General features: G+C 37.3%; 1 protein-coding gene and 2 long non-coding RNA genes across 3 annotated transcripts; 2 read left to right on the top strand and 1 right to left on the bottom strand.

Annotated features, from left to right (window-relative positions):
- Positions 1-788: 788 nt before the first annotated feature.
- On the bottom strand, positions 789-2,620 carry LOC141442246 (BTB/POZ domain-containing protein KCTD9; the record flags this gene model as incomplete). Its single annotated transcript, XM_074107178.1, is given in 3 exon segments — positions 789-924; positions 1,430-1,629; positions 1,945-2,620. Coding segments are annotated over 3 exon segments (895 nt in total), but the record flags the coding sequence as incomplete, so codon positions are not given.
- A 36,823-nt stretch (positions 2,621-39,443) lies between these two features.
- Positions 39,444-40,406, top strand: LOC141442415 (uncharacterized). Its single transcript, XR_012452937.1, has 2 exons — positions 39,444-39,734; positions 40,150-40,406. It is a non-coding gene; the product is annotated as an uncharacterized lncRNA (long non-coding RNA).
- A 1,159-nt stretch (positions 40,407-41,565) lies between these two features.
- Positions 41,566-43,714, top strand: LOC141442416 (uncharacterized). The gene is made up of 2 exons (XR_012452938.1): positions 41,566-41,761; positions 43,489-43,714. It is a non-coding gene; the product is annotated as an uncharacterized lncRNA (long non-coding RNA).
- Positions 43,715-67,795: the final 24,081 nt, after the last annotated feature.

Here is a 67,795-nt window from a genome sequence, read left to right as displayed (position 1 = left end):
AGCCTTATTGTATTATTTCTGAAGTAGGAACTGTCATTAAAATTGGCAAAGCACTTTCTTGGTTGACTATACCTCTGAGTTTTTCAGTTTATGTGCGTAATAACTAGCGCCCGGAATTTTGCGTGCGGCTATTGACAGATTGTAGGGAGAGAGCACCGCTTTTTATCGATATTATCGATAGTATCCATCTATTATCAATGCGGTTAATTTATCTAAATAAAATAACACATGCAAGCAAATAGGTACCTAATTACGTTATCAACTCTTTATATATATCTAATATGTATTCGTAGTTTTAGTGATTTCAATAAGACAATTTAAACAGATTAAACTTTCCGATATTTCGAACTTTTTTCATCATTGACTGCTGAAAAAAGTAGTTGAACAAATTGAATCATGATCATGACTCAGGGTGGAACCTTTTAAAAACCAAGTTCAAGACAAAAGTATAAGATGTCAACATGACATAAGTACCACAAATGTTCCACCCTACCTGGGTCTTCAATTTTTTCGACTGTATGTATCATCGGAAAAACATAAATAAAAAAACTGTCGATTTGTCGATAACATCGATAGAAAGCGGTGCTCTCTCCCCACAATCTGTCAATAGCCGCACGCTAAATTCCGGGCCTTAGTAATAACATTTCTACAGCCCAAACCCTCTGATTGTGTGGTCTGCACCAACAGTGGGATGTAGATAGGCCAATATGATTATATAAGTAGTGGGCCAAGGCCCAAGAATTGATTATAATTATGACTCACATGGCCTAAATTAAATATTTTTTTACCTTCCATGTTGGCACACAATGCTTTCACACCAATAAGTTGAGCTCCCTCTAAGTTGGCATGTGACAAGTCTGCACGCTCCAGACAGCAGTTGGATAGGTTGGCACCACTGAGGTTGCAGTGGGACAGGCATGCATACTGAAATTATGTAGATATATTATGTACATATGTATTGGTATTTATATTAACTCTTTTTGGGACATAAAAGTAAAAATTAACAGAATAGTACAAATGCTAACTTATCCCTTAAAAAGGGGACCTCTTCCAGCCAATTTAGAGAGAAAAGCTTCTAGTTAAGTATTACCTCTTGAAGTTCCTACATTGTTATTGCATACATCCTGTATGCAATGTGATGGTTGTATAGTGTATACCTATACATATAGTATAGATATTTATAATCACTGTCTTTTTGTGCAGTGTAAATAAGGCAGAGATGTTCTCCGCTGAATTAGTTTACACAAAGCCAGTAAAATCTTGCCAGTAGTATTACAATACGGGCCCATGGGGCTAACAAGTTACAACCAATTGATCAAGCGCCACAAAGCTATGCTACTGGCACAATATTATTGGCTATAAACCAGCACTAATGTCAAATTAAATACAAATTAGGTGCCCTATTTCATAAACAATGAATATTTCCAACCTTAAAATTAATATTCCTCAAGTCCAACTTATTCAAGTCAGCGCCCGCTAAATTCACACCCTGGAACCTCAGCTCTGAAGCTATAGGTGTCCTGATGAGGGCCTTAACCACATCCATACGGTTCAGAGCTTGGCTGCTGCTTCTTTGGGACTCGGACTTCTCTATCAGCTGATTTAAATGAGGCGTCATTGAGTCGATGCCTGAAAAAAATAAAAAGGTGATTAAGATTTGATTTTGAGAAGTTTTTGTCTAATATTAGTGACTACCCAATCCTTTTTCGCAGTAGACTGGACTGTTAATAATAACTGATCCGTCATGTGTTGCAAACTGGTAAAAAGTGTATGACCATATTAACATAGGGGGAAATAAGTTTAATTTTTAGCACGCAGTTCTATAGACTGAGCCGAGAATAATACACTTCACTGTTATTTTTACAGTTAATTTGTACTTTATGAAGTTCAGGACTAGTGAGGATATAATAAAAGATTAAGTACGTAATCACAATTTAATCATACCATAAAAAACAGCTTCTTCAAGAACTCCCCTAGGATTGACATGAGAGTCCAATATTACTTCCCCATGCCTTAAATAGTTAAGTATCGGTTCAAAATAAACCGGGCTTCTATCAATCAAGTACCCGCCAGTAGCGTCCCTCGCGCTAGGACGCATTAAGTACTCATTTTCCCCATTTCCAGCGAACATACGAGCCAACATAGACATCGGTTCTTTAGCCAGAAGTGTCGACCGCGTCGTAGTGAAATGTTTACCACCAACGTTAAGTGTTATCCAGTCAGAAACATTACTTGATCCCGCATCGTACACCGAAAGATTCTCAATTGATTTTGCGGCCACGGACGCCGCAGTTTGGTTAACAGAAATGTAAATCTTTTCCTCGTCTCTTATAGAACGTACATCATGAATTTTACAGTTGTTTGCAGAGTGTAGGTGAAGATTTTCTAGAGATAAGTCAAACAATAGTGAGACTTGATTGAGTAATTCTTCCAACGAGTTTTCCACAGTAATAAGCTTCCCATTTTGTTCTAGTTTGTCTCTATAAATGTACACACGTTTCATAATATTTTTGATAGGATTTTAAGTTAAAATTGTTTATACGAGCACGTAGTAAGAAGAGAAAAACTAATTGATTTTCCTGTTGACAAAAGACCTGAAACTCTACAAACTGTCAAGTTTCAAGTATGACAGTGACAGATGTCATGACTGTCAAAAGGACTACCAAAGCCGTGAGGACGGTTCGTACCGAAAATCGAAATTCGTATCGTATTCGTACTCGTGATTTGAGCGAAACGAAACGAAACTGGTGACAAGAATCACGTGACTGGTTACTAAAACCAGTGATTTTAGTAACCAGTTTCTTTCTTTGTTTCTTTCGGTGACGCGTTTTGTGACTGTCACTGTGACTGAGTATTTATTGTAATTAGTAATAAGCTATTCAGCTATGACGTTATTTATCACAAGCGTGATTTTTGGCTGTAGTCATATCAATTACTTACTTCATGATGGCTAATTTAAACTTTAAGTTCGGTAACTATAACTGATGCTTTATAATATTTATTAATTACTTAATATATTTTGTAGGATTCTTCCATCAACCTAATTTATACCTTACCTACTGCAATACAAATAATATTTAAATTCATGTAAGACGCTAACCAAACTCTTACAGCGTTTAGGGTAAGCGGCTATAATTTTTACTCCATTCCATGCCATCCGTTCCGTTCGATACGTCTATAACGTTGAAACGCAAAGCGCATCACCCCAATAAAGTAGCTCGTTATAAAAATCACCACTTGTCGCTTGAGTGAAACGTGAAACCATGCAATTCGTTTCGTTCCGTTCGTGACGTCTATGACGTTGAAACGAAACTCGCATCACCACAAAAGAAGCTCGTTACAAAAATCACCACTTTGTCGCTTGACGTGAAACCAGTGATTCGGTGACTCGTCACGTCACTGGTTACTGTAACTGGTGTCGTTAAATAATGTCCACCTTTATTCTTTAGTCCTCCTTTTAGTAGTCTCTCCATTCCGAAAATCATTTTCGCTAAATCTTAAATTGATCAACTTACTTGTTTGTGTTTACCAATCTAAGGGTCATTTTCATCCAAAACACTTCCTTTGATATCGGTTAACAATACCTTGGTATCATTAGATATTTATGGCGCTGCAAATCTTTTGTTAGGCGTTTATCGTTAGGGTTGCCATCTTTAAAAAACATCATCTTTTTAAAGATGAAATATTATTATGGTATACCCAACTTTGTTTAATTAGTGTGTATTTATACTGCAGATCTAGATTTATTAATGAATACCTGGGTAGAAAGTCTTTCGTCTGTGTAAGTATTCCAAATGTGATTTCGCTACTTTTTCGCCTTTCCCGCTATAAAACTTTTAGACTGGCCACAGTAAAAAAAGGATTTATAAAAAAACAACCAAAATTCTTTATTTTTTTTAGCGCCCCCCCCTCCACAAACTTTTTTCACAAACTTCAATAACATCGCCAAATGAAGGTACAAAGGTGAAGATTTTTTCTGGGCCCCTTACCGCCCCCTTCTAAGCCTCCAGCGCCCACAAGGGGGCGTCATCGCCCACTTTTTTATTTTATTTCAATTAAGTAGTTGGCAAACGAGCATGCGGGTCACCTAAAGGTAAGTGATCACCACCGCCCATGGACACCTACAGCATTATTGGGACTGCCACTGGGAAAGACTGCTATATGCAGATGCCAGATGCAATGCACCCTTCTGTAAATAATCCTGCCGGCTCCCATGGGACCAGCCCCAGTGCCAATAATTACGCTCGCACAAGTCAACATTATAGCTTCAGTAAACACATCGTTAACTATGGATTGATCCTGTAAAGCTGCAGATGGCCGTCGTAAAGTAAACGGTCTCTGATCTCGTCTATGATACAATTTGATGCCTATTTATAAAAAAGATCTATTTTAAAATGATCGGTTTGCAAACAGTGCAGCTTTTTGAAACACTGAATATAAAAAAATAAATAAACTTTTTATTTCTCATAATTTGATTTGAATAACTGAACTAAAACATAAACTTGCTCACCCGCGACCTTGTGATTATGTAAGATATGCGTGTTCATGCAGTTTCTCCACCTCCACACTGTAAGAATCACAAGAATGCACACAAACCCGTCTATCACCACCACCAGCACACTACACTGACGCGGTTCGAACTCAGCCAGAGCTCATCTTCTCTTCACACTTGAAAGTTAACTATTGTAAATAGTTAATTTTATAAATTTCAAGGAACTCCTTCTGAATTTCAACTTTGTCATCTCGCATCTTTTCCACTCGCGCCTGTAAATAAAAATTATGATGTACAAAATAAAACGAGAGAAAATGTAACAATAAATTATACGTACCTAAGCTTTCGTGTGACGTAATTTGGAAAATTACATAAATTACCTAAGGCTCAACTCAGGATTATGTCAGGAGCGGTCCCACTAGTGAACGAAACTGGTAGGACTGTTCCTGACTTATAATCGCGAGCTGAACCGCTAAATGTTTTGAATTTTTGATCACAATGTAGTCCAGCCTGTGACGCCATAAGTACCTGTGGAGAATGGACGAAATGAATGAGTAAATGTCAAAATCCTGCTGTAATTACACGACATGTTGTAGCTGTGTATGTACTCGTAATCATTCACTTCAACTCTCGTGGCACTACCTAAATATTATACCTAGCTAGGTACGCTTTGAACATTTCATCGCCCTCCAAAAGCACCGAATGGTAGCCTACGATTTAGATTCAAGCAATAAATCAAAATCCACCACACAGAATATATAAAAATGCTCGAAGAAAAAAACATTTGTCGGTTTTATGCCCTTTTATTAGGCGATAAAGTAACTATAAAAGAAAATGTTCGCTATCACTTTTAGAGATGTAAGGCTGCATTCACGCAATAGCGAGAAGTTAAATTATAATTTTTAACCGAACTAAATTATAAGTAGGTACAGTCGAGGAAACTGAATCACGTACCAGGGTGGAACCTTGACATAATCAATTCAGCTATGATTTCTTTGATAAATGTATGGGATATTAACATGACATTAGTAACACAAAGGTTCCATCCTAGTATGATGATTCGGTTTCCTTGACTGTACCTAGTTAATGCATGATCTAGAAAATGGCAAAAACGGAACTCTAATAGTTTCGCAACGCCATTAACTGACTGTCTGTCTATCCGTTCATCCGCGGCTGCTCAGAGACTATCACTGCTAATAAGATGTAATTTTGCACGGATACATCATAAAAAAATGTGACTACGAAAATGAGGCGATTGAGACGTTTCAATAATGAACCTAGATCTATGTACCCAAATGGTTGTCTGGAAGAGAACGCTTTTAAGGGATAAGACCGCTTTTTGTCTACTCTGCATGTACCTATGTGTAATATGTAGACTTTTTGTACTATTTGTGGTGTGCAATAAAGAATATTTGTATTGTATTGTATTTAACGTCCCGCTCAGCAGTCGTGCTCCCATGTCATGACCCCAGCCTCAAATAATTTGTTCCCTGAACCGTATAGGAAACAATACAAATGCCCAATGCCGCGAGGGACCAATAGGATAGTTTCCGAATACCGTACAGGCCTTGCCAAGGGCCGATGGACGCAAACTCGATTGAAACGAACAACTTCAATCATGCTTTCTGTGTGGGACGCATTGACTTTGGAGTAAAAAACTTACTTTTTTGCAAATGGCGTAGCAAGCGTTAAGTCAAATGAAGTTTTTGCCAAGTTTCTTGCGGCGCATTCTTCTTGGCAATGATGGTCTTTCCGAAAGCGCTGGTAGTTTAAAAAAATGACGTAAAAGTGCCCATTGCGGCCTATTTACTGAATAAATCATTTGAATTTTGAATTTTTTGAATTTGAAGAAAAAGGAGTCGGTTAACTGGAGGATATTAATTAAACAATGAAATATTTACATGTATTTACGCACCTATGATACCCGTCGTGTTGGCAGGTGTCCATGGGCGTCAGTGATTGCTTCCCATCAGGAGACCTGCATGCTCGTTTGCCTCCTCTTATGGTGCTATCAAATTAAGTACCAATATTTTTAGAGCTAATAGCACTCGTCTCTTGTTATAGATTTAAGTGTAAAATATTTAAAAGTTTATGTTCATTTTTGGAGATAATTAGAAAGTTGAGGTATCCCATCGTCGACTTCTAGGTTGGCAACGCATCTGCAATCCCCTGGTGTTGCAGGTGTCTATGGGCGGTAGTGATCTCTTACCATCAGGAGACCCACTTGTTCGTTTGCCATCCAGTCGAATAATAACGGCTCAGGATGACTTCGTCCACAGTCCCATTTTGTCACCTTCTTAAATCGTCCTCATTCTCATACAGTCTACTGTTCTGATTCGCCAACATTCCCACAGATCGTCACTTTCCTATCTTGTCCGCTTTCTCACGTAGGCCACAGTACCAAGTCGTCAACAGTCTTATTTTGACTACAGTGCTAACACGTCAACATTCCAATTTAGACCACAGTGCAAACTCGTGAACATTATTGCATCGTTCATTATCCAGACTAATATAAATCTCTATAAATGATTATTGAAAAGGGGCTTTTTACAAATTACTCCCGGGATATTTTGCTATTTATACGCTTAAATTGACCATATCTGAGAGACAACGTCTGCTAAACGTGGACGAGTTGGCACTGGTGACCAAGTAGTAGGTACTGTGGTCTATAAAGGAAAGTGGAGGAGTGTACACTGTGGTCGAAATAGGAATGTAGACAAAATGGGATATGGACGATATCATAAAGTGGACGAGTTAGGAAGGTGACGATAAAAGAATTGTAGGCTGAAGACATAGCACTGTGGACGATTTAATAAGGTGACGAAATGTGACTGTGGACAAAGTCATCCTGAGCCAAAAAAAAACAACTTTGCTGCGTAAAAACACCCTCTTAACGAGTTAGTAGTCGGTGATTAAAACTTTTTTGATTTTCTTCTCTCTTTAAAAATATGGCTTTTCTGTCCTAATTAATAGGACAATTTCGCCAGTGTCAAAGTAAACTCTCTTTGAGAGGGACGTTGCTGTACGGTGATTGTAGTTTTTGCAGCTTGATAGTAAAATTCCAGAAACCACGTGGAGACAACTTGCGCATTAAAAAATGTCACACACTAGAGCAATATAGAATTTTGTGATCACTGTTCACTGTTAAGGTTAATCGCCGCATAAAACACTATCAAAATTATACTTCAACTAGCCAAAGAAGCAGAAATACCAAAATTATCTACATCTATCGTCTACATCCGCCATGTTCGAATGCTACAAATCGAATCCCCATGTACAAGTAGGCATTAGCCTACTAATAGTTTTCCCGCCAATCGTTGTCGTCTAGACAAACGAGAACAGAAAGTGTTAAATATCATCTTGTCACGCAAATCCACAGGCTGATTATGTTTGGGCGGAATGACAATTTATTTATTTTGTTTAGGGAATATAAATAAAAATATCGTAGGAAAAGTTTACTTGCGCAACGTCTGGGCCTGGTGCACCCTGCGGCGTACTTAGATGTAAGTTTCGGGAGTTCCCGTGGAAATTCAGTGAAAATTCGAAAATTCGACTGCTAGTGATAGAATGATATTAGGATTATATCCAAGCCTATAAAACAATAATTTATCTAAAGGATATGAGTCACTAGGTACTTCGTGCGCCGGCGTCAGCCGCGTGACATTCGCTTTTTCATTCGCTCTTAAAATAAAGTGTTTTCAATGAAAACTGAGTGTCAGTGTTTCCTCGAATTTTCTTTTGATTCGCAACAGAAAGGTCAACGACACTAACAAATTTCCGTGTTTATTTCAACAAAAATATATACAACGCGTATTATCGCGAGTGAAATAAAAAATGTACTTAAAAGGAGCAAAATTAAGGCTAATAATACGTCTGGAACAGCCAACTCCAAGCAGGGCCGGATTTAGAGGTCAACAAAGGCTTTGGGGCAACAAAGGAGTGGAGGCCCGTTAACTATTTTACAAATAAAATGAACAATTTAAGAACAGTATAATTATGTTTGTAAGTACTAATCACTATAGGTAAAAATCAAAGGAAAAGTTGTTTACTAGGATGCCCTCCCCTAAATCCGGCCCTGACTCCAAGTCGTAATGAAAGAAATAAAGAAAGAAGAAAGAAAATAGGTAATTTATTTATAACAACAGTGACACGTCACTCAGGTTAGAAAAATTATAATAAGAAGTGTTGCCGCTATAAAAAGGTCCCGGCTTAGCATATCGCTGGTTGAAAAGCAGTACCAGCAGTAATGAAATGCAAAGTAACAGTATTGATTGATATCTCCGCCAAATCGCATCTCAACGTGTGTAGGCAGTATATTTCAAACATCGCCTAACATATGTTTCACTACAAACTTCATTTCGAACTAAAATACTCTCTCCGTTACAATAACAAACAATAAACTGTTGCTGCATGAAAGATTAACTTCTGGATTCACATCTGTTTACTTGTTATTTTTCAGTGGAGTCGGTGAAACGGGCATTGAGAGAACGTATGAGTATGTATGTATTATGATTACATATTTTGAATGGTGCAACAATTTTTGGAAAATCATCAAGTTTTCGATTCAAATATCGCTGACCAAATGACAAATAATATACTTTATCATGAATCATGCGTTACTTTGCGGAGGTCCATATCAAAGCAATTACCTACATTGCTCACCCGCGACCACGACGCATAAGGTGGCTGGTGAGGCGAAGTTATTTTAGTTTAAAAAATAATATATTTGAATGGTTTTACCCCATGCTCTTACTTACTTAATAGTTAGGTATATCTATATAGGGTATCTTCAAACCCTTCGGAACTCGATCTTCTTGTGATAGTTTGAATGTTCGCCGCTGTAAAGATTTTTCATCGGAATTTATGACTGAAAATGTAATCACCACTTTGACGTGGTAACACTTCAAAATTCAATAAATATGGAATCATTTGATAACCATAGTTAAAAAATCTCGAAAATATTAACAGTAGTTTTACCCAAACGAACCCGACCTGCTAAAATATTTTGAAAGCATTCGAAGATACTTTATGTATAATACTAGCCGTTACCCGCGATTCCGTCCGCGCAGAATACGTTTATCGCTATCCCGCGGGAACTATGCAATTTTCCGGGATGAAAACTATCCTGTGTCCTTCTCCGGGACTCAAACTATCTATATACCGAATTTCATCTAAATCAGTTAAGCGGTTTAGACGTGACTGAGTAACAAACATAAAAACATCTTCAAAAACTTTCACATTTATAATATTAGTAGGATATGGAAGTATATAGAGAAAATGCTTTGGGGGACGCTCGATTTTAATATTATACATACATATTATTATTATTATTATTTATACATATTATATGGATCGTACGAAATCTGAAATAAACATTTTATTATTTTTATTTTATTATTCATGAAAATTTGCACTTTAAAGTTGAATATTTCTTAAATAGATCACTGAATAGAAAAATCGTCTTAACAACTTCCAAATGGTTTTAAAATACATACTCGTATCAAACGATACCCCACACTACAGGGTTAGTTGAGAGAAAAAGAAATAGGTAGGTACCCTAAAAAAAAATGTTTTTTTAATTTTTAATTTTACCACTGTCGGCGTGACGTAGGGCGTGACTGATATACATATTCATGCCAAGTTACAGCTTTGTAGTAAATACTAACGGTCTCTGAGCTTAGCCGCAGACGGACAGACAGACAGACAGACGGACAGACATGGACAAACTATAAGGGTTCCTAATTGACTACGTAACCCTAAAAACAAAAAAAAAATAACACAGTCTCACTTACTGCTGCTTCTAAATGCTATCTAGGTTGGTCTTGAATTCCTGATGGCTTTACCCGAAATGCTCTGTATGAGTAGATTAGTTTAGAAGACTTAGGGGCTGTTTCACCATCCATTGATTAGTGTTAACTGGCGGTTAAATGTGATGCCGTCTCTATTTGTTTTGTTCGAATAGACGGAGACGGCATCACATTTATCCGTCATTTAACACTAATCAATGGATGGTGAAACAGCCCCTTACTTCACAATTTAATATGACTGTGACACTTTATTTTTGGCAAGCCGCATTAGCTTCTAAAGAAATCAGTGTTCACAAGCCAATTACCAAAATTAAAGGGAAAATTGTGCGTAATGCGTGCGATGCGATGACACAACGGGAAGCGCTAACTCTAGTTTATTTATAAAGTCAGTGTCCAGCCACTGCCAGCACCAGCGGACGTGCACGCATAATATAGTCACACAGTGTTGTCCTCCAAACCGAGACGCCGGCGCTAACGCGTATTTGTGACATTAGTAAATGATAACGCGAAAATGGAGCTAGAAGTGCCGAAACATGCGCCACCACCGCCGCCGAAGCGCTTGAGTAGACCGAAGATCACTTTACAAATACCGGAGCCCCTCTACAGGGGTCCACCGTCAGCTGCTTCTAGACACTGGACCCCGAATAAATACCACGGATGGCCCCCCAGCACCCCAGTTTCACACCATTCCCATCCCCATGTGAATCCAGAATGGTATATGCATATGACCCATGCGTCAGATTTTATTATGAACACTGCAAAGAGTGGACTAAGTTTCGGTGAAAAAAGTGCGTTTTGGATCGTAAGCAAACTTAAACTGCTGTCGAAACGGTGGTTCACGCATTTCTTTTTGATGTTGTGCTTGGTTCTGTACAGTGTTGTTGGTGCAGGGATTTTCATGACTCTAGAGGGTAAGTTTTGAAGTGTAAGACTAATTAAGTGTAACTTTAACCTGCGGCTTTCCTTTCAGGAAAAATTAGGTAAGGCAGTTCTAACTTAAAAAATTACATCGTTATTTACGTTGTATTAAAATCATCCGCGCAAATGACGCCTCTTGACTAAGCGGTTAAGATTTCGCACTGTTTCAGAGGGATGAACGATTTTATTTAAACATGAAGTATTTCAGGTTTGTTATAAAACCAATCCAGCCTAACCTATAGGGTTCTACAGGATAGTCTTGAAATATAAATCCTGAATAGTTTCAAGTTTCAGAAAATACTTAACCTGACCAACAAAAGGTTGGAAAACTCCCCGACTTTGTCACTTCGAAGTTCAATATCTCAAAAACGGCTAAACCGATTTTTGAAACATATTTAAGAACCATCGCTAGAAAACCTGATTTCAAATAAAAAAAACGCATTCTAATCGGTCCACCCGTTTAAGAGCTACGGTGCCACAGATAGGCACACTCACACTCACACAGACACACATAGCGGTCAAACTTAGTACCCCTCTTTTTGCGTTTGGGGGTTAAAAACAGTTGAGAAATGAATCTTCCGGAAAAGTATTTTCAGCGAAAAGTCAGGATCCCATTTGTTTACCTCGTATAGCCTGAACAGGATACCTAGTTCAGGCAGATGCTTGTAACATAGATTTTGAGAATTAATCGTATTCATGAATTGAAAGCGAGGCAAAATCGTCATATGCGCTCACGGCGAATTCGTTGCGTTCGTTCTGCACGCTCGCCTCGCTTTCAATTCGTCCGCAAAACGATAGTGTGTGTAGGTAAGGTTCTAAGGGTAAGCTAAGTTCAGACCTCCTTCAGGGAACGGTATCGTAATATCATTAATCTTTTGAAAGCGAACCTTTACACTGAATTCTCGATCCTTTGTGTATTTTTTTAGTAAAAACGACCCTGAGGACGATATTTAGAACTCCGCCTGAAAAAAAAATCGAGACTGAAGGAAAATTGTATTAAAGTTGTAATTTGAGTCATCATGGGACTTAGGTATAATAAGTCAATTATACATCACACTTTATAGTACAGGCCACCTCTTAGTTAGAATTAGAGGGACTCTGTTAATATAGTAGAAGATCCGAACCAACTTGAAAAGATCTTCACCGGTCTGATAATTAAATAAAATGTATTTTATAATAAATTTTGTATATTCAAATATATATGGGTAAGGCCGCGAATTTTAACCAATGTGACATAGAAATAACATAAAAAAAATACGTGACGTTACCATAAAACGTAACGCAAATTTTTATAAAGCCTAGATCAAACTGGTAAAAATTCCCATTAGATAACGTATGTATGGAAAAAAAATACATGTCATATAATAAAGTGAAGTTTTTATTTTTACTAGAACTTTCTGACGATACTGATCTTAAATCTGTCCTATATGAGATCTATAGAGCTAAACATGAGAATGTGGAAGTAGCAGTACCCTCTAGTTGACGAACATCTTTTCCAAAAGTGTATCTTTACATGCCTCTCTAACACTGACAATAAGGTGCACATTTATAAGCATAACGAATTTGGATGTGGTTTTTTTTTATTCGACTGGATGGCAAACGATCAAATGAGTAAGAGATCACCACCGCCCATAAAAATCTGCAACGCCAGGGGTATTGCAGACGCGTTGCCAACCTAGAGGCCTATGATGGGATACCTCACGTGCCAGTAATTTCACCGGCTGTCTTACTCACCACGCCGAAACACAACAGTGCAAGCACTGCTGCTTCACGAAGGGATTAGCGAGGAAGATGGTGGTAGCAATCCGGGCGGACCTTGCACAAGGTCCTACCACCTAGTTGTGAGCATGCTTGTGACTTCGACTGTACAAGCTATTAAATACCTCAAAGAAATGGCCAAAACCCTAAATCACAGGTTTTACCAATTTAGGAAGTAGTATCTTAGTTAAGTGGATAATGTAAAAAGATGTTTTGGAAATAAATTATTATGATTATTAAGTTTAGGTAACAAATGAACTAAGTAGGTAAGTGAATCTCTCCGTTTGTCTCTCACTTTAAATACGCTATGCATGTAGCAGGAGCAGGACGTGAACACAGAACTCGCCACAATTCTCTTGTGCCGATCCCTGCACCTACAGATTAAAATTTATTTAACTTCAAAATATCCATCTAACTAACTTACTGTGCGTGCAGTCATTGGAAACCTAATAATAAACTGGTGTAAGTTAGAATTTTTCTGTGTGAACTTCCCTTTACCACTTTTTTTCGTTACGTTATGTACAAAATACGTAGCATTTTGTAAAAATGTAACGTAATCGTAACGAAAGTGTAACGTATTTTATACAAAAAATCGTTTATCATGGCGAATAACGACATTTTGAACATAATAACACATGCCACTTACATGGAAAAGATTACCCTATCGTATGAAAAAACAACCAGTTAAAAATAATCACTACTTACCCTTAAAATCGAACAAGCACTTTCGACGTTTTTTCGAAAAAAAACCGCCGCGTCACTTTTGATGGCTGTTTGTCAACAAACTGATGAGATTTATTTATCTCATCGATGTTGCCCTATTAGAGTATTAGTTGCCAGTGTACAAAAACAAATTTCTACCGAAATTGGCGTTAAAGGTAGCTTAATTAAGCGTCACCTAAATATTCGTAACGAAAACGTGGTTTTTTGGCACGTGAAAAGAAATAAATATAAAACATGGAAATTATTTGATTATCATGATTCCGCAATCGGTAGGACTATCGTTATATCATAAAATTTTGTTTAAACAAAATCATGATCATGAGAAGTTAAATAGCATGAAAATAATAAGGTATTTAGTACTCGTGGTCAAAAAAAATAGTCAATTTTCGTTACGTTTTGGACGGTAATATATTTTTATTATTTTTTTAAAAGGGTTTAAATCAATTATCTCATTTGCGACCTTGAGAGTTTATATCGTGTCATATAATAAAAAAAAAATTAAACATCTAGGTGTTATCAGTTTTTTTTTTATCAGCGTTCCAAATTTGAAACGTCCAAATTGGTCAAAATTCGCGGCCTTACCCATATTCGACATGATTTTGCTAAATAAATCCTGGACAGACATTTTTTTGAAAATATTTTTTAATGCTTTTTAATTAAATGCAGACAAACCTTTATTCAACGTGTTCACCAATAAAACAGTGCTTACGTTGATACTTATACAATTTGTTCTATTATCTAATCAAGTGAAAGTAACTGGCATCGACACTGTTTAAGTTTATACCTGACAACCCAGAGTTCGTCCAGGTAAACAATAGCAAACCCGTCTACATATTCTATAGGTTTTATACTTTAAGTCAATATAAAATATTCTTATTATCTCCATGATGCAACAAAAGTTAATTCAAAATCTTTTTATAAAAAAATAATTAAAAATAGCCTGTCCAGGATTTTCATAATTCCATTTCTAATGTATTTTCTTATAAATACACTCAATTAACTATATAAAATAGGTTTCATTCTGTTATCAGACCGGTGAAGATCTTTCTTTTCAAGTTTGGATCTTAGCCCAATATAGTCACCGAAGAGACAGTGTACCCGTTCATAAAAATGGGATTTTCCCAAGATAATGTTATTCTTAAAAACATTGTTTTGTTTTACTAATACTCGAACATGTCAGTTTAATTCATGAAATACACTGCCGAGCGAAGTAAAGGGTCATTCAGTATGTATAGTTTAATACAAAGTAACCCATTTTATTTGCTCGTTAGTGGAGAATTTAGGCGTGCGTAGATTTACGAGTGAAGTGAGCTGTACCACTACCATACTACTACCATGAGTTTACAGTGACCGTACTCAATAGCGACGGCGTAAATTATTTGTAGAGGCGCTGTACAATGTACAATTCTCCATACAAATAATTTACGCCGTCGTTATCGAGTACGGTCACTGTAAACGCATGTACCACTACCACTCATAAGTAGTGGCATTGGCCCCGCGCTTTCAGTAGAATTGATTGAATCTAAAATAAGCATAACTTTGACTCTACGAATAAATTATCTTTGACTAGATAAACTGAATGTAGGTATCTAAGTTCGATATTCTTTTTACTATGATCAGAGTACATTTATACAATGAATATTTTTTTTATCTAAATTTTTCTCCTGAGCCTTACAGTTTGGTCCAATGGTATAGTCAGCGTCAAAAGTAACGAATCACTTTTTTACTCTGTCGCATTAACACGTGTATCAATATTGTGTGGCGAAATGAAACGAAAAAGTGCAAAAGTAAGGCTACTTTTAATGCTGATCCTACTCATTGTCATCATTATTAACCTGCGTTTCCACCAATAATGTGCCAGGATGTGTGGCGAGGAATGTGTTTTTTTATTAACCAATAAAAACGCTTCATTTAAATATCCTCGCTCAGCACAGCTCTAGTGGAAACGGCTGAGCGGAGCGAGGCGAGGTAAATTAAGCGATTCTATTGGTTAATAAAAAACACGTTCCTTGCTGGTGCATCCTCGCACATTATTGGTGGAAACGCTACTTTAACCCAGCTTATATTATATGTACCACTGCTAGGCACATGCCTCCTCTTAGAATAGGCCTAGGGCTTGTGCCGTAATTCCCACGCCAGTTTTACCACTGAAACTCACGTGTCGTCTGTTTAGGGTTCCGTAGCCAAAATGGCAAAAATGGAACCCTTATAGTTTCGCCATGTCTGTCTGTCTGTCCGTCTGCGGCTTTGCTCAGGGACTATCAATGCTAGTAAGCTGTAGTTTTGCACGAATATATATATAAACTATGCCGACAAAATGGTACAATAAAAAATGAAAAACAATTTTTTCTTTAGTGTACCTACCTCCCATAGGCATAAAGTGGGGGTGATTTTTTTTCTCTGATTTTGTTTCTTCTGTGTAGGATATCGTTGGATACGTTAATGCATATTTCCTATAATAAACGAATGATATAACGCTTAAATGTTAAATCATGGGGCGGCAAGCGAGCGAAGCGAGCGAGCAAGGCATGACATGACTGAGCAGAAGCGACTTGGATAGGTAAGGTTCAGTCAGAAGGCTAAGACGGGAGCGAAGCGTAGCGTAGCTCCCTCCTTAGCCTTCGATGTTCGGTATTTTTTTGTAACAGAACGGAAAAAATGTTTGTCTTGCTTACATAGTTATATAACGTGACTTGTATACCAAATGATAATTATACAAAGTAAAAATAGATGTTTTAATATTACACCAAACGTTTATTATAAACAATGAGCGATTCTACCCTTTGAAAATATGTCAAATGGTGTTATATCAAATGAAAATATATAAAATATTTTTATACCAATCATTACATTCCCACCCCACACATTTTCCACGTACTTACTTCCAAAGACAGCCTCGTACGCTTAAAGTTTACTGCATACTCACCGTTAGAAGTTTTTAGAGCCGGTAAAATTTCAAGATTAATAAGTAAGCTACATCATTTTGGTTTTATGTAAACTTTTAATGCGGGGTAAAAGCTTCTTAGTTCAAGTTGGAGCTTCTACGTTGTAGGCCAAGTTAAGTTATTAAAAGGGTGGCGGTTCACTCAGGGTTGCCTGTATTAATGAAAAATTTTGCTTGAAGAATCAAATATTACGTAGAAATCCGGATATTGCAGGTGGTAGGACCTTGTTCAATGTCCGCCCGGATTGCTACCACCATCTTGCTCGCTAATCCTGCCGTGAAGCAGCAGTGCTTGCGCTGTTGTGTTTCGGCGTGGAGAGTAAGGCAGCTGGTGAAATGACTGGCACTTGAGGTATCCCATCTTAGGCCTGTAGGTTGGCAGCGCATCTGCAATACCCCTGGTGTTGCAGATGTTTATGAGCGGTGGTGATCTCTTACCATCAGGAGGCCCACTTGCTCGTTTGCCATCCAGTCGAATAAAAAAAAAATATATATGGTAGCACAGCGAATTATAACGAAACATTTAGGTTTTGTACCTACTCGTATATAGATAACTAGATAAATGGACTTCGTATTTTAAGGTAAGCTTTTGAAATTCAAATTATTGTTTAGGGCTACTTGTACCCGTGATCACCACTTTAGCAACCAATAGTAAATTGAGAATACTTATTCAAAAAAATATATCTTTTTCATTTTGGAAATTAGATATATTTCATTTTGGATCACATTCTTCAAAACCAACAGTTTCGTTTTCAAGCTATTATGAATAGATGGAAAACGAAAGACCGATAGACGTAAAATATCGTCTTATCGTCTCTTTCGGGCACCAGAAAGTGGTCGATGGTTTGCTACAGGACGTACAATGGTGGAAACTTTTCCCACTGTCAGGGTAGAGCAGTGAGACCCTAGGGGTTCAATTTGAGTAAAACGAATTTAGGTTTTAGACGTTTATTTAGCCCCTAAGGCTTTTCTGACAGAATAAAAAAAAAAAAAAAAAAACTCGAGGGTCGCGGATACGGAAGAGTTAAGTTGGAATGCGTTTCTTTTGGAGAGGCTTCCCTGGACTAGAGTCCGAAGCGCAGGTCGCCGGTGCTGGACAAAGGCTGGAGGCAGTAGGGGCTCCAGGGCCAGCAAGCAGCAGCAGTCCTTTCAATAGCGGAAGGACAGGGGCTTCGGTTCCAGGCAGCCGTGCAGGTGTTGGTGGAAACGGTGAGGGGTTCAGTCCCAGACCGTACTGTGCCGCCCTGAAATCAACGCTCGTTTAGACGAGATTCAGGTGGCCTTTATTCTGCCAACCATCCAACCGGCGTGAAGATTCTTCATCATCATCATCAGGTGGCAGAAGAATCGTTCGCAGAATTAAAGATATCATTATGGTAAAGAAAACAAAAGTAAATTGAATTTGGAAAAAGTCGTTACATTTTTGAATTTGTAAAGGCCCAACGGTTATAATATAAAATGTAAAACGGCATTTAATAACAATTATACAGTTTTGATTTAAAAGGGCCGAAAAGAATTAATTAATTAAAAACAGATTTAAAAATGTGAGAAAAAAAACTATGAATTTTGGCTAAATTTACAATTAAAAACTGAAAGAAAACACAAATTAGAAATACACAAGTAAAGATTGACATTTGCCAAGGACTTACCAAATTCGGGCAGAGTTTCACTGAATTTAAATTAAAAATATGGATAAACAATTTCGCTATAATTTTGTTTGGAAAATGTATGGGATGTCAACATGATATAAATAGCACAAAGGTTCCACCCTGGTATGTACACATGCATAATAATATGTGAAATTGAATAAGATCTTATAAAATTGCCCCTCAAATTTAGACGAAAAGCTAAAATTTTCCACATGTCTCGTAAATCTAGACGCATGGCATCCCCAATTTTATTTTAATTGAAAAATGTTTCATCAAGTTTAGATTGATAGAAATGGTGGGAATTAAACAAAGTTCTTGTCAATTGAAAAGTCGTCTAATGCCTGAATTAAGGGATTAAGGAGTCAAGGATAAGTTAATGAAAGGTGAAATCGTAATAAATATATTTAACGGGTATACTCGTATGTAGATAAAGAAGATATTTCAGAATCTCTTGTCACAATGTCCCACCCACTTGCTCGTTTGCCATCCAGTCGAATAAAAAAAAAATCTGAATCAAGAATCTGTTGACATAGTGTAAAGATATCTTTGACGTCATCAAAAATTTAAAATCTAGCTTTCTTAAGCCGTGGTGGCCTAGTGGTTTGACCTATCGCCTCTCAAGCAGAAGGTCGTGGGTTCAAACCCCGTCTCGCACCTCTGAGTTTTTCGAAATTTGTAATGTACCACGAGCTTTGCGGTGAAGGAAAACATCGTGAGGAAACCTGCACTAACCTGCGAAGCAATTCAATGGTGCGTATGAAATTCCCAATCCGCACTGGGCCCGCGTGGGAACTATGGCCCAAGCCCTCTTGTTCTGAGAGGAGGCCTGTGCCCAGCAGTGGGACGTATATAGGCTGGGATGGGATGGAGCTTTCTTGACTTTTAGATACAGTTGACGTCAAAGATATCTTTACACTTTAGTACCTTGTTACTGTTTTTAACCCTTCTGTTAATTTTATACAAAAGTTAAAGCACGAAGTGACAGCGACAAGGTAGTAAACATATTTTTGACCTACTATATACGAATAACTACCTATATTATACGAATACACGGAGAGAAATTAAGCCCTGTGTGTGGTGTTTATGTAACTTAAGCCGAGTTTTGACTTGCAAGAAAAATCGTGCATTGCATTACATTGCAGCGCTCGATTGACCACTACAAACTCGTTGGCTTTACGGCCTCGCAATGTAATGCAACTTGCACGATTTTTCTTGCAAGTCTAAACTCGGTTTTATATAAGTATTAAGTACATTATGTAACTAATGAACAGCACAGCCATAACAGATATAACAGGTACAGTAAAACTCATGTTTACGAGCTTCAGGGATTTGGGGACGGCAGCCGGGTTTTTTATGCGTTAAGAGTCGCCGGCCTCTCTGGGCCCTTCCTTCCCTCCCAGTCGTCCATAATGGATGTTTCCCAACTCGCCTCCATCTTATATAAAACACCTCATAGACAAATAAACTGTCTGGGCGCTTCCTATTCGTCCATAATTTATTTATTTATTTGTGAACAAAAAATTACAGCATTACAAACTGAAACACCAATGCGTTTTAAAATTCAAATTATACACAAAAATAAGGGAAATTATTATTAGAAGGTCAGGAAACTACGAATAATATAATGTAAATAAGTTTATTAAAAGCAAATTCCAAAACATGAAAAAGCTCCGAGAAAACCTCATAGGAGACAGTGACAGGGCTGTTCATTATACAAATATACGACAGCCCATAGACTGTACTGATGGCCAGCGTTAGGTACGTTCAATACCCCCCCATAACGTGGACATCATCAGCTCTGACGAACTGGTACAGCCACCTATATCACACCAAGTTGGCTCGTAAATAGTTGATGTTTCGTGCAACCAAGAGGCTTGGTAAAAACATCAGCTACCATCACATCTGTAGGAATGTACAAAATCTGAACATTGAAGCGGTCTATCATATCCCTAACATAGTGATATCGAACTTCGATGTGTTTGCTCCTCTTGTGATGTACGTGGTTAATAGCAAGCTGCATAGCAGACTGATTGTCACAATACAGCACTATTTTACAACAACGCAACATTAAAAGCTCCCTCAAGAGTGCTTGGAGGAACACCGCTTCCCTACTAGCCTCACTTAGGCTAATATACTCCGCCTCGGTGGACGACAACGAAATGCACGACTGTTTATAACTACCCCAAGATATCGAGTTTCCACCGTACTTGAATACAAACCCAGTGTACGACTTTCGATCTACATCTGAAGCCCAGTCTGCATCCGAATATCCCTCTAGGATAGGATTTACATTGGATTTCTTAAAAACTAAAGCTTTTTGCTTAGTTCCTTTAAGATACCTCACAATTCGTTTGGCTTGCATCCAATGGAATTCTGTATAACAACTGTTAAACTGACTTAGGTAAGACACGGCAAACGAAATGTCAGGTCGCGTAGTTACGCACAAATACATTAAACTACCTAACAACTCTTGGTACGGAAATTTCGATACAGTGTTATTCGTAGCATAAGAACTCTCACTAGAACTAATGTTAGTTATCATGGGAGACTTTACAGACTTACAGTCAGTCATGCCGAAACGATCTAACAACTTGTCAATACGATTTTCTTGACTAAGTCTGATGGAAGTTGCATCACGTTCTACTTTGATACCTAACATGTTTTTAACCGGTCCTAAGTCTTTCAACTTAAAATGCCGTAACAAAGAAGATTTTAGCGACTCTGCCAAGCGATTATCGTTATAAAAGACGAAGAAATCATCTACATACAGAGCGATATAAACAATCGACTCACCTGACTTCCTGATGAAGACACAGTCCTCTTGTTTACACTGTATGTATCCCAAAGAAAGTAGGACATCTTTTACCTTTTCATACCAGGAACGCGACGCTTGCTTCAACCCGTACACAGCCTTTCGTAATCTATAAACTTTATTTTCGCTTCCAGGACACATGAAACCTTCCGGCTGCTGCATGTAAATCTCCTCGCGCAGCTCTCCATTTAGGAACGCCGTTTGTACATCTAAATGATCAATTTTTAGATCTAATTGTACAGCTAGAGCCAATAATAGTCTTATAGAGCAGTGACGAACGACCGGTGAAAAAGTTTCGTTAAAATCTTCACCATACTTTTGGGTAAAGCCTTTCGCGACCAATCTCGCCTTGTAACGTGTAATGTTTCCGTCAGAGTCTCGCTTCAATGTAAAAATCCACTTGTTTTTCACTACATTTTTGTCAACAGGTTTATCCGTAAGCTCCCAAGCTCCATGTAAGATAAAAGAGTCTATTTCTTCCTGCATGGCTTTCTGCCATAGCTCTTTATCTTCACAACTCAATGCTTCCTTGACAGTACGTGGCTCTACGGGCTCTTTTACATTAGTAACATTAGTTACGTTACAAGTTGGTTTCGGTATACGAGGACGTAGGTTGTATCGGTGACTAGAAGACTCTTGTACATCCTGAGGTTCTTCAAGATGATCTTCACTAGGCACGTATTCATGTTCGCACTCCGCCTCAACAGGATAATTTGGTGATTCTATAGAAGTCGGTTCTCGCTCCGCCTCCAGAGGATAATCCAATGACTCGATCGAAACTCGTTCCGGCTCCGCCTCGACTGGCGTAGTTTTTACATCCTCCTCTTCACCACCTCCTGTAAGAAAAATAGGTTCAAACATTTGTTTTTGTATCCTATTAGAGCGCCTACCTGGAAACACAGATTCATTGAAAACCACGTCACGTGATACAATGATCTTATTGTCATCAGGATTGAACAAACGATATCCCTTTACGTTTTCACAGTAACCTAAGAAGATTAGTTTCTTACTTTTGGGATCTAACTTCTTTCTTTTGCAGTCATTTATATGTGCAAATGCCTCACAACCAAATACACGCAAATTCTTAAGATTAACCTTATTACCACTCCAAACCTCTTCGGGTATTTTACCCGACAGTCTCGAACTTGGCGACCGGTTAATAAGAAATGCTGCAGTATTAGCAGCTTCTGCCCACATTTTGTCATCTAAATTGGCATTAAACAGTAGACAACGGACTTTATCCAGCAATGAGCGGTTGAAACGCTCTGCAGATCCATTCTGCTGAGGACTATATGGTACTGTCAGCTGATGAACGATCCCCTTCCTCTTTAGGAAGTTCATCAACTCGGTATTAACGTATTCAGTACCATTATCTGATCTTAAAACTTTAACTTTCGCATTGCACTGATTCTCAACAAGTTTAATAAAATCAATAGTGTACTTACACACATCACTCTTCTTCGCAATGGGGAAGACAAACACTTTCCTGGAGTAGTCGTCTAGGAATGTGAGGATGTAACGCTTTCCTCCAAGAGAAGTCGTCGGCATCGGCCCGATGACATCAGTGTGAATGAGGTCCAGCCGTGCTTTAGCGACCTGCTTGTTAGGATCAGTCACAAAGGGAGTGCGCGATTGCTTACCCTTAAGACACACCTCACAAACTTCCTTCTGAGTAGTAACCTGAAAATCAATACCATTAGCAACTTTCCTAAGTGACGCCAAGCTATCAAAATTTAAGTGACCTAATCGTTGATGCCATAACATCATGTCCTTAGAAGTAGCTGAAGTAGTCAGATTGGCTCTACCAACAGTAAGAAGTATGTAAACTCTCCCAATCTTCCTAGCAGTTAATACTACCTTACCAGATTTTATTATGTTACATGCTTTATCAGTAAATGAAAGCTTAAAGTCTTTTTCTGTTAAACTAGATACAGATATCAAATTTACAGTAAGATCAGGTATAAACAAAACGTCTTTCAAAGTTATGTTCCACAATTCACCATTAAACTTAGATGTAAAATGTACGTCACCTTTGCCGCTTACGACTAGCTTTTTGCCATTAGCCACACACACCTCCTTCGTCGACGAGTCTCGAAGAGATTCGAACCAGTCACGACATCCTGACATATGATTCGTAGCTCCGGAATCTATAATCCAAGAAGTATCATCACCTTTAGCCGTGCTGAGAGCGGTCAAAACCAGATTAGTCTTCGACCCATCATCTGGTTGAGTACAGTCTTTCTTGACGTGACCCTTTGATCGACACTTCCAACACCAAAGTTTCTTCTTCGTATTCGACGAGGTATTAGCATGTTTAGACGTACTTGGTAAATTTTTACCGTTACCATGGGAACTAGTCTTGTTGTAACCACGATTCCGCGTAAACAAGCAGTCATCACCACCAGCAGCCGTCCCTTTCCATCGCTTATCTTGAAGCAGTTTAGTTTTGACTTTATCTGTCGTTAAATCAATGCTTGAGTGCTCCAGAGCCATAATCATGGGTTCATACTCTTGAGGCAACCCTTGAAGCATTATAGCAGCAAGAAATTCATCATCTAGAGGTTTATCCATACTACTAAGTTGATCAGCCAACGACAAGATCTCATTTACATAAGTTTCCATGGAATCAAACTGTTCTAACTTTATCGAACATAAAGCTCGTAGACATGTCAACCGTCTATGCAAGCCAGTATCGTCATACGCCTTTTTTAAAGCATCCCACACATCTTTCGCCGTCTTGGCTTGAATAATATGAGAATAACATGACTTGTCAACACTTAAACAGATCCTAGCTCGAGCCTTCTCCTCTCGAAGTTTTAGCTCGGCTTTTTCGGTTTCGGTTGTTCCGGTAACAAATTGCCACAAGTTTTCAAAAATGAGTACATTTTGCATTTGAAATGCCCAATCTCGATAATTAATGGTACCTTTTAGCTTTTCCATAGTAACCGTCGAGTTTGAATGCTCACCCATATTTCGCCAAATAAACAATATTCACACACTATATTACGTGAATTACGTAGCTATACACCTTAGCAAGCCCATAACCTATTAGAAGGTCAGGAAACTACGAATAATATAATGTAAATAAGTTTATTAAAAGCAAATTCCAAAACATGACAAAGCTCCGAGAAAACCTCATAGGAGACAGTGACAGGGCTGTTCATTATACAAATATACGACAGCCCATAGACTGTACTGATGGCCAGCGTTAGGTACGTTCAATAATTATTAATTGCACATCAAATAAATAATTGTCTATCAATTTATTCTCATCATTTATATACTTTTTCACTTCTCATGCTCGTAAAGTTCGTGTTTATGCTGGATGTAGGCGACATAAAATGACTTTTTATGCTCGAGTGCATGAAGTAAAATCTTCATCTAAGACCAAGGTAATCAGGTGTCATGTCAACAGCCAAAAATCAAAAAAGTTTCTTCATATTTTTTTAATAATTGTTTATATAAAACTAAAAATTCATCAAATAAATCAATAAAACAAAAAAAAAATACAATTATACAATAATACATGTAAAATAAAAGTTACATAGAAAGTGAACAATTGTTTCCACTGTTGCTATTTCATTTCCTCGCAATCTAAGTGAAAAGCAGTGTAAAACTCGAGCATTAAACCTACTTTCCCCTCGACGTCTATCAACCCTCGCCGTACCGGCTCGGGTGGCTATATGAACGGAATGGGTAAAATGGCTCATTTTATGCTCTTGTTGTACAATCTACTATTGTATCTACACCAATTGAATTATTTTAATACAAATAAACAAAATGTTTAGCAAAACTAGTACTGCAGATAATTCTTAAATATACATCAATCTACAATATGCATAAATACTACAATCACATCAAAAATACTAAATGCACAGCAAATTAATTAGAGCGTGCGTAGATGATACTCATTCTCATAGCAAAATAACTTTCATTGTCAATTTGGCACCGGAAAATTAGGTACGACGACGAGCGGGGCGATGAGGAGCGTTAGGTACAATTGCGACCACAACGCGCGAGTCGTGCGAGCGAAGCGAGCGCGCCGTGGTAGCTGCCGCTGAAGCGCCCGAACCTAATTTATTTAGGAAAAAAATTGGCCCTTAGTTTTTCATTTGGCTACTAGTGCTGGTTATGTTTTTTTATACTTTTACTTTTTAAAATTTACTTGTATTAAATGATATATCCGTTACAATATCATTTAATATGAGTGAGTCTCACGGTAGTTTCATGTTCAAAATTTACTTGATTAAAAAGTATATAAATGCTGAAAATAAATTGATAGGTATACACATGTTGTACTTAATAAATAATAAGATGATATTTAAAACAAAATGATGTTTCATTTATGTAAACTGCTGTGCGTTATATGAAAATAGAAGCTAGATTTAAATAAAAAAAAGTTACAAGTTATGATGTGCGTTAGTCATTATTAGTTGTATAATAATACATGCTTTACTTTTAAATATAAATATACTTTACTTATAAATAGTGAAGTATTTTGCTGTGCAATCAGTAATTTTGACGTGAATTCGGATTTTTTTGGATAAAAAAGGACTTTTTTTGATGTGCGTGCAAAATACTACTCAAAAAATAATAGCTAAACAATGAGAACTATAAAATACTTACACCAAAATTACATAAAAAAACTAATTAGACATTTTTGAAAGCCCTCTTCGTCGCTACCCTAAAACGACGGAACACCACGTCTTTCGGCCAGAAGTCGGAGCGCAGGAACATCTGCTGGTGCTTGGCAGGCACTTGGAGTCTAAATGAGCTGAAATTGTTAGCCCTTGAGACTCGAGCGGGATGATGGACAGCTCTAGCTGGGCTCCATGTAACCGGCGCTGTACCGCCTCGCGGACGTGCTCGAACACCTTCTCCGGCGTCATCTTCTTGTCCAACCGAGACAGGTAGATGTCCATCATCATCATCATCATGTCAGCTGAAAGACGTCCACTGCTGGACATAGGCCTTCCCAAGGCTCTCCATTCAGATCGGTCTTGTGCTTTCCGCATCCACCGCGATCCCGCGATCTTAACAATGTCGTCGCTTGTTGGAGGCCTACCGGCAGCTCGTCTCCCGGTCCGCGTACGCCATTCGAGAACCTTCTGACCCCATCGGCCATCAGTCCTGCGAGCAATGTGCCCCGCCCACTGCCACTTCAGTTTCGCAATTCTTCGGGCTATGTCGGTAACCTTAGTTCTACTGCGGATATCATCATTTCTGATTCTATCCCGCAGAGAAACCCCGAGCATAGCCCTCTCCATAGCCCCTCCATAACTCTCCATAGATGTCCATCGTCATGATGTTTTTTTCCGAACTGCATGCTATCTTCTATAAAGCACCTCATATCATCACCAATCATCACAGCCGTAGGAACAAAAGCAAGGACTAGGTTCTAGCCCTAACCCCCCCCCCCCTCAAAAACCCCATGCTTACTGGTATCTCACCTCGTCTGGTAGACTTGACGAATATTTTCTTAACGGATTTGGCTCCGTGCCCGCTCCCACGATATAAGGCGCCCGCGAGTGCGAATGCACTGAAAAAGGTAGTTAAAACGGCTTAGCCATGACTGTGCGCGACCGCGCGAAGCGTTTTCTCTCTAATTTTCACTCAAATTCTTTGATGCGGTATACTTTGAACTTGAACATCGACATTATGGAAATAAAAAGACGTTTGAGAATTTAAAAAGACAATTTTTGATTCTGAATTTTAAAGTGTGTTATATTATCCCCGATTGGTATTTTGCGACAATATAATTCAGATAATAATTAGATCCAGGTCCTTGGGGTAAGGGTGCGCTGGAGCTACACAGGGAGCTCAGCAATAGGTTAAGGGAGGCAACAGGCAACCCTCGCGCCGGCAGCTTTTTCGCGCAAAGAATCTCAATCGCAGTTCAACGCGGGAATGCTGCCTGCGTGATCACCTCTCTTTTTTAATTAAAGTTTTAGTTTTAGTTATTTTAATTTAATAGTACTTTTAGTCTTATAGATATTTTGTATTTTCTTAATATTTTCTTAATAAAAACTTTCACATTAGATCCATCATCATATTATCATATCAGCCGTAGGACGTCCACTGTGTTGGACATAGGCCTCCCCCGTATAGGTATAGTTAGATTAGCTCAGGTGAACCTAAGGTGAACCTATTATTAGCAGACCTATAAATTAAACAGAACTGTATTTTAATACATATTTTTGAAGATTCACATATTTTAGCTATGAAATTATTAGATTACATTTCTCATTTAAAAGACTTGCTGAAATTATGGAAGATTTTGAAGACACTGTATAAACCAATATCATATTTACTGTACTGTCTAGATTCAAATAGTGTTGCAGATGACCTGTTATTGTCACGTCATTAATCTTGCGGTCTAAGTAATTAGATTCGATAATTAAAGGCGTTGTCAGCACGATAGCAGGTCTCGTGTAATATACAGATTGGTTTCGGAGATCGGGGTTCAAAACGACACAACTAAATGTAGATATAAGTACAAGATGTTTGCCACATTCACATTTTTTTTTTTTTTATGAACACTATCTGGAGCATTACTGACCCCATATCTGACACGACGAAACCCCTAAAGAACCCTAAAAACAAAGTTCTATACAAAATTACAATTATTTTTTTACAACGTACGATCAATAAGAGTACTCGTAACGAACGGAATGACCATCAGTTCAAAATTCAAATAGAAAAACAATTAATGAGGGCTATCGCGTATGAATTCGCCGCTAGAGGCGCTAGTGTAGCGTGAGGTCTCCGAAATGTCAAATCTCATAGTTTTTGGGTGAGCTACGCGGGTTTATTTATTATTAGAATAATTTTGGGAATATTTTGCATTACCTGAAATTAATTATGGTAATTAAGCGTCACGGGGCAATGAATGTCAGTGTTTTGAGACAGTTTTGTCTTTCGGAAACTTTTGTCCTTCCTTTTTTTCCGAACAAAACGGGACTACGCAACACTGTGGTTGCTCGATATTTTTATGGTACGGTTTTAATGTGTATTAAATATGATTTTAATCTAAATTTTGTTTTCACGCCCGTAATAACAGACTTTGAAAGCCACACTTAAAAATCTCACGCAACAGTGGTGCCATCTAGAAAGACAAAAAACGATAGCTCTCATTCAGCGGTTTTTTTCTTTTTTTTTGTAAAGTGACGCTTTAAATGCTTCCATATTTAGCCAACAGATTCAAACTTGAAAACTATTTAAAAACTAATTGAACTATGCATAATAAAATGGATTCATCCTGAATACAATTAAACGGATCCGTATTCGTAATCATTAATCGTGTCCATGAAATAAAAACTTTTTTTGAATATATATAATATACTGTGCAATAAAAAATAACTGTGCAAACAGTTGTCATTTTGAGGTTATTTCCACGCCATAAAAAGTGTCTATCGACAATCACTGAAAATGGCGATAATCCACCATTCACAAACACCGTGATTAATCGTTTAGGGGTTTCCAAAGTAAATAAAAAAAAATACCTTAGTCCCTAGAGACTAATAATAAGGAGCTTTAGTCCCGATATGCAGAGACTAAAGTACCTAACATTTTAAGAGCATGAGAAGTGAAAACTTATTTTTGTCTGCTCTATAATTTGCACGGAACCATTACTGCCCAAGTCCGACTCGTTCAAGGCTGATTTTTCTCAATCATGAGCAAAGAACAGAGGTAAAGCCACTAAAATCCCGTGACTAAGTGTCTGAGTATGTATTATTTTAGGTGACAGTCACCTTTACTTTTGCTGGAATAGTGCCGCAGAGTTAAACGTAAACGACGAAGTTAGGTTATAAAACGTGGGTTATAAGTTTTGGTTACATCAATAATTTATAATTTAAGCTTGGTGCTAGTAGGTAATGCTGAAAAAAAATGCCGAAAGACAACATTGCAAGCACTACTGCTAAGCGACCCAATGAGAGTTTATTGACAGGCAAAATATCAGTAATGATGTTACAATACAAAACAACAATACAAAGACTCTTTATTGTTACACCAGAAATAGTAAGTGATACAGAAAACAGATACACAGAGAAAAAAAACACACACATTACATTTGACGTTAAAATGTCAATGTTGTCAAACGGACCTCACAGTACTAGCACCAAGTATACTTGGTTTGGATAGGTTTTTAGGGTTCAAGAGCCAAAATGGCAAAAACGGAACCCTTATACCCTCTACTACCCCTCGCTATGTCTGTCTGTCTGTCTGTTCGTCCGTCCGCGGCTGCAAAGCAATGACGACGACGATGACGAGCGTGAGCAATCAAGGACTATCAATGCTAGAAAACTTTTTTTTTGCAGGAATATGTATTTAAAGTATGCCGACAAAATGGTAGAATAAAAATTTCAAAAATATATTTTTTTAGTATACCGTATATGGGTATACGTAAAGTGGGGTGGATTTTTTTTTCTCATCCGAACTTGTAGTGTGGGGTATCGTTGGATAGCTCTTTCAAAATCATTTGGGGGATTCAGTGATTTGTTTGCAAAATATTCAACTTTAAAGTGCAAATTTTCATTAAAATCGAGCGTCCCCCCCCCCTAAAATCTAAACCGGTGAGTGGAAAACTTTGAAAAAATTCAGAATGGTAGTAAATTTATCAAACTTTCAAGGAAAACTATAACGGCTAAGTTTGCTTGAGAATTATTAGTAGTTTAAGAGTAAATAGCAGCCTAAGGTATAAAATATACCTAAACTTGGAAGATTCCGTATAAAATACGAAATTCTTAGAAAAATATTACTTAATTTTTTCGTAATAGCTACGGAACCCCATGTTGGGCGTGTCCGACACGCTCTTGGCCGGTTTTTTATTCGTATTTAACTAAATGTATACAAACTTCAGCTGCCACATTTGGAACATTCATGGTTTGAAAAAAAACTTATGTATCATTGTAATACAAACTAGACTAGTGTATTTCAATACAGAAATGTAAATGTTTAGATAGTTTAATGGGGGAATTTCAATATTTAAGACACCCATTGACGTTGTTTTGTTTACATTTATTTAAATACCTATCCAAACCAAGTATAGAGGTAGCTCGTCACTGAAACCCTCATTAGCAGATTATAGGAAACCTAGGTCTATAGGTCTGGCCCTGCCTGAGGTAGGACTTTGCCCTGGAAGACCTAGAGGTCTCACCACACCACTCACAAAATCTGAGAACAATGATAGACCTAACTGCAAAATACAAGGTAATGGGTACTTAGCTAAAGAGAGATTGCGGTTTTAAAATTCCATGGTTTGGAAGACGCGGCTGCTTTCATCCTAATCCTGCTAATATCCTACTAATATTACAAATGTGAAAGTTTGTGAAGATGTTTGGATGTTTGTTACTCAATCACGTCTTAACCGCTGAACCGATTTTGATGCAAGTCCCGGGGAAGGACATAGGATAGTTTTTATCCCGGAAAATTGCATAGTTCCCGCGTGATAGCGATAAACGAATACTACGCAGACGGAGTCGCGGGCAACAGCTATTAATAGGTATTATAAATTGTTACGAATAAAGGGTTACGAATATGGTGTACGTTAGTCCGTATGTTTCTTACTACTTCACGCTAAAACGGCTGGACGTAGTTGAAAATTTGGAAAAACACGTAGGCTACTTTACCCTGATATTCCCAAGGATAGGGTATAAAATCAAAAAATCGCAACCGCTATGTTTAGAAACGTGTGGCACTGTTGTTTGTTTATGCAACGTTAAAGAGGAAACGTTGTAATTTTTGGCAATTCACACGGAATCATCAAAAATGATAATGAAGTGCTAGATAAATAATGGTTTAGTTATACACCCGCATTAATATGCAGTATATCTGACATGTCCTATCGGTCTTAGAAATAGAGTCGTATCAGATATTTGTACACGTGCGATAGCTTGTAAATATAATGAGATAGGTACATAGATATATCGCGCTCATTTGGTTAAGGTCACTGGACTTGTCTTATTAGAAATTAGAACATGAAAATGAAATTTATCTCAAAACTGTTTACTTTGGCGGCCGAGCAAATTTTTTTACGACAACTATTTTTTTATGTAAATGACATCTTTGGCAGCGAAAGTTGGCATAGGAATGCTCCAGATGAACCAAATCTCAATTTCATATTGTCCCTGACAGTTAATTATGATACCCACCGTATAATATAGCTACTATGTAATAATATATTTGCATTAAAAAAAAATAAGTTCATTCATATATGGACCTCCGCAATGTAACGCCTGATTTAATAAATAATTGTTTTTTTCCTTATTCACTTTCATAAAATTTAAAGGCAGTCGGGTTTTTGATTTTTTAAATTAGTTCTAATCTCGAATCGTTCATTTTGGTTTCGAACCCCAAGACCAACTTTACTCATTTAAAAAAAATAACCTTTTACTTTGTTAAATCCAGTAACAGCTCATTAATCGCCCACTCGCGCGACGATGGATACACTGGAATGCGAAACTATATTTTTGGAACTCTAACTGCAGAACAAACTTTGGGAAACACTGACCTAGTGCACGTCAGTTCGAGTGTGTAATTGTAAAACAAATAGTTTTTCAGGGTTCCGGAGCCAAAATGGCAAAAGCGGAACCCTTTTAGTTTCGCCATGTCTGTCTGTCTGTCTGTCTGTCCGTCCGCGGCTTTACTCAGGGACTATCAATGCTAGAAAGCTGTATTTTTGCACGAATATGTATGTAAACTATCCCGACAAAATGGTACAATAAAAATTAGTGTACCTCTCATAGACGTAAAATGGGGGTGTTTTTTTCTCATCCAACCTTGTAGTGTGGGGTATCGTTGGATAGGTATTTTAAAATCATTAGGGGGTTGCTAAAACGATTTTTCGATTCAGTGATCTTTTTGCAAAATATTCAACTTTAAAGTACAAATTTTCATAAAAATCGAGCGTCCCCCCCCCCATCTAAAATCTAAACCGGTGGGTGGAAAACTTTAAAAAAATTCAGAATAGTAGTAAATTTATCAAACTTTCAAGGAAAACTATAACGGATAAGTTTGCTTGAGAATTATTAGTAGTCATTGACATTGTAACGTTCCAGATGTAACCAACCCATGCACATCAATAAAAATAGTCATAATAATATTTTATTGTTATTTAAGTGTAGAGATTTACCAAGTTTTTGATGTTTTCTATATACCTACGCATACCGTATTGTGTACAATGTGTGTTGCACATGAATACCTTGGTTTTGAACTATCCATGTGCCAAAATGTATTATAATCAATTGAGCCATTTTTACAAGTTTAACCACAGAATAAGTACCTAATAGTGTTTAACTGACAAACATACAAACTATTTTTTACACTGCGACTAAGGGGCGAGAAGCTGCGACGAACTATTTATTAGTAATAAAAACAACAAGAATGGTGATATGAATATTTATTCAATCTTCAATTTCCGAACAATTTAGTTCATCCTCATCCGTATTACTTAATTATGAAAGGTTCGACCACATCATCAATTAAAACATCTATCTGCTTCATTCTGTCTTCTATTTTAATCACATGATCAAACACGATCACCAACGCTCCGGTGTCACCTTCTGCAGGATTTGTTGTCAATATTTCTATGTGCATATCAAAATTATTTATAAATAGTATATAGGTACGCAAATTATAGTTTCCAAATGTTGTTAAAACCTGAAGTATTACTACTGTAGTATGAACTTTTCTACTACGAAACAGTTTCAACCAAATATCTGTAGGTGAAATTAATATTGAGATGAAATTATTTATTTATGCGGTTGCATTTAATTTTAACTTAATAATTATATATAAATAAATTACTTATGTATGTTCTTTAGAAAAGTTAAAACTTACCCATGAGTAGTTTTTTTGGAAAATATATACGGCGCTGAGTATAGTCGTTGTCGTTATACCGCATGCGGGGAGTTACCGCATGCGGTATATCTGTTGGCGGCCGATCGTAAAATTAAATCCGCCAGATCAAGAAATTCCTAGGCATATCGTGAAATGGCGCCATTTCATGATATGTCTAAAAGTTGGCCAGACATATTACGATGTGTCTGAGAAACAATACGGCAGATCGATCAGAGCAACACATTCGTCGATATTCCTAGCTATATACAGGGCACATCGTGATATGCCGTAAGAAGTATTAATTGTGACCACAACGCACGAGCTGAGCGAGCGAAGCGAAAGTGCCGCGGTAGCGGCCGGCGAAGTGCCAGAACCGATATGGCGGCGTTTCATGATATGCTAGGAATTTCATAATCTGCCTAAACTGGCCAAATCATGAAATGGCGGCGTTTTATGATAGGTATGCCTAGGATTTTCATAATCTGCCTAAACGTCACTAGGCAAATCGTTAAAATGTGAGTTTTGAACGATATGGCGGATGTCCCTTAGCCAATTCATGAAATGGCGCCATTTCACAATATGCCTAGGAATTTCGTGATCTGGCGGATTTACGATCGGCCAACTAACTGAGCCATAATGCACGCGCAAGTCAAGACTTGCATAAATAAATCATTATATCTATTCGTACAGTCAGCTGCATTAATATCTGCCACAGCGGAGCGTGCAAAAATATCCGACACGTCCTAGGGGCCCTATATATAATTAGAATCGTATCAGATATTAAAGCACGCTTTTTTGTGTCAAATCTGGGTGCTGGTGACTAATTCAGTTAAAATTTGATATCCTCTGATCTGGCACTGAAATGGCTTAGCCGTACTTCTTGACCAAAATGTAGGCTTAATTGCGGTGGTAAATTTCTAAAATTACCTTAACGATTCGGCTACATTGCAACGGCAGTGGTCACAAGTACCTACTACATCAAGAGGATAAACTTAGAGAGATCACGGATGGACAAGCGCAGTGACGTCCACCAACGGAGTGGACGCATGACCTGGGCCGCTTCCAAACCAAGCAACTGGAGGTCTGGATAGGTCTGTGTCCAACAGTGGACGTCCTACGGCTGATATGAAGAATATCTTGAGGAACATCTGTTGAAATATTTCAGATTAATTTTAAAACACCTTATACGCGAACAACGAATCTAGGTTAAAACGTTGCTGGTACGTTACGTTACGATTTTACGTCAACCGGTTAATTTAACATGTACTTAGTTATAATTTCAATGCAATTTACTATGTCAATTTGTCACTGCCAATTTAGCCATAGATTTTTGCATGACTCACTTCATTAGTGATTTTGTAATAGAACCAAACACGTTAAAAATAACACTATAAGTACAAGTATTTATGTTTTCGTTCAAAATTCCTTCGCGCATCGTTTTTCTATGCGTGGGTTGATCACAGCTGTCTGAAGTAAAATTTGACATTTATCTTATAAAAATGTATGCCGTTATTCAAATTTAACGCTACATGATGATGATGAACTTGTTATTGGTAGTTTAAATTTGGTGAATGTGTCATTTATTTGTACGGATGAGTCATTTTTCAGTTTCGTAATGATTTTCATGTTTTTTTTTAATAACGTATAAACAGTTTGACGAAATGTTTAGCAGGGTTAGTGAGAATTACATTGATCTTTATTTGCTTATAGTTTTGAAATAGTAATGATTATTTGGCTTTGAATAGGTACTTTCTTTAATTTTAGCGAGAGGTATACATATTTTGTTGTTGATGATGATGTCATTTACGCAACATGTTCTGCGCTCTTAAGAGCTACAACCAGAATATTTATAATAATATTATGTACTACTAGTAAAGTATTGATGACAAAGAGAGAAGAAAAGTAGGATCTAAGCGTGAGACACTAATAATGACGTGTCAGACATAAATGAATTAACTTGTCTCGTTGGCTTCGTTTTAAACGTGATGCAGTTAGTCAAAAAAAATATTATTATAAATTATTAAAATTATTATTATAGTGTTAGAATACTTAGTTTATGCTGGTCAGTAATATTATGCATTAACATGATTGTTTCAATTATTCTGTGGGAACCTTTAATTAATTTGAGATGTACAGACATTGCGAAACTGAAGTAGCTAACACTCGTAAATGAAAAGAAGGTAAAATATTCTAAATTTATGTTGTAAGTATAAGTAGACCTATATATAATTCAGATATTTATGCCCATGGCTGTACTTTCGATACTATGTAGGTTCCGTTATTTTATCTCTGTCACCCAAAACAAACCAATTTCAAACGATCCCCAATAAAATTCGAAACTGCGGCCGACGATAATTAAAAAAGTAGCTGTTTACGTATTTTATTTGGTCGACTGGAAGCTTCAAAGTTACGAGAGCATAACCATTTTAACTTTACACTCGACATCAACGTTATTGGTTTAAGTTTAAGTTTATAATTCAGTGGTTTAGTGGGATGGCACGCTTTCAGCGGTGGTTAAGGGCATCCAATTATATTCATTGTTTTGGGCGAGATACTTGGCATCTCAATGCGATATAAACCGATAGAAATCAAGATGGTACGTCTCACTTTAATAAGTGCATTAGAGCTAGACAAAACACTGGAAGCAGTATTGTTAAAAAGAAGCTTTAGGTTGTTTTGAATAGAACTCTCTATCATTTTGCGTAAACCAATAACAGTCATTAGAAATTTAATGAAAGTGTTTGCTAAATGGCGTACCTATTAATCAAATTTTCTGAGAGATTATCCCAAACTTTTTAGAGGCCGCAGATTCCGTTGAACTTCTTGATTTTTTTAAGGTTTTTGTATACGAAGGGACAGACGGACCCCTATATCACTACACTGACTGTATATCTGTTCTGGGGCTGTAACTCAAGAACCGTAATAGAAAGACAGATGAAAAAAAACAATGTATATTTTTCTATGGTCACTGCAAAAAACAATAATAAATATAAATAAAATTGAAAATATTATTATAATAATAAAAATAATTAAAATAGCTCTACACTACGTACATTTCACAACCTTTTCATAATCAGTTTTTTTACAGATTACAGATTCGACCGTTCAATTCACATACTTACATTTATAAGTCAAATGAAAACGTAATAACATAATACTTCTCATTTTTTCATTTCTCGCATTGCATAATTGAGAAAAGAACGTGAATGCGCCCGTTATATTTGCAATCGCGTTCAAATCTGAAAAAATAGCCTGTTTAAAAGATTTCAAGTATATTAGGTACAAAAATAGTTTACTGTTCCTCTATTTTCACGAATATATCCCTATTATTCCTAAAAATACGAAGTTCCCGCGGGAAATACAGAAATCGTAGGCGGAACTGAGAGGCGGACAGTTCCGTGACAAACTAACAGCTCGAATATAATATTAGTTTTTAAACTATCTCCAGAAATGAATCATGGTTAAAATGGTCTCTGACAAACATGTGACTAAAACTTGAAATGTGAGCTGCGGTTAATTTTGGTGATCCTTAAAGGTCTCTGCACATTAGGGACAGTTACCATCAGATTTTTCGGAGCGGCCAAGGTGGTCAAAAATATCGAAAAATGCACCCTATTATTAAGAGAAGTTTCCCTGCCGGCCGCGCGGCCGCGTTAGGTATTCGTTTGGGATATTGATGTCTTTATCGCTCGTGACATAAGCGCTCGCAGCCGTCCCCCCATGCCTTCCGCAACGACGTCCTTAATTTATATCGAGATAGCTGTAGGCTTTTCAAGATTTGGGCGGTTGAATTTTGGGTTTCGTTGTCCGCATATTATACGAAAAGTATAGCACAGAAATCGATGATATTTTACAATCAAGATATTCACTATGCCTGTGGTCCTTTCGATTTTTGTAAAAATGCTTTATTAGTCTGTAATTCTCGTGCAAATTTGACATCTTTTTTTTGTCGACTTTTGAGCTCCTGTAATTCTGATACTACACATTTATATGAAAATCTGAAAAACCACAGGCATAGATAATTACGTCTAGTCCATACTTACAAAATTTCATCCATTTCTGTTGCCTAGTTTTCAAATGAGACCGGGACTACATTTGTATGGAGAATGGAAAGAAGAGACTTCTCTTAATGTATTAAGGTGCGGCCAAACCGCTGCTTAAAAAACGGTGACGGCATGGAATCGCAGTGACGCACCGTATGCGCACCGTTTTTATCGCATGCTCTCCATACCGCTGCTTAAAATACGCAAACGGTGCGGAATCGCAGTGACGGGCCGTAAACGACAAGACTTTTGTTCGGTAAAGTACTGACGTTTACGGCACGTCACTGCGATTCCGTATTTTAAGCAGCGGTGTGAAGAGCATGCGATAAAAACGGTGCGCATACGGTGCGTCACTGCTATTCCGTGCCGTCACCGTTTTTTGAGCAGCGGCTTGGTAGCACTTTTAGACTTCATGTATCGATATTTTTGATTACCTTGGCCGCTCAGAAATATCTGATGGCGACCGTTCCTACACCGTATCATGTCATGACCGTATACCATCGTGAATAAACTGTCACACAAAAAAAACCGCATCGACAACCAGATAAACAGACATTAGCGCCAAAGTTGTATACACCAGTGCTGTTTGCGGCAACAGCGACGTTCAGTTACAAGATACAACCCAACTGAAATTTAATGTTTTTTTTTAATGTTTCCGAGACATGAAAACTGTTGCCGCTCTGGCGCTCGCAATCGCATTCATAATTTCTTTCAACCCTCATCCGTGTGAGAGAAAGAAGTGGTGAAAACGATGGTGATTCCGAGTGCGTTTGCCAATAAGGCTTTTTCACTGCCATCATCCCAGCCTATATACGGCCATAGTTCTTACGCGGGCCCAGTGTAGATTCACACACTCGTTGAATTGCTTTGCAGGTTTGTGCGGGTTAAGCTAATGGTAAATTTTAAATGTATTTACGCACATTTTGAAAACCTTCGAGTTGCGTGCAGGGGTTTGAACCCACGATCCTCTGCTTGAGAGGCCATAGGTCAAACCACTAGGACACCACGGCGTCTTTACTATACTTTGCAGCAGTAGTGATTTCTGAGAAATCATTACGACCGTTATTTTAGGTCACTGTGTTGTTAATATAGTCGTTTACAATCAGCTGTTCTGCGTTGAGTGTCGGTGCTAAGTATTTTGTTATGGTTCGTAAAAGTGATCGATTCTCATAAAACAGACATAAACTTTGCTGTAGGTACGCCGATAACAATATGAGTGATTTTTATGACATGAATGCAACGTCGGTAAAGAAATTGTCATGTAATCCATACAAAGTGTAAATTAAATAACTGTAACCTTAGAAACCCCAAAAATATATTATTCTAATTTTTAGTTGATTCTATTTACTTTCGAATATAATTATCTTCATTACCTATTTAAAAAATATTCCTATGTTTTGCTTTGTCAATAATTCTACTTGATTTTCTCACTCTAATTTGAAATTGTGAGAAGCAAAAATCCTAATCAGTGCTTTTGGGTAAATTTTCTTGGATATTTGTATGTTTCTTCCGATCTTCCTAATAATATCCAAGTAAGCTCCTAAATCACTGAATAATTTCCCGAACATTATTAATCTAAGAAAATAAACATTTCCCGACAATGTAGAGCAAACTTTGCATCATGCCCCAGGGGGTAACATGGGCTTGAGTTTAAAATTCTCAGAATTCCGGGAACGGTTCGGTTAGGATCCAGTACGATACGATAGCCCTCCGGCAGTTACTCAATTTCATGACACATGTCAGTATACAGTCATAGCTACGAGTAACTATTCTATTATTATTACAATTGTGAAATTTGCGAGTGACCCAACTGTTTGCACACGTCTAACATCTGGTAGCAAAGTGAACGGTTGTGTTGCTCTGAGGATGAACTTTGGTTGAGTTTGAAACGCGTAGCGTAGCGTGGTGGTGGTGGTGGTTGGATTTGTGTGATTTGTGTGTGGTCTTACAGTGTGGAGGTGAAAGCTGCATATTTTCTTTCTTTCTTTCTTTCATTAACATGCTGGTAAAATGGGGGAGGGGGGAGTTGGGCCTCCGGATCCCCCACTCGCCGTACGAAACACAGTAGCAAAACTACTATTTCACACCGGTATTCTGTGGAAGTGTGGTACTAACCCGGTCGAGCCGGCCCATTCGTACTGCAGCCAGCAAATTTGTTTAGCAATTAAGTTACTTTTTATCCTCATAGAGATATGAAATTTCCATGGATGTTCTTCACTATAACGATAATAAAGTCCATGACGTAGTTTTTGAAACTTTCCATGAAAGTTTATTAAAATCCCGACATTTCAGTTTAACTGCCAGAATATTACTATATGCTGACAGACCAAACGAGCCATTATCATAGAACGTGTCTAATTTAAAATGACGAGTTTTTTTAAAAACGTTTTTCAATAATAACTCGTCAAGATTGTTTACCTTATTTCTAATGCTAAAAGAAAACGAAGTATAAGAGAGCCGAACTTTTCTGAATGTTCGAAATTGTTTAGTTAACCTTATTGGAAACTTATTTTGTGACAGCAATTTTTCTATAAAATAAAACGAATACATAACTGACAGATAATCAATTATCATTTTTTCCATAAAATATGTAGATATACAAATTTAAAAATTAATATAAAATCAAAAATAAAGCACAAGTTTTCACATAGTTCTTAAAGACTTAGAAATATTTCGCAGTCACATTTTGCTTTTAATGGCATAAAATTTTGTAACTAGGCTATACAGGAACAATTTTCATTTAAAGATGGGTAAGTGTTTTTATTCTACTGGTAATTTATTTATAACTATAAGACAGTGTATGTACCTAGGTAAATGGCCTGAAACATTATTTTACCCACTTCAGTGGTTGGATTGACTAAAAATTTTATAGAAATACATCTAAGGGTCCTTTGACTAGGTAGGTAGGTATTCCTTGTATATGAAATTTCAAGAAATTCGAATAACCGTTTTAGCTACACATCCTAAAGTATCGATATGTAGGCTGAATGACAATTCAAATTCAGTCAACAACGAGCATAGTTTTAGTTAAAAAAAACTTGTATTAAAAGTGACTTTTTAGCGAAAACATATTCCTGCTCCACTACCATCGCTTGCTGCCGTCTGCCGAGGTTAACGAAATCAATGAAAACACGGTGTATAATTGGACTAAATCTTTTATTCCAGCTCGAGGACGTATCAAGTATGATTTTAACCCCTGTTCCGGCGAAAAGTTACGGCCGTCGTTTAAGAAAGCTGTCTTCTTACCAGGACTCGCATGGATCATACAATGCGTGTTGGTCTGCCTGCCATTCAGTGTCTATATTTTAGTGGGATTGGTTTATGTTGGTATAAATTGGCTCCTTTGTTTTTTGTGCATTTGCTAAGCCATATGTTTAATCAAAGTCCTGTGAGAATTTGTGATTAAAAAAATTGTAAATGAATTGTTGTTTGATTCTAAAATGTTTGATGCGTTAAGGGTGATTTTCCACCAGAGATGTGCTGTGCAGCTATGCTGCGAGGATGTGAAAGCTACGCTAAGAAATTATGTGACCGTTTCCACTAATGCTAAACTACGTAGCCGTTAGAGGAAGTGTGATAAAGATACGCAGCACGAGTAGACTCACGCATCCATAGCACGCATCTTTCCATATAAAAAACATACACATTTGTACGCCTAACGGCAAAACATAGAGAATCCCTTAAATTTTAAAAATCTTTGTAACTTACCTATCATTAATTCATTCATTCATTCATAGCTTAGTTGAACCCGTTTCCACCAGTGCTATGCTATGTGGACCAATGAATATGATTGGTGCATATCAAACCCATCCATAGCAACGTAGCATAGCAAATCTCTAGTGGAAATCGCGGTGGCGTGTGTGAGGACTCGTTGCAAGGAATGTGTTTATTATAAACCAATAGAAACGTTTTATTTGCCTATCCTCGCTCAGCACAGCTCTAGTGGAAACAGCTGAGCGGAGCGAGGCGAGGTAAATGAAGCGTTTCTATTGGTTAATGAAAAACACATTCCTCGCAACACATCCTGGCACATCTCTGGTAGAAACGGGGCCTGAGTATCCAGCAGGGCTACTACGTAACTCAAAAATCGAAGTTCGTATCGTACCGTCCCTCTCGCTCTCGTATTAAATAGTATAAGTGTCAGAGGGTCCGCACGACACGAACTTCGAGTTTCGAGTTTCGTAGTAGCCCTGCAGGTAGAGAATGTATTTATCTTGTATTTCTGCGAGGGATGTGTTGCAAGAACTCAGTCACCAGTAGTGGCCAGTGGCCAGTACCTAAGCCCCTAAGGCTTATTCCACCACTCATTGATAATTTTTGTCACAAATAAATGTGATGCTGTCCCTGTTTATTAAAAAAAAAACGATCAGACACGGTATCATAAATAATCTGTCACATAGAATTTGAAACACGGTATCTTAAAAGGCTTTAATATCTATCTTGCATGGTGGGTGGATAGACTTAGAGATAAGATCATCTATCTGAGAACTGTGTACTTTTTACTTTATTCACTATAATTTTTGACTATTTAAAAAAAAACTACCTCATTGACAAAAAAACTACGTACAAGTGACATTTCTTCTGCAATTATATCAATCATATGCAATCATAAAATGATTATAGTTCTAAAAATGCCTACTGATAAATTAAAATTTATGTTTTAGTCCGAATTGTACTATATTTATTACAGATGATTTTGTTGAGATACCAAATTTGTACTCATAAATTTCCTGTTGAATTTCACAAAGGAACAGGAGTACCTAACCTTCAAAGATGAGTAAGTAGAAAACTGACCTGGTTATAATATCGTTTCTGTATCCTTCCGCTAATTATAAACCCGAAAATTTTTGAGTATGTGCGTGTGTGTTTTAAGTACTTACTCCTTTACGCTAAGACGGCTAGACTGATTTGGATGAAGTTAGGTATGTACAGTCAAGTGCAAAGATAACGACACAGCCAAAGTTACAAAAATGGTTCACTAATGTTTCGCAACTAACGTTTCGGAACTTGATTAATTTAGCTACTGTTTAATATTTCTGAGACTGTAAATATTTCAGGATTTTTATAAATCTAAAGGGTTCTACATGATGGCCCTGAAATAAATACTGAAATATTTACAGTTTTAGAGTTTCCGAAATGAAAAGTTGCAAAATGAATCAGGTTGTCAAATGAAAGGATACCTACAAAAATGTAAACACGACTTTATGCAGTTAACATTAAGGTCGTGTGTATACATATTCTTGTAACTTAGGCAGTGTCGATATCTTCGAACTTGACTATAGATGGATGTTTGTCTAACACGTAGGCTACTTTTAACGATCCCGTGGGGATCGAAATAAATCGAAACTTCAACCGCTTGGGTTCATCATTAAAGGGCGGACGATGGATACAATATAGTGACAAAAGCATAAGATGGATAAGACTTTTATTAAACTTCGATTAATATTTTTGTGTAAAAATGTATAGAAATTTGAGTGATGGTGATAATCTACCTAATAATGGTGAAGTATCACTTTACAAATACGTAACACTTTCATCTGTAGATGTAAAGAAGTAATTATCCTCTACATAAGTGGATAGTGAACTATAAGAAAAAAATACAATTATTTACTACAACAATAACATTATCCAACTATTTTTCAACTATGTTTTTTTTTAAACTAATTGTAGTCATATCCATATTACGTATATTGTTCGACATGATTTTGACGTAAATTGCATCCGCCGTCCGCCCACTGTTCATCATCATCAACATCGTATCAGCCGCAGGACATCCACTGATGTCCATTATAGGCCTCTTGGATTAGAGACATGAAATTTGGTGAAGGTGTTTTACAAGCAACATTAATACGAGTATAAAATAAACAATTACATTTTAAGATTGGTTTTTGGATTTTTTTGTATTTTTTATTTCAATTCCAAATTTTTACTTTTACGGTCAACGGTCATCCCGTAAAACCTAAATTGAAAATACAAACTGAAATATAGATGCACAGAAAAACCAGAAAAATAAGACCAGCACTGGGAATCGAACCCAGGTCCTCGGTATTCCGTACCGCGTGCTATACCGCTACACCACTGCTGGTCCTGCTGCACTGGTGGTGCTGTATTGCGTGCTGTATGTAGTTTGTATTTTCAATTAAATTTTAAGTAATTTCCTCGAGATATTTTCAGAAATCTTTGTGTAATTTAAGCTCGATCTAATAGTCGTTTAGCATGCGTTTTCATCAGAGATGTGCGAGGATGTGTTGCGAGAAATGTGTTTTTCATGAACCAATAGAAATGCTTCTTTACCTATTCTCGCTCCACTGAGTGTTTCCACTAGAGCTGTGCTGTGCGAGGGTAGGTAAATAGAACGTTTCTAACGAGAGCAAATTTTTTCGCAATACATCCTTGCACATCTCCGCTGGAAACGAATCCTTATAGTGCTATGTGAACAGTAACAGTTCTAGATTCATTAAATTATAATTAAAAATTGTTCTTTAACAGTAAATTGTTTTTCAGCTAAAATCGACTTTCCCGCTGTAGTTGGTAAATCTCCAAACTCACCGTTTATTGTTTACCCATCGTGCGGTTGTATTTGTCAAGGTATTGCCGTGTGTATAATGCCCTGTTGTGTTTTCTTTTTCATGGCTGTTATTTATTTAATTATAAAGGCTGCACCTTTTTTGATCGTGGCCTAATGCAATCGATTGTAGTTATTAAAAATTTGAATTAAAAATGTGACGTAGGCACTGCATTTTTATTACCACATTATTTTTACCTTAACCAGGCAGAGCGTCCAGAGGCCGTACTCGTATTGCCTAACGCACTTGTAATCACAATCATTTTCACCATTTCTTTCTGTCACACGCACACGGTAATGACCCTCGTAGAAAGAGAAGAAGAATGAAGTATGAAGAGGGAATTATGTGATGATGATGATGATGTGATCACAGACGGCAGCGCGTTAGGCTGCGGCTTCACTGAGGCAGAGACGCGCGGAGCGGAGAGGGGACGTGTAGGGACTGACGAATCCCTACACATCTGATGATAATGAGGAGAAGACGAGATGTGGATTCAACTAATATGGTTGGTCGATCTCTACACTTCTCCTCTCCGCTCCGCTCGTCTCCGCCTCAGTGGAGCCGCGGTCTTAGACAATATGGCCTTTGATTTTAGACTTCCACATTTTTTATAATGTAAGTACCATCGCGAACCGTGATTTGGCTCAACAGCCACTCGCCACTGTTCATAAAATTTAGCCGAGTCATACTATACATAATCGTAGTAAACATTGTCAATAATAAACTTGAATAGTCACGGCCAAATTACGAACAGTAGCAAATGGGTCAACAATCCCGGTCCGCGACTGTACAGTCTAACTCAAGAGCAGCTGAATACTTCAGCACCATTATCTATCACTTTCAGTAATGTGGAATATGGGCATTTCTATCTAGGTACCGTTGTACCCTGAGTTTATCTCTGCGATTTCAACAAAATTCGTTAGGTAGACTCAGTTCATGATTCCGAGCTGAAAAAACAGGGTCTCCAGAATATTGTATGGATATGACGGTTTTGTTACGAAAATTATTAAGAAAATTCGTAACAAAATGGACACAATATTTTGGGGACACACCTGGAGACCCTGTTTTTCCGGCTCGGAATCATGGACTGAGTCTACCTCCCAAATTTTGTGGAAATCGGAGAGATAGACTCGGGTACAACAGTAGATAGATTTTTTTACGCTGCGATAAAGCACTAGAGAGTTCAGCTATTTTGACTTTATTGAGAACATGCTTATCGATGAGATGACGCACGCAGAAGATAATTTTCTAATGAGAGTTTCGTCATGGGCTGCAATTGTTTATTATCCATGAAATATTGTCAACCGTCATTTTAAAAACCAACTTATTTATAAAAATAAAAAATCATAAACAAAAAAAAAGACATTTATTGTCACATTAAAAAAAATACAATGAACATAACAAAAGACAAAAATAAAAACAATAGACACGTTACAAATATGTGGCAATAGGCTCAAGCTCAGCATTCACATGCTGCCGGTCGACAACCGGCGGCGCTGATTTTCAGCCTGCGCCCGTCTCGCGGCACGTTTTACACAGTCAGTAATACGGGAAGGGCAAACACGCAAAAGTATTTATATAAAAAAAAACCATTAAAAAAAATGGAAATTTTAACACGTAAGGGAGGTTTAAAGAAGAAAAATGGGAGATCTGGCAATTCTGTTCTAAGAGATGGCATTTAGATTCCTAGCGGGTTCTTGTGGATTTCTTGGGGTAGCATCCATTTCCATTTAGGTCCCAATTTGCACTGAAATTAGCATCCTCCTAATTTTTTCCTTGAAGACTGGGAAAGACATGTATCAATCCGAGAACAAAAGAAACGTTAAACATTCTTAGTAACTATTACTAAAATAGCCGCAAAACTCATTACTTTTCTTAAAATAGCTGGTCATTTTTATTCGTCGCAGCTTCATCAAGGTAAACGCGTGACTGATCTGTCACGTCGTCTGGTGCATTTAGGACAATTGATGATGAATGGACGGCATCACTCGCTGTTACAATTTTTCTCCATTATCTACGGGAATCTAGTAGGATGGATAGTTGTTCAGTTGTAGTTGGATGCTCTGACACGATTTTGTTTGGGGTGATTCGCCTAAGGGCTAAAGACACTCTTGATTTTAGTTTTAAAATTTTATTTGAGGTGCTTTATAGGAGATAGGAGCGTGCAGTCGAGAAAAATCCATTATAGACGACTGGGAAGGGAGGGTCCAGAGAGCGCCGGATTCTCATGGTTTAAAGAACGTTTCTGAATGTCCAAAACTCCCTGGAGCTTTACGGGGAGGAGAGGGTTGGACAGCTTCGACACGAATATTTAATTGCCATCTGTGCAACTGGTTAAGCTGGTAAGATTTAAAAGTGTCCCTTATCCTCGTCTTACTTTGGAGGCGACTGGGAAGCTGAGTTTGTTGCTGCAAAAGTCGTTGTGATTGAAAATGAAAAGCAATGCAGACTGTACCGATACGTAAGTTGATTATTACGAGTCGATTCCACTAATCTGCTTCCTATATTAGTGTTTATGGCTGGACTGGGTCGAAGCCTCCTTACTTTGTTTATTATACAACTAGCCGTTACCCGCGACGCCGTCCGCGTAAATATCGGTTTTCACTATCCCGCGGGAACTATGCAATTTTCCGGGATAAAAACTATCCTATGTCCTTCCCCGAGATTTAAATTATCTGTATACCTAGTTTCATCTTAATCGGTTCAGCGGTTTAGATGTGATGAAGTAATAAACAAACAAACAAATAAAAGAAACAAACAGACTTACAAACTTTCGCATTTATCCCACTAATATAATAAAAGCGCTCTGATATTATAAATACCAAAGTTCGTAAGTCTATTTCTTTGTTAGTTAGTTTGTTTGTTTGTTGCTTCATCACGTCTAAACCGCTGAATCGATTTAGATGGAATTCGGTGTATAGATAGTTTGAGTCCCGGGGAAGGACATAGGATAGTTTTTATCTCGAAAAATTGGATAGTTCCCGCGAGGTAGCGATAACCGAATTCTACGCGAATAGAATAATAACTTAATAGAATAGATTGACTCTTTATTGAACACCAAGACGTAGTAGTACAGAAAACACAGGTATATAATGATTATATTGTATAGTTTTAAGTTCAAAGTCGCTCCCGTTTCTACTGAAAAACTTTTTTTGCTCAGATATTATTCTCTGTTTTTATTTTTATTCTTAGACCAGGTTTTTTATTGAATTTATAAAAAGTAAAATACAAAAAAGTACAAACAAAATAAAAAAATTATAAAAACCTAACCTAATTTTCCGCCGGTAACGGGGCAGGGCCCAAGCTACCGGTGGTCAGGGCCGCAGAGTGAGGAACTTCCGGACGCTGCGTGCCGTGTCCAGAAGTACCGCCTTCTGTATCTGGCCCTTGATTATATACTATTATTATTATTATTGTATTTAGCCTATAACTGTGTCCCACTGCTGGGAAAAGGCTCTCCTCTTGACTTCCACATCTCCTTAGCTATATCTGGCTGGCGTCAGAGCTATATTTGGCCACTAGCTTCATCCCGCGTCCAGGTCATCCCTCCATCTCCGCCTCGGTCGGCCTTGCCCGTCGTGCGGTACCCACTATGTGGCTTTGTGCGCCCGTCTTTGTGGGTGCATCAGGAAAACATGCCCAGCCCAGTCCCATTTAATCTTGGCGGTCGCTTTTCCAACATCAGCTACTCGAGTTTTGGAGCGCAATGTGGTGTTCCGGATACGATTAATCTTTTTCACCTCTAATATGCTGAGCTCTAAAGTTAAGATATTATGAGATGTAATAGTAGATTGATCATCAAGGGTGGAAGTGACCCATTACTCCCGAGATATTTCTGGCGCTCGAACGAAGTGAGACCTTGACCTGTCCACTTGCCACGGCCGACTATAAAAAAAATCGAGTTGGTCACGACCAAGGAGCTTATATACAAAACTGGAGGTTGAACGCCGAACGAAGAAGTTTGACCTTTGTTACTTATTTATATATTCCATCTCTTTCTTTCACATTTGACGAATAACTTCCATCTCTTTCTTAACCTAACTAAAGAAAGAGAAGGAATATAATATGTTGTGACGTAATAAAGATCAAATTTCTTGTTTCAAACGGATGTTCGGCGTTCAACCTCCAGTGTTGTACGAGTATATAAGCTCCTTGGTCACGACGTGCATCTAGATGGCCATGCCGAAACGTGAAAAAAAAGTGTCATTGACGTAACTAAATTATCTTCGACTCCGGGGCTAAACGAAAAATTAAAAAAAAAAATACTTTCCACCCTAGAGATGAAAACGCAATTTTCCACCCGGCTATCTGAACTTTCCGAACAGGAGAGATGAAAAAACATATGCGCTTAACAACGTAACGTAATAATTATATGTTGTGTTCAGTTGCTACAATTCACATCTCAATGACGACGGGACAATGACATTCACACGCAGCGTCTGAAGATTTTTATACACTTTATAAATTTAGACATGAATCAGTTCAATGTATATTTTATTCTGGTGTTTCCTCCGCTAAAAATATAATGTTGTAAAAAACCGCGAACACACGCTTGGTTGGCTTTATTGACTGCCATGTGATGTGGGATTATATAATGTCGCACTGGGACTCGCTAAATTTATTGGGTTCTGGAGAATATACTGAAGAATTGTCAGTGTGTTATATGCTTGTAGTATACTCAGGGCACAAATTACCTATTACTGCATACATTCGAGGGCCAGATTTTTTGCCGCTCAGTATTATGTAAACGTTATTGTACAAAAGAAAAGAAATAAAAATACAATTGACAAAACTTTGTGATGCTTGTACAAAGGCGGACTTATCCCTTTAAGGGATCTCTACCAGTCAACCTTTGAGTTTGACTAGTCATATCAATATATTTGAATAGTCAGTTTACCTTTGGGTACGCGAACTTATGGACGAAGTGCCCGCGACAGCCAGATCCTCGTCAATGTATAAAAGCTGGAAGTTTTTTTTATATGTTACTAGCACACATCAGAACGATCCCCAACTATGAAAGTTGTGTATTACGGGCTTTGGTAGTTATCACGTATTAAACCTGTACAAAATTTCGTCTCAAAATCGTTATATATGAGCTTAGTTTCAGATTAACAACAACATATTTTTCATTTAAACAATACACTCGTTGTCATCCAGTCGAATAAAAAAAAAACACATGTTTAAAAATGTTAAAATACTAATAAGGTTACTCTACTTTTGGGCCTGACTGTACGTATTCTTAACAACAGTATGGATACAGTCAGACCCATATAGCTAGCCCATTAGACGCAAACAAAAAAACGCTGTTTTTTTTCAAAAACCTTCCGCTAGTAATTTCCTAACGGCTCCTAAAAATGAAATGGCATACGTAATCATAATCAAAGCATTTGTGTTTGGTTTACGTTCTCCTGCCACCGTAGCTCGCAATGTTTGTTTAAACGCCTATCATTTACTGGCAGGAATATTTATTTAAATACAGTACCACTACCATGAGTTTACAGTGACCGTACTCGATAGCGACGGCGTAAATTATTTGTATGGCGAATTGTACAGCGCCTCTACAAATAATTTACGCCGTCGCTATCGAGTACGGTCACTGTAAACTCATGGTAGTGGTGCTGGAAATATTAATCCACTTACGTTAAATAATGCGCTAAGCGTATTTTCAAACAGCAGTCGAACAAAAGCTGTGGCCTAGTGGTTTTACCTATGTCTTCTGAAGCAGAAGATCGTTGGTTCAAGTAGGAAACACATGGTGAGGGAAGCTGCGCAAACCTGTGAAGCGATTCAATGGTGTATGTGAAGTTCCGCGCTGGGCCCGCGTGGGGACTACGGCCCAAGCCCTCTCATTCAGAGAAGAGATCTATTCTGATAGGCTGGGATGAGTCGAACGTGTGCGTAAACCAGTGTGCTATGTCCGGTTTTAGAATAGGACCGACCTATGTTCCTGTGTGTCTCGTAAAAGGTGACCAACGGATCAGATGTGAGAATGGGCAGTAGCGCTCTCTATTGTCAAATATTGTAAACTAGCTAAATCTTCTTTTATAAGAACCTTCTCCTGACAATAGCACACAACAAAAAAATAATTAGCGAAATCGGTCCAGCCGTTCACGCGTGATGCCGTGCGTGACCAAGGGAAACAGGGATTCATTTTTATATTTTACATAAAAAAAATAAGATAAATGTACCGCTTTCTTTCTTTCTTTCTGTCAAATACAAGGGTAAACCACCACTACTTGTACATTATCTATTCTGTGCCACCACACCATTTTTTATTTTCTTGAAATAGGGTGGAAAACGAGCCAGTGACCAGGTGATCACCTGATGGCAAAATAACCACGCACAGACACTCAAAACAACACCAGAGGTTTGCATAGGTATACCTAGCTTCAGCCTAGAGGATTAAAAATAAATAATAAAATTAAGGTGCCTCGTCTGACGTGAGTTCAACAAATTGGTTTCATTTCGTCACGTTGCATTATTATATTACACACAATTTCTGAAACAATTTGTTTAGTAACCGTGCGGTTTTAACGACGAACACTCAGTATTACAAGTACAAAGCGGCAAATTGCCACGACTTCAAAGTGCTCTTGCAAGTTAAATATGTCGCGCGAATTTCAGTTCGTGCTCAATTTGCTCGAAGTTGAATTATTTTGGCGAAACGGCTAGCATTCAACGCGGAAGTGTGAAGCAGTTACTACTTGGAACAAGTACCTTAATCGGATTACAGTATTATGTTACAGTACCTACATAGGTTTAGTTCTTGAATGAACTGTCCTCAGCTGTTTTTCGAATGGCTTCGATTAAGAGGCCTCTAAAAAAGGAGTCTATCTTTTTTAACCCCCGACGCAAAAAGAGGGGTGTTATAAGTTCGACCGCTATGTTGTGTGTCTGTCTGTGGCACCGTAGCTCTTAAACGGCTGAACCTGTCACGATGTGTGCGACAGATGATGAGAAGAAGGTAAAGACAGGAGATGATGTTCAAGGATGTATATTTTAATAGTACCTAAGATAGAAGGCACCTGTAACAATGCATATAAAAAAAAAGCTAAAACGGTTACAAATGTTGTAGGACTTACAATTGTGCCTTCAAGATCCCTTAGAGGGTTAAATAAAACAGGATTCAAATTTGTGATGAAACTGGTTATAAAATACTGTAGTTAACTGCACTATGAAACTGTTATTGTCGATTATGATAGAATAGGTGTTGATGTCAAAATAATAAAAATATTTAGCACGTCCTTATAGTACGGCTGCTGATCGTAGAATGAATTTTGACATAAAAACAAAGTGCTGAATTTGAAAGTATAGTAGATATTCGAAAATTGAAATTTAAATTGAATTTTTAAAACGAACCAAAACATGAAATGGAAGAGGTTTACAATCGACAAGGCTTGATCAGCCTTGTTACAAACCGAGTAACAAAAATTGACTAATCACGAGTAGTTAGATACGTGCCACTGTGGCGCGCAGGGCGTTCGACGGATTAAAATATAGATCATACTCGCCAAACTGAATAACATTAGTTCAGCGACTTTTAAAAATAATTAGTTTTTATAATTTTTAAACCTACACTTTTTTTAAGTTTATTCGAAGAAGTAATGTAAAGCAAAATGCTTGATGCTTATAGCGTGACAGGCGACGCCAGTTGTGTTCTAGGATGGCGTACATTGATAGCAGTATTTAATTTATATGAAAAAAGGTAAATTCAAAGACTTCATTATTTCTAAGTCGCTGAACTAATGTTGTTCTGTTTGACGAGGACGATCTACGTTTTAATTTTTTGCTCGTATTACAGGCCACACCCGGTATAAGTGAACAATTATGTTGTATCCACTGTATCTATTTAATTTCCCCGCAATCGAAGTGAAAAGCAGGCTGTAAAATTCTCGCATCAAACCCATTTTCACTTGACGTTTCTACTCATGAAGGTCTCGGGTAAAATGGCTCGTTTTAATGCTCTAGTTTTGAAATCTACTTTAATTTAAAACTTCTATTCGTTCCTGAAAAGTATTAAAAAACTGAAAAAAAATGTATACCAAATACACGGATACCAAAGTGATCCTATAAAGATTCCATCTTTTTACCCGACTACCCAAAGGAGAGTTATTCTCTTGAGCTACGGATCCTTTAAAACTCTTATATTGTTAATTGCAGATTACGATTTGTAAGACATGAGAAATTAAGCTGAAATACAGCGCCAGTCTACCTGAGCCGAGGCCAGGAAGTGAAATAATCGCCTTATTCAAATAGCTTGTAAATATTTAATTGGAGAGGCTGGCAATTATTTGAAAGATTGCTTGATTCCCGAAACTTGACCTTGCCAGAGGCTGTGGTGTTCAGGCTCAGGGAGTGTTGAGACTGGTGAGTGAACTTGATGATAGCTCGTTGAGTTAGTACTGTCTTGGCTAGCTAGAGAGTACAGTATGTATCCAGTAATTAAGTAACTTACACGCAAAGTAAAGCTGTCTGTCTACTGGAGCAGAGCGAGGGGGTAATGCGGAGCGGAGTTGTGGACTGTGTCTGTCCATAGGCGCGGAGCTAGATAGCGGAGTTTAGCGAGAAATTATAATAATAGTAATAATGATAATTTATTTGCGTAGAATATGGTTATATATAATATGGATGTTAACAATTTGACGTCCAGGCATATTCTGCTGCACATGCAACATACAAGTATCAAATATTTATCTCATAGTCTAAGGTTACATTTAATGTCAAACTGGTTATACCTAGTACAGAAGAAATGGTAATGTCGTCAGTAGGAATACGATAAATATTAATGTCAATATGAATACAAAGTAATGCGGAGAATGTAAGTAATGCGGAGCGGAGCTGCGAGCTCTTTTCCGTTCGCAGAGCTTCCTCACTTCCCCGCTCACGCTCGTTTCTCCACCCCGCTTCTTCATTCACTTTCCCCGCTCTTCATCGTCGCTCCGCTTCCCGAATTTGTATGAATTATTAGATAGTTACCAACTCCCTCTCTTCTGAGGAGGGGCGGAGATTTCATGCGATTCTATTGATGACGATGCCTTAGGTTTATCAAAATGAAATTTGTAGCGAAAAGGTGTAGGAGCTTGTAAGCCATTGAGTTTCTTTAACTTAACAACCTGCTTGCAGTCAAGTCAACTCGCCTATCTCAACGCTTGCCATGAGTAAGTCATCGCGTCATATTTCATTCACCATTATTGTTGTCGGAGCGGAGAATGATCTAGTATTCGGTGAATAGGAGTAGATTCGTCTTGTCATCTCGCTATGTTTTGTGGATTAATGGCTTTGCGGCATAATGGGGGTTCGGACTGATAAAATTTATTCATCATATTTATTCAAACGTTTGCATAAAGCATTCCTTTTGCTTATCTTTGAACTACAATTTTTCTGCCGCTTTTTGTGTGGGGCAAGGTATACGCTAAAAGAACTCGCTTGGGACCTTTAGCTTCGTAGTTAGGGGTACTAACAACAATGCAATCCAATCCAGCTCTAAACTACTCTAAAATGTACTTAAAGAAAGACAGAAATAACAACGAAAATACATAATATATACAATCCTACTTCCTACTAGGTATATTATAAAGGTGAAAGTTTGTGAAGATGTTTGGAGGTTTGGATGTTTGTTACTCAATCACGGCTAAACCGCTGAACCGATTTAGATTAAATCTTATCCCGGAAAATTGCATAGTTCCTACGGAATAGCGATAAACGAATAGTACGCGAACGGAGTCGCGGGCAACAGCTAGTATTGTATATAGTTATAACAAAATAGATAACGCGACGGATAGATAATGCTGAACATACATAATGCTGAAGCGTTAAAATACCCCAGCGCTAATTTTCAGCCAGCACACCGTTGGTGATACTCGGACCGCTATACTGGTATACCACTCATTATTAAACTAGAGTTTACCCACGGTTTCGCACGCGTAAACCATTCGATCTAGTAGTTACAAATCCCAAAATTTATATCGTGATCTTCATTGAGGTTGTGTTAAGAACAACTGTCCAAAATTTAATGACTCTAAGCCCAGCGGTTGTTATTTCGACATTTTATCCCTATCCCGTGAGAATATCGGGATAAAAATAGCCTATTTGTTATTTCAGACGTCCAGCTACCGACGTACCAAATTTCATGACTCGAAGCCCAACGGTTGTTATTTCAAGATTTTATCCCTATCCCGTGAGAATATCGGGATAAAAAGTAGCCTATATGTTATTCCAGGGTATATATTACCTGTATGCCAAATTTCATGGAAATCCGTTCAGTAGTTTTTGCGTGAAAGAGTAACGAACATACATCCAAACAAACATCCATCCATACAAACTTTCGCGTTTATAATATTAGTCGGAGTGGAATAACTACACGTAAGACTACGAACAGATAATTTGTATATTATGAAACATGTTTATCTTAGTGGCTTTCAAAACATTAAATTAAGGAAGGTTCATTGATATGGACCACCGCAAAGTAACGCCTGATTCAATAAATTATTAAATTAAGGGACAGTCACTAGCATTAATATCTGCCACAGCGGAGGGTGCAAAAATATCTGACACGTCCTTCCAGCTTGTTGTGTCAAATATTGGTGCTGGTGACTGTACCACCAGCCAAATAAGTGGTCTATCAATTTTTAAACAAGTTCCTATCAAATGAATATGTCGCTAAACTTTAAAGTTGACTGGTACGTCTAGTGGAATTATTGTTTTGTGACATGCAAACGATTATATTAACTTTAGGCTGTTATACAACATATTTGAGAAGACCACACTAATATGAAGGATAAACTTGGATAAACTAATCAAATCATCTATTTTTCAGAAGTATATTTACGAGTGCAGACGTTTTTGCATATTTGTTAGCAGTTCGTTAGACCACATGATTCTAGTTCAATGACCCCTAAATGTTCCCCAGTGCAAACCGTTATGTCTATAAAGTATAACTTTGAGCTATAAATCTCAAATTAAAGGGTGACCCTACCGCTTAAAATAAGACCCGACTCCAATGATCAGTTGAAAGTTGAAAGTGAATCTCGTAAACTATAAAGGCAATGGACCGAGGGATCCTATTCAACAATGTCTAAGGAATAAGAGAGTGAAACTAAAACTATATGACAATCTTTGCACGACGACTTCTGAAAAAGGAGGGTTTAGTTTATTTTTATTCTGCCAACGATGGTGTAGAATAAATAAAAGTAGTCCCTAGACAAGTAAAACACTACTAGTACTATTTACTACGAATAGCTTATTCATAAACATACTTAAAATAAATTTAGAAAACATAATTGCACTCACTTTTACGAACTCCTGTTTACGTATATGCATAGGACGGTTGACTGCAAAGAGATCGATACGCTCAGAGCTTTTGCTAACTGTATTCTTGTTCAGTGTACTTGAATTGCTATCCAACTTCATACTCATACTAAAATTCAAGTCAATCTGAAAACTACAAGTGGGTTTTTAATTTTTAAGATTTAATTACACGCAAATACCAGGACGGGTGAAACTAAATAAAAGCTTGTAAAACATCGGTCACGCTCACTCTGGTATCAGTTCAGTCTTTCATCCTGGTCAGAATAAAGACAGAACTACCCTCTTAGACTGACAAAATAATCGTCCAGACTGCTGAAAATTAAATGTTTTGAATAATATTCTCAATCGAAGCAACCGGAGGTTCATGGGGGATGCCTTTGTCCAACAGTCGTCGTCCTATACGGCTGATATGAAGATTCTGACGATGATGAATATTTGTTAATCCGATGAGAATAACAGAAAACTAGAATAATGGACTGAACTGACACCAGAATGAGCGGGTTACCGAAGTCGAAAAACTATGTAACTAACGTTACATCTGATTTAAGTCTCATTTGTATATCGTTTAGCATTACAGAATAAGACCAGGTCACTAACACTGAAACCCTAAACGGAATGTTAAACTGCCAAGTCTATAATAAATTCAAATTAACGTTCTAAACCTTTTGGGGTGGCTCTATGAGACTTTTAGGGAATAATTAACAATTAATTAGTTACAAAGTGCTCGAGGGACTACTGTTAAAGTATAAGGGTAGGCTGAAAAAAGTAGTCAGCATGAATAAAACGTTTTTTCTACGGTTAGCTACGTTCATTAATTTAATTTTTATTTTTATTTCTACTGACATGAGAACGGAAAGGGACTAATGATGAGACGAGCTATAATATTCTATTATTTTTACAAGGTTTATTTTGTATGCATTGTTTGTATGTAACTAGGTATGAAAGAGAATAAAAAAAATACAAAATAAGTGAAAAAAGAATTTGGCAAAATGAAAGTTTCGTTTTATTTATAAACCTGACTTGCATGAGTACCTAACCAACGTCACACTTTCGAAGTAAGCAGTTAACAAAAAGTACAGTCATCAAAAAAGTAACAAAAACTTAATTTGCAGTAATAAAAAAAAACACTTGTTTGATCTTTTTCTTGCCTAGTTTAACTGCAAACGTTGACCACTAGTATAAATTTATCTAAGTAATAAAATTAAGTAATGCTTTAAAACCCTCTAACCTAAAAATAAAAGCGCATAAAGAGACCCAGGTTTGTAATTTTTGAGAAATACCAGGTCAAAAGACAAACTACTCCAACCTAGTAAATAACAATTTAAAATACTCACATTTTCTCATGTTTCAACAGAAATTCTGAAGCAAGCTTGAAGAGAAATTGCTATGCAAATATTTCAAAACTCTACATTCTTGACAATAAGTTAAAAGAAGTTACTTGTTCTTATTTTTTTATGAATAAGCGTAATATTTTAAATGCCTCTATATTTTATAGGAATAAAATACACATTGTTTATGATGCTTTAATATTATGAACTACAGTCAAAAATGATATGAATACAACCGAATTGAAATCCTCGTTTTTTTTCTAAAAAATAATCAAATCGTGTTGAAAACAAAAAGAAGGTAGTCAGCTAATGGTCATTATAAAACCTAAAAAAGTAAACTTCCGAAAAATAAAACTTGCACAAAAGTTCCTTAAATTTGCAGGGTCTTTGTTTTGTCCAATATGACATGTACAAGGGCGTTTAAAAAAAAATCCTACTCAGAATCAAAACTAATCAAGACCATAATCGAGTCCGATAGTTTAAAAAAACAGCCCCCAAAAAATGACTATTTTGTGAGGGTTTTTTCCATACATTCAGTATGGGCGTGACAAAACTGACTCATTAAATTTTGCATAAGAAAATGAAATACCTACATTTTGGAAGAATAGGTACACTGTTTATGAAAACGCCCACATGCAAACATAACAAAATATGGGCAAACTGACTAAAAATCAGCAAGCAAGCACAATCAAAGCAGGTTAAAAATCAGCTCAAGTACCTACTGTGTAGTAAAATGACAAATTTTAATGTCACTGATACGATTTGGTGTCTTCCGTTAGCGGGCGCGTCTGCGAAGCTTTGCTCTGAATAATTCTCGCAGATACCTCTTCGAAGAACGTAGAGCTTGGAAGCCGGTTTAATAACGAAAGAAAAAAATATATTATAAAGATAACTTTAAAAAAAATCATTAACAAGAGGCATTTTACTACAAAACATTTTACTTGTACGTCAAGGAAACTAAATCACGTACCTACTAGGGTGGAATCTTTTCATAATCAATATCGCTATAATTTCTTTGGCAAATGTATGGGATGTCAACATGACGTTAACAGCACAAAGGTTCCACCCTGGTACGTGATTCAGTTTCTTTGACTAGGTACCTACGCTGGATTGTGTGCCCTCATCTTTCGGTCGGCTGTAGGTACGCGCCAAGGCCACAAACTGGAGGGCTACTTCGAACTTCGAAAATCGAAGTTCGTATCATGCCGTCGTCCCGCTGACGCTTATGTTATATAATACGAGAGTGAGAGGGATGGTACAGTCACCAGCACCAATATCTGACACAATTAACAAGCGTGCATAAATATCTGATACGACTCTATTTCTAGGGCCGGAAAGACGTTTCAGATATTTTTGCACGCTCCGCTGTGGCAGATATTAATGAACTGGTGACTGTACAGTGACCAGCACCAATATCTGACACAACAAGCGTGCATAAATATCTGATACGACTCTGACGTGTCAGATATTTTTGCACGCTCCGCTGTGGCAGATATTAATGCCTGTACGATACGAACTTTGAATTTCGTAGTAGCCCCTCTGCACCTCGTCGCAACCAGCTTATCGGAAACCACTTATCGATTGCATATGTCCAATTGCCTAAGTACCGTGTGGTGCTTTCCATCGCAAATATCAGAAATCACGACTCCCACGCTCCAAATTGCGGATTACTCGCAATAATTTCTTTCTTTTCATGCTATTGTTTTTTGCCGGTAACGTCCCACTGCTGGGCAAAGGCCTCTCCCCTGGGTTTAGAAATCGCGCCATCTCCGCCTTGGCCTGCCGTGGCGTTCTCCATTTTTGTAATGCCAAAAGAACTACCTGAGAACAATTCCAAATTACATTAGCAAGGCGTAAGAAGGGATGTACCATAATTTTTTTTTTTAAATGAAGAAACAAAATCAGCAAAGATACTCTAATACGCAAACTTTGGCATTGGTAATATATTATACGGTAGTCGTAAACTTTGTTTTTATAATTTGATTTATAATTAGATTCGATAAAATCTTTAAATATTAAGATTAGAGTCTAAGCGGAAGATTTTTTTGTTTAAATATTACTAATAATACTTATTCTTGTTCCTTATACCACAGTCAGTAAAACTGATAAAAACTGTTAGTGTGGTATCGGTAGAAATTTAAACTTGGTACCGAAACCAGAAACCGAAATTTGGCGGCCATCTTGAACCTCTAGAACTCCGGCAAAAATATTTCATAGACGTGCGGCAAAGGGGGCGAGCGCGAAGCTAAACATAGCGTTGAACTTGAAATGTTGTCATTTGTAATATGAAGACACCTGTATTTTTTCGGCTGTCAGAGAAATAAACGTTACGTTATAATAAGTAAATTTTTTATCGCGCAGAAAGAGAAAAACAAACAGTTGACAGTGATATATAAACAAAGGAAATAGGTAGCTGTGTATACTCGTTGTTCGATTTAAACTGCTGATGTACCAAAGGAAACTCTCCAAAACTGCCGAATCTTTCACATAGGAAATATTTCAGAAATTTCTCACAATGTATAGGGATTGAAAGTTTCCGTTTCTTAAATTTAAATTTCCTATATCATCATCATCATGTCAGCCGAAAGAAGTCCACTGCTGGACATAAGCCTCCCCCAAGGCTCTCCACTCAGACCGGTCTTGTGCTTTCCGCATATAACGCGATCCCGCGATCTTAACCAGGTTGTCGCTCCATATTGCCTACCGACAGCTAGTCTCCCGGTCCGCGGACGCCATTCGAATTCCGTATATATCTTGTGAAAGTTTCCAGAAATCTTCGAGAACTATTCTAAGTTTTTGGAAACTTTCCGCAACTTGCACATCTGTAATTAAAACTGAATTGATGTAGAGCATCGTAGACAAATCGATTATGAAATTAATAACTTTACATTGAATTTATTCTTGACATTTATTTTTTACTTTACTTATTTACATACACAGATTCAATTATAGATTTATAAAAATTATCAAGCCTTTGTCGGGGGAGGAGCACTAAATATTTATCAGTTTAGGGAGTGGAGATCTATTATAAAATGTACACCGGGTTCGCGCGGGTTTTGTTTGGGGGAAAGTTTTGTTTGTTTGGCTACGGGTAGATCTTGAAGACCATGTACGGATCTTCGCATGTCTTTTCAGCTTCGCAGGTCCCATAGCGGTCATAGCGAGACGGAGCGACTCATTGAGCACATTCAGACGACGATAGACGGTCTGCTGCAGCAGATTCCCACTGCCGAGATTGTGGTTTTGGGTGATTTTAATGCTCACCACATCCAATGGCTTGGATCTCGTATTACAGACCATGCTGGTAGATCTGTGTGTGATTTCGCCTTGACCTATGGTCTAACTCAGCTTGTCACTTCGCCAACTCGTGTACCGGATGTGGCTGAGCACTAGCTGAGCACTGGCTGAGCCTTACTAGATCTTTTGCTAACCTCCCATCCGGAAAGTTACCAGGTATCAGTCAGCGCCCCACTTGGCTCGTCTGATCACTGTCTGGTACGGAGCTTGGTGCCACTCACACGATCACCGCGGCCTCGCAAGGCCTGGCAAGTCTAAGCCATGGTTCGATGGCTCTTGTATTGGGGCACCCCGTCTTAGGCAGGATGCCTATCGGGCCTGGTCTGCAGCGTCAACTACGCATGACCCTGGTTGCAGTAATAAATACAACTCTGCATCTAGATCTTACAATAAATGTATTGTCAGGGCGAAGAGACGTAGGTTCCCTTTGTGTATTTTATAGGCTTTACCACGTTGAGTGCTCCGAAGAATGCTCCGTACCTCCCGCCGAAAATATAAATTTCATCGACATCATCTTGTTGAACGGAAATCTACCACTGTGCGTTTCCTTCGACACTTCCTGCCACGTACAGTGAAATTGTGGAATCAACTTCTGTCAACAGTGTTTCCTGACAACTATGACATCGGGGCTTTCAAGAAAAGGGCTTATACTTTCTTAAGAGGCTGGCAACGGACCAATGACTCCTTGAGTAGTTAGTACCTACTCATGGGCAGCGGTGATCATTTCCCATCAGATGACCCGTGTGCTCGTTTGCCTCCCTATCACAACAAAGAAAAATTCAAAAATAACAGAAATTGAAAAAATATTTTTTAACTCGCATCAACGTGTGGCACATAGTTCCACAGCTCTTTTAAAAAGCTAATTATGTTTCTCAAAAACTTTTTGATTAAGTGAAGAGGTCCGGAAATAATCGCTCCCAAAGTAGCAAAAAGTGTGTCCCCCGGCTCTATCTTGTAAACCGTTTGTCCAAAAAATATGCAAAAAATATAGAAAGGTAACGCTTAATAAATACTTTTAATGAAAATTGGTTTAAACATAATCGGATATACCGTTTTTGAGTTATAGCCGAAAAACTGCGCTTTTCAACAAAAGGACGTAATTTAAAGTATGGAAAGGTAACGCTTAATAAATGCTTTCAACGAAAATTGGTTTCAACATGATATCGGATATACCGTTTTTGAGTTATTGCTGAAACCTGCGCTTCTCAAGCATAGGACGTAATTGCCGTGAAGATACTCTCTTTTTCTGGTAATAGATTTTTAAAACTGTAGTAAATGTTTTAATTGTGTCATAACGCACATAATATTACTTGTTTTTTTTTTCGTAATGGCTACGGAACCCTATCTTGGGCGTGTCCGACACGCTCTTGGCCGGTTTTTTTTCAATGTCACCATTCTCTAGGTCTTATCTATGTAAGTAGGTCGCGTTACCTTGAAACTTGTGAAGTTATCTTATGAGTGAATATGAAAATTACAAAAGCTCCCGTAAGCCGAAAGCTACGGTTTAATAATGAGCAGTGTCCCTTTTAAGCTAAATTGTCGGTTCTCAAACTACGTATTAAATTGAAGTTAGCGTACTCATATTTGAAAATCCGCAAATAAGAAAAAAAACTTCAGGTTGGTATTTCGCGTTTATGGTGTTATGCGTCTGAAGGAAGCTGCGCATTCTCGATGGATGCAGGCCGCTTCTAACCGAACTGGAGGTATATGGGGGAGGCCTATGTATACTTAACTGCGGGAGTCCTACGGTTGATATGATGTTGATGATGATAAATGTACGTACATTTCATTCAAAAAAGTGCAATATAAGTTTTTCTCGTGTTATCTAAGTACTTGTATAACACGGGAAGTACTGTTCCAGAGTTCCATCCCTCCAAACTCGACCAGCCGTGTTAGCGTAAAAGGGTAACAAACTAACTCACGCACACAAACTTTCGCGCCTATTTATAGTGTTAATGCAATATAGGTGCAAGTTGTGAATAAGGCGATAAGTAAAACGGATACCATATCTTATACTCCTACAATTTTTTACTTTACTTTGTAGAGTAAAGGTTTGGCAAAATATGTAATTTAACATAATAGCGCTGCGACATTCAAAAGTTTGAGAGACGCTGAGCTAAATGGACGAACCTTGTAACCCTTCAGAGTTCATTGGAGATTATGAAATTATAATATTCGGAGTCATAACTCTTTTAACGTTTTTAAAAATGATTTAGGGAAGACAGATGCTTTTGAAGACGGAACTATAATTAGGTACAAGCATTTTTTATAAAATACCTATTCTAAAAATATATAAGAAAAGAAAATGGAAGGGAGAATAGAGCATTTTATTTTATTGATTATATGGAAATTGACGAAAAAAAAATCAGAAATAATAGCTGGAAAAATTCCAAAAAACTTAGAGGTGCGAGTCCTGGCTCGAACCCATGACCAGGACTTCAAATACCGTGAAAAAGTTGGTATCGTTACCTCTGTCAAACAGATTTAACGTTAAATCGTAATTAACGAAAATATCGAAATACGAAATCCTTAGAAAAATATTAAGTACTTAATTTTTCGTAATGGCTACGGAGCCCTATTTTGGGCGTGTCCGACACGCTCTTGGCCGGTTTTTTTAATAGGCAATTACTTGAAGTATTTGAAAATAAATGCAATAGGCTAACTACGAAAAAAGCTGTGGGGTTGTCTGAGGTTTTTAGTATATTAAGTAGCTCCTTCTATGCACTTAAATATAATAATATGTAATTGTAATTACATGCAAGCTATCTTCAAATTCTTACAGAATATTTCTCAAGGGACTCAAGATTATTAATTTTGACAGTAATAATATCCTTCTTTGTTTAACCTGTATCTTAGTATATATTTACATCAAAGATATTTACTTTCTCTAAGCTTTTATAGGAAAGCATTGGGTTAACAACCGCATTAATATTTACATGGAAATAGTATAGTCATATCGAATTATTACAAAGCAAACAAGATACGGTAGATACTAACGACACGGTAATGCGATTTCAACCAGATACATAGTGGTTTGAAACTGATTCATTGTTTATCAGCTGCACAAATTATATTTCGATAGATATTTTTCGACGTTTCTAGATTTTTATTTTTGACAATATTGCTATGGGGGTACACCTGAGTTCACTCAATTACGAAAAGATCGATATAGACAAATTTACAAGAATATGTATGTACAATGTTTTTTAGGGTTGCGGAGCCAAAATGGCAAAAACGGAACCCTTATTTATAGTTTCGCCATGTCTGTCCGTCCGCGGTTTTGCTCAGGGACTATCAATGCTAGAAAGCTGTAATTTGGCCCGGATTGTATATGTAAACTATGCCGACAAAATAGTACAATAAAAAATTTAAAGAAATGTTTTTAGGGTACCTCCCATAGCCGTAAAGTGGGGGTGTTTTTTTTTTCTCATCCAACAAATCAAATCAAATGTGGGGTATCGTTGGATAGGTCTTTTAAAACCATTAGCGGTTTGCTAAGACGATTTTACGATTCAGTCATTTGTTTGCGAAATATTCAACTATAAATTGCGAATTTTCATTAAAATCGAGCGTCCCCCCCCCCTCTAAAATCTAAACCGGTGGAAAAATTTGAAAAAATCCAGAATGGTAGTAAGTATATCAAACTTACAAGGAAAACTATAACGGCTAAGTTTACTTGAAAATTATCAGTAGTTTAAGGGTAAATAGCAGCCTAAGGTATAAAATATACTTAAACTTGAAATATTTTTAGGTTTTCGGAGCCAAAATCTCTCTATCTTGTAAACCGGTTGTCCAAAAAATATGCAAAAAATATAGAAAGGTAACGCTTAATAAATACTTTCAACGAAAATTGGTTTCAACATGATATCGGATATACCGTTTTTGAGTTATTGCTGAAACCTGCGCTTCTCAACAAAAGGACGTAAGTGCCGTGAAGATACGCTCTTTTTCTGGTAAGTAATAGATTTTAAGACTGTAGTAAGTGTTTTAATTGTGTTATAAGCACATAATATTTCTTAATTTTTTTCGTAATGGCTACGGAACCCTATCTTGGGCGTGTCCGACACGCTCTTGGCCGGTTTAAAAAAAAAACTGACCTGTGATTGACACCCTGTCTCTTACTAAATTAACGTTAAGATCTGCATACATTGTACCTACTTACTTTTGTAACTTTGCTCGTATCGGTCTCTTTGTAGTCGACTGTTCGATAGTGGACGTCCTGTGGTTGATTTGATGATGATATTATTAAGACGGTAGATAATATAACCTAACCAATAAAAGGAGGAAAACCCCCACTTTGTCACTTCAAAGTTCAATATCTCAAAAACGGCTGAACCGATTTTGATAAAACATATCTAAGAATCATCGCTAGAAAATTTGCTATCAAATAAAAAAACAGCATTCAAATTGGTTCACCCGTTTAAGAGCTACGGTGCCACAGAAAGACACACATACCGGTCAAACTTATAACACTCCTCTTTTTGCGTCGAGAGATAAAAAAAAAAATCTTGCTCATTATATTTTGTCATCGTCCGAAGTATATCTCCGTACCTTATGCAATCCCTAGAACAGAATCAAAGCGCTAGATTTTGTGCAAGGAATTAGTAAAATTGTTGAAGCGTTCAGTAATCTGAGTACAAAATTTGATTCCACAAGAATTAGGCACTAAACTTTAACTACAAAAACAAAATTCCATCATTTGGCAAGCTCAGTGCCAACACTAATTTCAGTATAGGTAAACTAATAAATTATTAGTTACTTAATTTGTGAACGGTTTCAATTATAAGTAATAATTAAAACCGTTGAACAAGTTAACTCAATCTGTCATTTACAATTTCATATTCCACAATTGATTTGTGATAATACTTGTGTCAGCAAGGAATTCTTCTATAATCTATCGCGGCCAGGCGTCATATAAAACTTTTACGTGAAGTCTTCGCCTTAAAGTCGAAGTTAGCGAGTTATTACAATGGAGATAAGGCATTTTCAAATATAACTCGGATAACTAATTCTGAAATGCTGTCTGTCTGTCATTTTCTGTTCGAACCGAAGTTCCGTGACCTAGTTTTGATGTAGCGTATTCTATGTTTAGTTTCTTAAAACAATAAGCGTGTAATGCGGATAACAATTTGAGATAATAATGCTAGTATATCTGTGGTAAGAATGTCATACTCGTAAACTGTAAGCTGATTAGGTACTTATGCTATATTTTATGAGTGTATTCATGGAGACAAATATATGAAGTGGAGCTAAGTAAAACTATTTAATTTAATTTAAATTATATATCTTTGTTATACAGAACCAAGGTCATGGCGAAATGTATCCTATTTTATTTTTATTTTTATATTCCTTTTTTTCTCTTATTTTTTTCATTTTACTTTTGCTCGTTTTTATTGTTATAATTATTACTTTTTTTTGTTAATATACTAAACCTAACTAAGTCCGCACCTGGCAGTACTGTAGGAGCATACTGAGAGGGGTGTCGGCTGAAAAACAGCGCTGTTTGGCGTCGCTCCTTGTGGCCGGCGCCAGCAGCATATATGCTGACGCCGACGCCTATTGTCACAATTATAAACTTTTATTTTTTATGAAATCTTATTTAATGTGTTTTGTGGCAATAAATGTTTTTTCTTTCTTTCTTTCTTTCTTTCTTTCTTTCTTTCTTTCTTTCTTTCTTTCTTTCTTTCTTTCTTTCTTTCTTTCTTTCTTTCTTTCTTTCTTTCTTTCTTTCTTTCTTTCTTTCTTTCTTTCTTTTTTTCTTTTTTCTTCTTTCTTTTTTTTCTTTCTTTTTTCTTTCTTTTCTTTTTTTTTCTTTCTTTCTTTTTTTTCTTTTCTTTCTTTCTTTCTTTCTTTCTTTCTTTCTTTCTTTCTTTTTTTTTTTTCTTTCTTTCTTTCTTTCTTTCTTTCTTTTTCTTTCTTTCTTTCTTTCTTTTTTTCTTCTTTCTTTCTCTTTTCTTTCTTTCTTTCTTTCTTTCTCTTTCTTTTTCTTTCTTTTCTTTTTCTTTCTTTTCTTTCTTTTCTTTCTTTCTTTCTTTCTTTCTTTTTTTCTTTCAGGTATTGATAAATTTTTGTTACGTAATGAGTGTGATTTCGTGGTGTTGAAGGAGGATCGTACTGGGTTAGCTGGTATGTGTGTGCCTCAGTAACCGTTAATGAATGAGTTATGAGCCTCGTCGTCCGTATCAGCTCACCTGGAATAACGCCTGAGAGAGTAAGAAGATGAGCAGCGTAAGCGTGCGCAACTGCGTATGGACGTCATACGTACTAGATTATGGAGGTTGTGTATAAGGAGAAGAATGCTTCTTCTCTTGGTATACATCTGCGCGTATTGATGCCATGGTCTAACCGTTAAGGCAGTTTGAACCTGTCCGGATCATCAGCCGGAGTGCGAAACATGAGATGAATGTCTGTCAGACGCAAATACTTAAAATAACTCGAAGATAATTATAAAAAACGTTATGCGTGCCTATACAAAATTTGAGGGTTGCCCTCGATTTCCCTGAGATTCCCGTCATAAGATTCTGATTTGGTGACAATGGGACTACCTCAAGGAGTAGATTTTATTTCGAAATAAAAAATATTTAAAAAATCGGTCCACAATTAAGCGAGAATCGTGAACAAACATAAATAAATATATATAGCGGAATGCATACCTCCTCATTTTTTTTGAATCGGTTAAAGAGCTTTTTGCAGCGTACGTGCAGTATATACATTTGAATTTTGAAATTTTAGCTTTTCTACAAACCACTCAAACGAAAAATCCTGTTTTTTTTCCGTTACCATAAGATTTCGGAAATGCTCTATTAATGCTCCCTACACTCTCCAAGGAACATACTTGCCAGTGTCAGCTATCTACGACCAGTAAAAAAAAACCGCCGTTTTTCCCTGTTCTCGTGTGAATTTGGACAGTCCTCTCTCAGTGCTCCTATACATTGCCGATTTTAGCTTTCTACCAGTTAAAACGAAAAGTTCAATTTTTTCCTTTCCCGTGAGAATTTCGGCAAATTATCTCTTAATGGTTCCACAATAATACTAATGCTGTTTAATGTAAAATTGCAATAATACTAACGAAAACCTGTTTTTTCCCGTTAACGTCAAAAATTTTGGGAATCCTTTTGTAGTGCTCCCCTACAACTCCTCTCCAGGAACCTAAACGCCAAATTTGAGTTTTCTACGATCAGTAAAACGAAAAATACCGTATTTCCCGTTCCCCGTTGGAATTTTGGAAAGTCCTTTCTTTAACGCTCTTCTACAATCCCCAAGCAACCTACATGCCGAATTTCAGCTTTCTAGGACCATTAAAATGAAAGATCCTGTTTTTTCCCTTTCCCGTGGGAATTTCGGGAAATTATTTCTTAATGGTTCTCTTCACTTCTCAAGCAACTTACATGCCAAGTTGCTGCCTTCTGCGATTAGTAAAACGAAAAATCCCTTTTCCGTTCCGTCAGAACTTCGGGAAATCCTTTTGTGTGTTCCCCTACACTCCTCAAGGAACCATATGCAAAATATTAGTTTTCTAGGACCAGTAAAATGAAAAAATCGGCTAAACTGAATATAAATCCCGTTTTTTTATCCCGTGGGAATTTCCAAATTCCTTAAAACTGTTTTTACTATTATAATCACCTACTTCTATGGGAAGAGTCTAGTAATTATAGTTCATAGAATTCAGTTAAAGAATATATAAATCTCGTTTCTCCTTATCCCTGGGAATTTCCAAAATCCTGAAATCTATGTTTTAATTAATGTAATACCTACTTGTGAATCAAATTTGAAGTTTAGTTATTAACAGTTACTGAGATAGGGTACTCGGAATCGAATATATAAATCCCGTTTTTCCCGTTACCGTTAGAATTTCCAAAAAATCCTTCCTTAGTGGATGCTACATTGTATAAGGTATCTATGTGCAAAATTTCAAGTTCTAGGTCCAGTGGTTTGGGCTGTGCGTTGAAATATCAACGACTGATTCGATTGACTTTGTCACCACATTATTCATGGGTTGAATTCAAAAACTGAACAACGTGTTTACTTATTTATTGTTAAGAGTACTGCTTGTGAAGTTTCGAATAAAATAGTCTAACTAATCTGTTTCCCCATACTAACTTTGGACCCCCATTTCCCCCTTAGAAGGGTGAATTTAAAAAAATCCTTTCTTTAGTGCACCCCTAGACCATAAAAGGAACCTACGTGCTAAATTTGAAAATCCCTAGAACCACGGTTTGGGCTGTGCGTTGATACATCAGTCAATCACTTTTGCCTTTTATATATATAGATTATTACTTTTTTTTGTTAATATACTAAACTAACTAAGTCCGC

The sequence above is a fragment of the Choristoneura fumiferana genome, chromosome 25 (assembly GCF_025370935.1).
Source record: "Choristoneura fumiferana chromosome 25, NRCan_CFum_1, whole genome shotgun sequence".
NCBI classification, from domain to species: domain Eukaryota; kingdom Metazoa; phylum Arthropoda; class Insecta; order Lepidoptera; family Tortricidae; genus Choristoneura; species Choristoneura fumiferana.
This window is presented reverse-complemented; position numbering and strand designations above follow the sequence as displayed.